Below are 64,716 nucleotides of genomic sequence, written 5' to 3' on the forward strand. Positions count from 1 at the left end.
AAGTTGAAATGTTTTTAAGTGTGTGATGTGCTAAAAACATTAGTTTCCAGAGAGGGTCTCTTATATTTCACAGATGCTAACTGATGACTTTAATGCAATAGTTGATAATAAATTAATATTTGAATGTATAACTGTTTAGAGTGAAACAGCAGTGGAGAGAAAGATTAGACTGTAATCATTATCTCAGAAACACATGTACAATATTTTCATAATACAAAATGTTTTCATGTTTCTCTGTTATAACATGTTAAAGTCACGATCAAGGAATCACATTCAGACAAAAGTGGAATTGAATTTTTTTCATGCAGAAACTTTCATACCTGTCAGAATGACTAGAAACAGTAAAGAAAATACATAATAGTCCAATGCCAGCATGTTGAATGAAGGTAATGTTTGTGGTTTGTGTATTGAACTCTGCTGAATATGGAAGTTCATCTCTCTTCTATAGTTCAGTAACAGCTTAGCTCCTCCCTGAATCTCTCCGTCTCCTCTTAGATCTGTATTTTCACTTCTCTCAGTTACTCTTCCTCCTGGTTAACAGACTGGTTACATTTTAACTGGAGTTGCAGAAAGGTAGCTGATCACCTTTTCAGGCTTTACAAACACAAGAAGAACCTATTGGTTTGCTTCAGAAGTGGAGACAACATTACCTCTTCACTGTACGATTTAAGCCAGCTGATGATTAAAGGAAAACACAGCATCAAATATTATACACAGACTATGAGCAGTAAGATTAACATCAACAGACAGTTTCAGCAGATTTCACCTGTTTGGCAGAATTTTAGGGGCAAGTTAAAGGATCTCAGTTTAAGAATCACTGGATTGTAGGAAGATCTGGAACACTAACACTTAACTCTTTGATCCAACAGTAACATCTAAACTGAAAATAAGAGGACCCAGGATTGAACCCTGTGGTTCACCACAAGAAATCCGAGAAAACTACAGAGAAACTTGTTTTATAATAAGAATAAACCAATCAAACTCTGAGTCTGTGATGTCAACCGGTTCATGAAGAGAAATTATGATGTCATATTTTCTATAGAATGTTGATATGATCTATTTATCTGTATTGCTTCTATTTCTGTTGTTTTCATCACCACTACAAGAAATCTAGACTGTTTGATAATAATTGACTTGACAAATAATCAGCCCACCCTCCCTTCTATATTCACCTTCATCCAGCCCTTTCGCACTTTGTGCTGCGACACATTCATGAACCTGAATAACAGGAGTGCCTGGAGACGCCTGCACAGTCCGTACATCCAGGATCTACCACGCTGCACTTAAAATACGGTCCGTTATGTGTCTACAAAAGTAATCAGTGAAGATGTTTCTTATTATTTATCCTCTGGGCCAAACTGTCAGTGAACCAGATTCAGCTTTAAGATTAAAACAGCAGTGGACTTCCTCTTTCTGCACCACTCTCTACATTTTGTCATCATTACATTAGAAACATCACAAAATTTCAGATGTTGTTTCAGTCACACCATTGAAAAATCTATCTATATGCCGATGACATTTTATTATATTTCACAAAATCCTATATTCCTTCTGGTGTAATAATAATAATCAGATCTCAGAGGGAAACAATGTTGGTATCTCTTGGTTTCATGGCAGGAGCTGAAATTAAGGAGGGCTTTTAAGAAGAACTCTAATGGAAACAAAATTATCTTAGATAGTCATTTTTGTGTTATTAACAGTTTTTTCCCTTTTTTCTTTCAGACACACATGAAAAGGTCAGAGGTCTAGTGTGGGGGGAACATGGGGAGGCAGGCCGTATGCACTACATTTGTACAATGATTGTACCTACTGTATATGTACATAGTGTAACTCTAGAGATCACACTCATGTTTTGTTATTTTTACATATTTGTTATGATTATGTCCTGCATTCTATGTCAGATCTTCATTTTTTATTCTTTAGACTTTTGTCAATTTATTGACAGGATTCAGGATATCAGCTTAATGCACATTTACCCTTTATGAAACTGAAATAATAATAAATTACATCAAGGTCAAAGGATACCTGGGTGATTTTCCATGAAATGATCAAACCAGTTTAGAAAACTAAAATATGAGCAAACAAAGTCCTATATCTGTTTAAAACATTACAAATACATGTTTTAATTTTCTCTTTGAATAAGATAATACCCTTTCAGACATTAAAACATATTATTGCACATTTTAACATCTCAAAACCAGGGACAATTCAATAAGAACTTTAATGCAGCAATAAAAACACATCAGAGGTGTTCTTTTGGTATTCTTATAGAAACAAGCAACAAACATACTGACATGGAAACCTTTGGTGTAAAAGAAGAACCAGGTGATATCATCTTCTGCTGACAATACTCTGCACTTTGTTTCTAATCCTCAAAACTCTATTAATGTAAACTACATTTTGAAAGGATTTTAAAATTATGGGATCCTTTCATTCTTCCATTAACACCATGTTTTACATAATGATTTATGATACCACTGCTAAACAGACACACTGTCAGTTGAGACTCAAAGACTTCATAGATATGTAACAATACTTTATATAATCCCAAGATTAAGATCAAGAAAGAGTTATCATCCTGCATGTATTGTTGGTGTCAAACATCCACAGAAAAATATTTGATTTCAAGAGAGAAAATGTTTATTGTTTCAAGCATCTAAGTCATCAGTACTACAGTAATGCAGTTGTTACAGTTTGAAGTTACACAATGTTACACTGTTCTGATTAGAGATCAGAGTGAGAGCAGTAGCAGAGTAAAACCAGTAGCAGAGTCCCAGTGAGTCAGGTCAGGACTGGGAACACTGGTCTCTCCTCAGTGTCTCTGAGACTGGAGTCTGGGAGCCCTGGGTGGCCTCACAGGTCACAGAGCCCACCTTCCTCCACTGGTCTGCAGGGAGCCTCAGGGTGCTGCTCCAGCTGTAGCGGCCGTCCTTCTGCAGCACCCCGGGGCTCCTGCTCTCCTCCCCGCTGCTGCTGCTGCTGCTGCTGCCGTCCACCTTCCAGGCCAGACTCCAGTCTGAGGGGAAGCCCTTGTTGGCCAGACATATGAGCGTGGCCTTCCCCTGCTGCAGCTCCTCGCTGGAGGGGGGCAGCACCGTCAGGGTGGGACGGACATCACCTAGGAGACACCAATCAGATTAGAGGACAGCTGTCAATCCAACACCAGACACTTGGACACCTTTACTGTGAGAGGGTGGAGCCATATGAGGACTCTTTCTGTGCTGATATGCATGAGAGGTTTCTCAGAGGGAAGTGAAACAGTGTGTCAGTGAGTGACTGGTGGAGCAGAAAAAACATCTGACAGAAACTCCTTTAAGTCCTTTATATGACTGTTTAATGTATTTTATTTTACACTATACACTATATATAAATAAGGACATAAAGTTTGAATATATAATTCAGACATCTATGATTTAGTTTGAATTTATAACAACATATTTACTTTCAAAACTATCAAAAGATCAACAGTTAATCAGATTCATCAGTCAAAACTAACAGACCACCGTAATATACGGAAAATGTTGAGACATTCAAAAAATGAAAAACCCTCAAAAAACTGTCAAAATGACTTCAGACTGAGGTTAAAAGACAACTGGAGACATTTTAAATGATCAGAGATTCACAGCATTTCACATTGTTTATCTTCTTTGAATTTAAATTATTAAATTAAAACAGAGAATTAAAGGCTGAAATTAAAATCATTTTTAAAGTAGGACTGTTGTTTTTTACTCTGTCCTGCAGTTCAAGCTGTTCACATTTAACAAATTAACTTGAACATTTCAAAAAAAGTTCAGTAAAGCTGCTTTGAGTTCAACTTTAAGGAAACACAAGAGGAACAAACAATAAAACTGAGACTTTAAAGTGTTTTAGATCAGCACAGTGGAAACTTATATCTACTACAAATGTTCAGACGTAGAAATTATAAACTTAACTGATGATACAGTATTTAATATTTTAACAGAAACTTACTTCCAATATCCAGTCTGGTTCCTCCACCGAACGTGAACCACAGTGATACAAACTCATTGAGCCGCCGTACAAAAACCTCTCAGTGTAGAGAGACACGGCTCTCTGACTTTGACACAAACAAACTCACCAAAATGAAGTAAAATTACTGAAATAACTCGAAAACTTACAACAACACAGAGCCGCCAATTTATGAATATGTGATTTTATTTCGTATATAATGATTTTAAAACTCAAGTTATATTATCTTTTTGTTGTAATACATTTAACTGTAACAAAATATATTCTGAAAAAAAAACAGTCGTCAATACACATGAAGTCCAAACCACATAAAAATAATCACTGACACATCCTAATCAATACTGTGATAAGTTGATTGATCCATTGATGAAACAGCATCATCAGAGTAATCCAAGTCCCTGTTGGAGTCAGTCAGAGCATTTCCATAGAGAGACACTTTGCATCAGCGGCACCATGCTCCAGTGCTCTGGGAGAGTTTATAATCCTGAGAGTTGAACACTGGATGACTGACAGCTGTCCTTCATCACAACAGAAGCCACAGAAATCCTCCTCATCAACAACATGACTTTGATCTCCGTCCTCATCTGGACTCTCCTCTGCTGCTGCTTCACAGGTAAAGTCCAGAGAATCAAACTCCTCTCCTCTATGAACATCCATCCCTCTGAAATGAAGCCCACAAAACCATCAAAACCATGACGCTGCTTTATGTTTTTGTCTCTGTATCCTCAGAGTCCAGAGGCCAGGTCACAGTGACTCAGTCTGCAGCAGTGACATCTGCTCTGGGAGACTCCGCAACCATCAGCTGTAGGACCAGTCAGGATGTTTATAGTTGGAGCAGCTACCACTACTTAGCCTGGTACCAACAGAGAGATGGAGAAACTCCTAAACTTCTCATTTACACTGGTTATCTGCGAGAAACAGGGATTCCACGTCGTTTTACAGGCAGTGGAAGAAAATCTGACTTCATTCTGACCATCAGTGGAGTTCAGGCTGAAGATGCAGCAGTTTATTACTGTCAGAGTCTCCATGAAATCAACAGTCAGTATGTGTTCACACAGTGAAAAACCGTCGTACAAAAACCTCCCTCAGTCAGACTGAACAGAAACTGACTGATACAGTTCACTGAACACACACACACACACACATACACACACACACACACACACACACACACACACTTTATTAAGTGTGTCAAAACTAAAACTATATTCAAACAATGAAATAAAGGACTCACACAAACAGTTTTATTTATAAGGAGATTCCTCTGAAATCAGTGAAGTTTACCATCACAGCTTCTTAGCATCAACTCAACAATGATCCCATGTTTGTCATTAATTATGAGCTCAGTGTTTCCTCTTTGAAAAGAGAGAATATAGCAGTCTGCTACTGTTGGTGAGCCATGGCTCAGTATGGCTGATGACCTTTAACCAAAACCATCAAAACAGGTGATATACTGTGGTTATTACATATGTAACAACAGCTCACATGTTGTAACAAGATCATTAAGGAACAGAAACATGTCAGGTATTTGGGCGGGAAAAAAATCAAGGTGGTTAAGCTGTTTCCTTAATATCAAATATGTTATTTGTGCAGGTTTTGAGACACACAGCTCTGAGATTTGTCAGCCCAACAAAGGAAGCGGGAGTCATTTTCACAGACCTATCTGCATGGAAAGATATCACATGAAAGAGCCGACCAGCAGTGTGTTTGAGAAGGAAAAAAAACTCAACTAAACATTGACATACATTAGTATTAAACTGTATCATGCTTATGATGGTATGGTATATATGGCTGTGAAGTCAGAAGGAGGAGGATGGAGTGGATGGCAGGCGTACAACATGCAGGACTCTGGCAGCAGAGACCCGGGTTTGCATCCTGAGTCCCGTGTGTAGTTGGGTTTAGGCAACAAGTCAGGGTGGGGGCGACTCCACCCACTGCAGGGAGAGAGACTGATCACATTTCTGCTCTTCAGTGTTTCACTTCCCTCTTTGAGCTCAGTAACCATGGCAACAGAGAGGCATCACTGCTGAACCATGACAACAGACAGGTTTCAGTACTAAAGATAAAAAGTTGAAAGCGCTCTCTCTTACTCCAATGTATCATTTTCAACAACCAGCCTAATAGTTTACATCTTCATCATTTCAAAAATCACCCGTTAGCAAGAGTGTAAAACTTTAGTTTCACTATATTAAAATTAAAAATTTCTGGACCAAACCTTCAGGTTGTGTGAACCAGAGGGCTATTGCACAAAAGCAGAATTCAGAAATCCAGGATAACTGAAAAAGTGAGGCTTGACCTGGTCTAATCAGTGCATCCAGGCTTAATCCGTTGCACATTTGCCAAGCCAGGATGAGGAGGTGCGACTATGTCAAGCCAGGTGTAAGTAATTCCGATAAGTTTCTTGAACAGACCACAAGGTCGATCACAGATTTACTGATGCAGAAATGGAGAAGACGTGTGACTCATACTTCTCCCCAAATGAGCAACAGTTTATAATGGAAACTTATGAGGAGGTGAAACATATTATAAGTAAAAAGGCAATATGGCCGCTGTAATTAAACAGAGAGAAAAAGCCTGGTAGACAATAGCAGACCGACTGAATGCGTAAGTAGTCCAATAATATACACTTATTAACCACTACTCCACTGAAACCGTCATAATTACAATTCAACGAGTTGACATTTTCACAAATTAACAGTTGTACACTTTGCCTTAAAAGTGATCAGTGGAAGTTAATGTTACTCAGGAAATGTACCATGAAGACTAATTACAAACCACAGTGCAAGAATATGTACTACAACCATTTGTGCAAATCTCTGTCTGTATATCTCTATATCTCTCTATCAATGTTCATACAGAACAAACATGACTGGACAGAAGAGGATTTGGCAACAAGTAAAACTTAAATGAAAGAACATTTTGCAGGCTGGTTAGTGCCTTGATTGCTGATGATAATGTACAAATGAGGTGTATAAATTACTTAGAACGTGCCTGCTCACATCTACTTCACTGAATGGCAATGTATCTGTGGTATTTTAAAGCAGGATAATAAAAATGAAGAAAAATATATACAGAAGAACATGGAATAACTGTAAAACACACTTATTACCGATCGGAGTGACAGCTGACTGGTCAGATAGAGCCAGGATTAATCAAACCTGGCCGTTAGCCTGGTCTGGAGCAGGCTAGCTGCACAGAATAAATCTCCATGGTAACTTATGTGCCTCTGCTTTTGTGCAACTGAGTCACGGCTAAATTCAGCCAGGATAACTGAAAAATCCTGGCTTAATCCCCTATCTGGGTTTTGTGCAACAGCCACCAGTTTCAGTTTGAAGGATAAACAACAGCAGCAGAGAGAGAGAGAGAGAGAGAGAGAGAGAGAGAGAGAGGACACTTTTAGTGGATGTTTCTCATGCATTTGTTGTTTTATATCTTTAAAGTTTAACAGTGTGTGACTCCCTCTAGTGGATGTTGTGGAGTATTCTGTTGTCTTTGCTCCAAAGGTTTTTGTACAGTTTTGGTGTTTCCTGTCACTGTGGGCTGCAGAGCACAGTAGTACACAGCAGAGTCAGACACTGCAGCAGAGGAGATCTGCAGATTCATTTGGGTTCGACCCTCAGTCACTTTAACAGATAACCTTGAGTTTGTTAAATTCTTTTCTGGTTCTGTTCCATAATGAGAAATAAGGAACTCTGGTGGTTTTCCTGAATATTGTCGATACCAGTAGAAATAATCACCACCAGTTGCTTCTTTGTAGTATTTGTAGGACAGAGTAACAGTGCTGCCTTCTAAACTGTTCTCTTCATTGTTGACTGGAGTGAGTTCTTGACAGCTGACACCTAAAGGAAGAGATAACTCTGTTATAACATGTTGTCAAAGATTCAATGAATGATTCAGAATTTAAAAAATACAGGAATGAAATGTAACATACCTGTTAGAATTACAAGAAAAAACACAGGAAATACATAATAGTCCAATGCCAGCATGTTGAATGAAGGTAATGTTTGTGGATTGTGTATTGAACTCTGCTGAATATGGAAGTTCGTCTCTCTTCTATAGTTCAGTAACAGCTTAGCTCCTCCCTGAATCTCTCCGTCTCCTCTTAGATCTGTATTTTCACTTCTCTCAGTTACTCTTCCTCTACCTTCAACTCTGGAAACTCTGATGATCCACACAAACATCCAGCAAACAATCAAAGATGTTTTTTGTTTTGACTCCAATTTTTCCCCATAACTCATGTTTTGTTTTTTTTTCTTTTCATTCACTTGTTCCTGAGAATGTTCATTTTAGCAAAACAACCAATATTTTATTCAGCTTATTAAAATGTATTCAGTATTTTCTAGTTTAATAACTGGGTCCTGTTGGAATGTCAGATTTTCATGTGCAGCATCATTTGTGTTTCTTCATGAAGCTTTAATGTTCTCCGGCTCGTCCTCCTGCTGTGGTCTGCTGAGAGTGTTGCTGATAGAAGGTCACAGTTATTCTAGTTAAGTATTAAACAATACCTGAAGACAACATGAAGTCAGTGACCATATCTCGCTCACAATTGTTTCTTGAAAAGGTTGTATATCAACAATTACACATATATCTGTCATATAACAATTTATTTGAGGTTTATCAGTCTGGTTTTAGAGTTAACCACAGTACAGAAACTGCCCTGGTCAGAGTTGTGAATGATCTTAAAATTAGTTCTGACAACCATAAAGTTTCTGTTCTGGTACTTCTCCACCTCAGCGCTGCCTTCGATACAGTTGACCATGAAATTCTTCTTAAGAGCTTTGAACACTGTTTAGGCCTTAGAGGCACTGTTCTTAACTGGTTTTCTTCTTACCTTACTGGTAGATCTTTCTCTGTTTCTGTTGGTAACTTTGAATCAGATGAAGTCAGCGTTCCATATGGAGTCCCTCAAGGGTCAGTTCCTGGTCTTCTACTGTTTAATCTGTATATGCTCCCACTTGGGTCCATCATTCAACAATACAACATATCATATCAGTCCTATGCTGACGACACACAGTTATACATATCTGTTTCTGCCAACCACCTTAACCCAGTGAATGATCTCATCCAGTGCTTTACTGATGTCACATATTGGATGGCCAAAAATTTCTTACAACTAAATGAGGACAAAACAGAGATTCTTTTAGCAGGTCTGAAGGCTTTGAGGCACCAGATTCACTCTTTGTTAACTCCCCTGTTGGTAAAACCCTGTGAGCATGTCAAAAACTTGGGTGTGATTTTGGACGCTGATCTTAACTTTCAGAAGCACGTATCCGATATCTCTAAGACTGCTTTTTATCATCTTAGAAATATATCCAAAGTTAGATCTTTCCTATCACAGTCAGATTCTGAAAAGTTGGTTCATGCATTAATTTCCAGTCAACTAGATTATTGTAATGGACTCTTTGCTGGACTGGCAAAGCAAGCGTGTAATAAACTCCAGCTTATTCAGAATGCTGCAGCCAGAGTATTAACCAAAACCAAAAGCTGTGAACAGAAAGAATTGATTTTAAAATACTTCTTATTGTTTTTAAAGCTATGAACAGTCTAGCTCCCTCCTACGTCATTGACATGCTCTCTGAATACACAGCAGACAGACCCCTGAGATCATCAAGTAAAGGTCTCCTCACTATACCAAGAATAAACTCTCAAGCTGACCTGTCACGTCTTCAGCTTGTACAAAATGCAGCAGCGAGGCTATTAACTAGGACTGGCCGCAGATCCCACATCACTCCTGTTTTAGCCTCACTGCATCGGCTGCCAGTGAAGCTCAGGATTGATTTCAAGATTCTCTTCATCACTTACAAGGCCTTACACGGTTTAGCTCCTGCCTATGTATCTGAGCTACTAAGCCCGTATACTACCATGCGGTCAGTTAGGTCTTCCAACCAAAACCTGTTGGCCGTACCACGTGCCAAACTAAAAACCAAAGGTGACTGTGCTTTTGCTGCCCTGGCACCCAGACTTTGGAACAATCTCCCCACTTCCATCAGATCAGCTGAATCTGTTGACTGTTTCAAAAAAAACACCTAAAAACCTCCTTTTTTAAAATGTCTTTCTCATAACATTTGATAAATTCAAGTGTGTGCTCTGGGTGATGACTGTATGCTTGCTGTGTTCGTATGTGTGAGATGTCTGTATGTGTTCTTGAATGTGTCTTTCATGGTTTTTGTGTCCTATTTTCTTTGTGTCCCAACGTCACTGTAAAGCACTTTGTAACCTGTGTTAAAAAGGTGCTATATAAATAAAGTTTTACTTACTCACCTAATCAGCTCATGGTGCCTTCAGTCATTATGGTCCTACTCTCTGGAATTCTCTACCACATGAACTCAGGTCTGTTACAACAGTGTCTTCCTTTAAAAGCAGACTAAAAACATCTTTTTTCACAAGCTTTTAGTTAGTTTAAAGGGTAAAACCTTCATTTTATAATCAGTATTATTATTGTTATTTCTTTTTAATAATGATAATAATAATACCTTCTCACCCTATTCTCTTATTGCAATACCTTCTTACCTTCTAAGTGTATATGTTGTCTTATATGTTTTTATATATGTAACATCTCCTTATTTTATGTTTTATCTTATATTTTATATATGTAATGTTAATGTAATATTATAGGTTATTGTCATGTATGATCTTTACTTTCTTTTGTTTTGTTTTGCTTTTGTTTTTAAGCACAATGAGTTTATGCCTGTTGTGTGAAATGTGCTATATACATAACAGTTTATTTAATTTGACTTGACTCGTAGTTCAAACAGTGGAGGCAGCAGACACCCTTGTTGAATGTCTAATGGAAACAGCTCATGATAAAAACTGACAGTATGAAACAAACATTCTCATATTTTCATTACATTCACTTTTTAACCCGACCAGTAACTTCAGGTTTTTGTTCAACACACAGTTTTATGTCACTTTATGTTTGATGGTGTCTTGTGTTTGAAGCATCATCCAGCTGGTTTGTCATTGATGTGGATTTGCTGCTCATGTGAATCCTCCCACAGTGTTTCATTAGCAGCTGTAACCACAGTGACTCTGATAAAACAGGAATTAGCAGAATCCATCTGATATGAAGCTGTGGTTTGAATACCACTTCCCTCCTCTTTGAAGAGTAGTCAGATATCTGTGTTCAGGTTTTTGTACAGCCTCTTCTACACTTTCTATCACTGTGTGTCTAGAGCACAGTAGTAGAGAGCTGAGTCTGCCAGGGTTAGACTCTGTATGGTCAGCTTAGTTGTTGCAGTTGATGTTTGAGATCCATATCGTTTATCAGGAATATATTCACCTGTGGTCCTCTTTCCTCCTTTCCAGAGTATAAACTGAGGTGCCTGAAAGTCAGAATGATGTTTGTACCAGTAAAGTGCGGCGTAATCCGAGCTTGTCTCATAGGTACATGTGAGTGTGACAGATTCTCCTTCTCTTCCACTGACTTCATCTTTTACAGGAGAGATTGTGTCTCCAGCTATTAGTCCTGGAAAAAGTAGAGAAAATGAAGCCATTAGACTAACATTGTTCATGAGGCTGAGAGGAGAAGACAGTGGAAAATGTCAACTGTACAGTGTTACTCTGTGGACACAAACTGATCAACTGTTCATTTGACTAATTTCTATAGAAATCATCTTCCAAGGTGTTACCTAGTGAAGGAAACATGTTGTATTAAAGTTCTGTTCCAGAGTCAAATATCCATCATTTGGAAAATATCACACAATGACAAAAACATACGTACCTACAAGAGCTGAAAACAGTGAAATGACAGCCAGTGTTTCCATGGTTACACAAGTGAAATGCTGTAAGTGAATGTTGAGTTTGAATAAGTGTTGAGTGGTTTTGTGAGTTGTGTTTGGTCTGATGTTCACAGCTGGAATCAAACAGCTCTCTGCCATGCAGCCACCTCTGCAGTCAGTAGGAGGAGACTCATATGTCAAATGACATTCATTTGTAAAACTCTTCATCACAACTGTGTCTCATGAGGGAAAAGAATCTAGACTGTTTGATAAGAAACCACTGAAGTTTAACAGTGTGTGACTCCCTCTAGTGGATGTTGTGGAGTATTCTGTTGTCTTTGCTCCAAAGGTTTTTGTACACAGTTTTGGTGTTTCCTGTCACTGTGGGCTGCAGAGCACAGTAGTACACAGCAGAGTCAGACACTGCAGCAGAGGAGATCTGCAGATGAAATGTCTCATTTACTTTGTCATGTTTCAAAGACAACCCTTCTTTCTTTGAATGTTCCATGATGAGCAGCTGTGGAGACGAACTGGACTTCTGCTGATACCAGTAGAGGTTGTAAACAGAGCCTTTATATTTGCAGGAGAGAGTCACTTCGTCTCCTTCCAAAGCCAGCATTACATCTTTAAATGGTTTCAGTAAATCCTCAGAGGATCCTGAAAACAACAAATATATATTTCACCATGAAATTTGTATTTTTAAAATGATAAAATATCTTTAAACTGAGTAAAAAAAGAATAAATAAATTCTTAAAAAAATTGACAGTAGTTTATTGAATGATGTCTATCATCTCTTGTTACATGCTGATTGGTGTCCTGAGTACTTACCAGTATGAAAAGTGAGCATCATCATCCAAATGAAATGAAGTAACATTATTTGACTTGTAGTGAATGAACAATAGAAAGAACACAGTATCTCTTCAGTTCCAAATGAAGCCTTTCATATTCAGTTGTGTAGCTCCTCCTCTTGCTGTGGTCTGTTTACATTCAGGCTGATGGAAGCTTTAGAAATGACAGTGATGCTGCAGTCATCATCATCCAAGAAGGTCAGACTGAAGGAGGAATCTGCAGAAAATTCACCACAATCAATCTGTAGAGAAACAACTTTCTGACAAGTCAAAAAGTCCAAACTGCAAACTGTACAGAAAGTAACTGTGTTGTGAGTGTGAAACATGTTCAGGTTAACAGTGTTTTAGTCTCATACAGTCTGCCTGCTGGATGAACACATCATGGATACTGAACTACATGACTACTCACTTTCATTTCATTTATTAGTTGATTTGTCAGGGACAGTGCTCATTGATGAACATATACATATTAATGAGCCAGTGTTAGTCTGAGAGGATTAGTTTCATCTGTTGTCTCTGACCAGATATTAAAGCCTATAACTACATGAACAGAATAAGGTAATAACTGAAGACATATGATAAAACAGAATTACATGTATCACATTAAAAACACAAGATGGCAGCAGAGAGGGCTGCCGACAGACTAATGTCGGCAAACCTGGTTTTCAATGAGCCACATCGTCAGCTGGTCTGTGAAAGTGTGATATGTATGAATTTCCTTGATGAGCTTGAGGAGCGAGTTCCACTGTTTAGCTGCAATGACAGAATACTGACTGACTGAAAGCACTTTTTCGGATGGGAACGATGCGTTCTGTGTTGTGTTCATCTACTGACACATCATGGCTGAATAGTGACAACAAACACTTGAAATCTTGATACAAACCAAAACAAGGAAAAATGAACAAGGCTGCAAATATCAAAACTTTTTAATTTTGAATAATCTGTTGATTAGTTCCACTAATTTAATTAGTGCATATAACTGGCACGGACCTGATATTATAGCCCCCTCTTCTATTTCCCCTCATCCCATAGGTTTATGCCTGAACTCTGCAGCTAGCTATCCTCTGAGTGATAATGGTGTTTCTGATTCTCCTTCACTGGTGTCAACTATTCCAGTACATTATACTGCAAGGCTATCCAAAAAATGGACCGGCAGACACAAAAGGGTCCCATCTGACCTCATTTCTATTAAGACTCAGTCTGCCAGTTGTTGCAGTGCATCGTTTTTAAATGGTTGTCTGTGGAATTTAAGATCTATCACCAATAAGTCTTTTACTGATAAAGATTTTATTTCTTCTAATGATTTAGATTTTATCTTTATGGTTGAAACTTGAGCAGACACCGATGTCTCATTGAAGCATGTCCCTCTGGATATACATTTTGGAATAGTCCTAGGTTAAGTGGACGTGGAGGTGAACTTGTTGTCATTTATAAAGCTGTCAACAAATGTACACCAACTGCTATTGGCAATTTTATCTCATTTGAGTTATTTTCATTCACTATTTCCCACCATACGATCTTTTTTGGGCTGTTATATCGCCCTCCTAACTCAAAAGGCAACTTTCTTTCAGAATTTGATCACTTGCTTTCAATAACTACCACTAACTGTGAGAAAGTTATTTTATTGGGAGACTTAATATTCACATTGACAACCAAAGTGACAAACGTGCATCTGAATTCCTTGATCTTATCAGTACTTTTGACTGTATTCAGCATGTCTCTGGCTCTACTCACCAACATGGTCATACTCTTGACCTAATTATTACTTATGGCATTAATCCAGTAAATCTACAGTCCTTAAACAAGCATGTTTCTGACCTTGCAGCTATCCTTTTTAACATCCCATTAGTGCCTATGGTTTCGAACCCTAGAGGCCCTCGTTATTTTAGACCCATCACGCCACAAACCTGTGAGAATTTCTGCAATACCTCAGAAACTGCACTTTTAAAGTAAGTTTTAAATGACATTAGAATGAATTTGGATGCTGGCTGCTGTACTGTTCTGGTACTTTTAGACCTTTCTGCAGCATTTGACACAGTCGATCATGGAATATTAATTAATCAACTAGAAAACTGCATCGGCGTGACTGGTACTGCTCTAGACTGGTTTAAATCTTATTTGACAACAGAACATTCTCAGTTTCAATTGGAAATGTCTCTTCCAAATCCTCACTTATCAGTTGCGGCGTTCCTCAAGGATCAGTTCTTGGCCCTTTACTGTTTTCCATTTACATGTTACCACTGGGTCAAGTCATTCACAACTCCAATATTTCCTTCCATATTCATGCAGACGATACACAGATATATCTATCCATAAATCCATCAGACATTACCTCACTTACCTCACTCACAACGTGTCTTGCAAGTATTAGATCTTGGATGTCCAATAATTTCTTAATGCTCAATAATGACAAAACTGAAGTGATGGTGTTTGGGCCCAGAGCACACAGGGACTCTATAAGCAAGACCTTAGTTTCCCAGGGTTTGCAGTGCACCCATGAGGCCAGAAATCTGGGTGTAATCTTTGATTCAGACTTGAATTTTTCTAAACATTTTACCAAAATCACCAAATCAGCTATCACTCAAATCAGGAACATTGCAAAGATTAGATCTTTTCTTTCTTTCAGTGATGCTGAAATACTCATTCATGCTTTTGTCTCTAGTCATTTAGATTACTGCAACTCCTTATTTGCTGAACTGCCCCTAAAATCAATCAACCACCTACAGCTTGTACAGAATACTGTGGCTAGGGTTCTTATAGGGGTGAGAAAATATGATCACATTTCCCCTGTTCTCGCCTCATTGCACTGGTTACCTGTGGTTTTTAGAATTGATTTTAAAATTTTACTGCTTGTTTTGAAATCTCTGAACGGCCTAGCCCCATCTTATATCACTGACCTTTATCCCTTGCACCCCAGCTTGTTCTCTAAGATCTGTGGACCAGCTGTTGCTCTCAGTCCCCAGGGCAAAGCTTGAGACGGGGTAGAAGGGCATTTGCTGTTAGAGCTCCCCAATTGTGGAATAATCTTCCTCTGGAAATCACACAAGCTACCTCAGTGTCCTCTTTTAAAACTCTTTTAAAAACTAATTTTTATATAAGTGCATTTAATTAGGTTTTTTTTTATTTGTTTATTTGGTCTTACCTTTGTTTCCATTTCTTACTGTCTTTTAGCTTTTCGATATGTAATTGCATTGTGTATTTTGTTTTATGTCTGTGAAGCACTTTGTAAACTTGTTTTTGAAAAGTGCTATATAAATAAAGTTTATTATTATTGTTATTATTAGTTGTTTTTTTCATTTAATATTTTTTGTCTCTGAAATGGTGTCTTGTGTTTGAAGCATCATCCAGCTGGTTTGTCATTGATGTGGATTTGCTGCTCATGTGAATCCTCCCACAGTGTTTCATTAGCAGCTGTAACCACAGTGACTCTGATAAAACAGGAATTAGCAGAATCCATCTGATATGAAGCTGTGGTTTGAATACCACTTCCCTCCTCTTTGAAGAGTAGTCAGATATCTGTGTTCAGGTTTTTGTACAGCCTCTTCTACACTTTCTATCACTGTGTCTCTAGAGCACAGTAGTAGAGAGCTGTGTCTGCCAGGGTTAGACTCTGTATGGTCAGCTCAGTTGTTGTAGCTGATGTTTTGGATGCATATCGTTTATTAGGAATATCTTCACCACTCTGTGATTTTGCTCCTTTCCAGAGTATAAACTGAGGTGCTTGAAGGTCAGAATGATGTTTGTACCAGTAAAGCCAAACATCAGTATCGGTTGTCTCATAGGTACATGTGAGTGTGACAGATTCTCCTTCTCTTCCACTGACTTCATCTTGTTCAGGAGAGATTGTGTCTCCAGCTATTAGTCCTGGAAAAAGTAGAGAAAATGAAGCCATTAGACTAACATTGTTCATGAGGCTGAGAGGAGAAGACAGTGGAAAATGTCAACTGTACAGTGTTACTCTGTGGACACAAACTGATCAACTGTTCATTTGACTGATTTCTATAGAAATCATCTTCCAAGGTGTTACCTAGTGAAGGAAACATGTTGTATTAAAGTTCTGTTCCAGAGTCAAATATCCATCATTTGGAAAATATCACACAATGACAAAAACATACGTACCTACAAGAGCTGAAAACAGTGAAATGACAGCCAGTGTTTCCATGGTTACACAAGTGAAATGCTGTAAGTGAATGTTGAGTTTGAATAAGTGTTGAGTGGTTTTGTGAGTTGTGTTTGGTCTGATGTTCACAGCTGGAATCAAACAGCTCTCTGCCATGCAGCCACCTCTGCAGTCAGTAGGAGGAGACTCATATGTCAAATGACATTCATTTGTAAAACTCTTCATCACAACTGTGTCTCATGAGGGAAAAGAATCTAGACTGTTTGATAAGAAACCACTGAAGTTTAACAGTGTGTGACTCCCTCTAGTGGATGTTGTGGAGTATTCTGTTGTCTTTGCTCCAAAGGTTTTTGTACAGAGTTTTGGTGTTTCCTGTCACTGTGGGCTGCAGAGCACAGTAGTACACAGCAGAGTCTGTCACTGCAGCAGAGGAGATCTGCAGATGGATTTGTTCTCCCTCCACCGAAATCTCCAGTCCAGGTTTTGGACTTGTTAGTGTTCCAGAAGCCGAGTGCGAGATGAGGAACTCTGGTGGTTTTCCTGGATATTGTTGATACCAGAAGAAATGATCATAGCTATCTTTGGAGTATTTGTAGGACAGAGTAACAGTGCTGCCTTCTAAACTGTCCTCTTCATTGTTGACTGGAGTGAGTTCTTGACAGCTGACACCTAAAGGAAGAGATAACTCTGTTATAACATGTTGTCAAAGACTCATAACATGAATACATACAACTTCATGCTCATTTTTCAATCAAACATCAATAGAAGTAAATATGAAGTGTGTCACCTACCTGTTAGTGTGATCAGAAACAAAGTTGAAAACAGACTTAATTGCATTGACACCATCTTGAAGATAAGAAGAAACTGTCTGTGTTGTTTAGTATGAAACACCACAGTGAAAGTTTGTGTCTTTCTGTACTTCAGTGACAGTTTTGCTCCTCCCTTAATCTCCTCCTCCCTGCTCTCACAGCTCAGAGAGTGGCTGCACCAGAGATGGGCTCCTGAATACATCTCAAACTTGGGCCTACAAAGTGGGACATTTTGCAAAATAACCTTCAAATACGCCTCAGAAGATACTCTACAGAAGAGGTAACAAAATTAATTAACAGTAGAGGAAATATCATCTTTAGATATATTTTTAAATCAAAACAGCTAGCTAGCTGTCAACTGCTACCTGCTACTGTTACCTACATTCCAAAGGAGAAACTGCACTGAGGAAGCTAACAGAAGAGTTATTTTGTGAAGAAGAGAAAGAGACAAGAAGAGAAATTAAGGGGTCCTTGTTGGTGGTATTCTCTCTCTCCATGAACTGGTGTGATGGTGGCACAACCAACATTTGCAGCGGCCTCTCGTAGTTCCGACTTGCAGTATCATTGTCCATGTCTACGTCTACATCTGTGACATCCTGTGGAGTGTAGGGGAAATATGTCTATAATATGTCTATATCAGTTTTTTTGGACATTTGTAACAAAGACTTTTGCTTCGAGAAATACTGGCTGGGAGCTAAATCAGCTGATGGCGTTTGGTCTGCTGCACCCAGTGGACCCAAAGCAAGCGCAGATGAGTGCAAGCTAGGCTAACTGCTAACCTATACATACCGGTCATGCAACAATAATCATGTTGCCAAATGTTCTCTGGACAGCATAATGGATTATATAACTCCCCCATCAGTGCTGGTCAATCATTGACATGCAAGAGCTGTCTACATCCAATTGAGACATGTACTTTTCTGTCTAAATGCACTTTAATACACTGTGCTGCTAACTGCTTGTTCCTTTTTTGTTTTTTTCTCTTGGGATTTATGTGTTTTCATAATTTTTTTTAAATAGAATTTTTGCATACACAATATATCTTCATCCTCTCTGTTGTTGTTGCACTGCTGTGAGCTGGGAGGAACAGCATTTTGTTTTTTGTGTATGCAAATACACAAGAAAATGTCAATAAACTAAATCTTGAATCTTGAAGTAAATATTTAGTTATATAGTTAAATAATGCCTCAAAACCTCTGTTGTATCATCACTGAATAAGAAAGTTAAAGACGTTTTTAAACATCCAGCTTCTCATAGAGTCCAGGCAATCCTTTAAATCAGACAGTTTGCTGAAATTGCCACATCTGAGGGAAATGTACAGCTGTTTGTCGTCTGCATAAAAGTAAAAAGATATGTTAAAACAGTAGTATATGAATAGAAAATAAGATAGGGCCAATAACAGACCCTTGAGGCACTCCGTAACTCAAGACAGCAGCATCAGACATATCATTACCAACCATCACAAATAATTGTTTATTTGATAAATATGATATAAACCAGCTTAAATCAGAAACAGATGGGCCAACCCACCGTTGTAGCCTGTCACTGAGGACTCCATGATCCACTGTATCGAAATCTGAGCTAAGATCCAACAACTCAAAATATTTTTTGAAATAAAAGGTCATTTTGAGCTAGACCTGAAATGATTGCATACAGTTGGATCCAGATCAGGTTTGTTAAGCAGACACTGCACACTAGTTAACTTTAAACAGTTAAGAAGCATTAATCATGGCCAATAACCAAAGACCTACAGTGGCTACAACCTGTTTGAGAAATGTACTGTAACTTGTACTGAAATTCATAATGTAGTACCATGTTAATAGATAGTGATATGTAGCACAAGAAGCTAGTGAAGCTCTGTTAACAGAATAGCGTTCCTGCACATGCTCAGTAGTCAGTGACCATATCTCATTCACACTCGTAGTTCAAACAGTGGAGGCAGCAGACACCCTTGTTGAATGTCTAATGGAAACAGCTCATGATAAAAACTGACAGTATGAAACAAACATTCTCATATTTTCATTACATTCACTTTTTAACCCGACCAGTAACTTCAGGTTTTTGTTCAACACACAGTTTTATGTCACTTTATGTTTGATGGTGTCTTGTGTTTGAAGCATCATCCAGCTGGTTTGTCATTGATGTGGATTTGCTGCTCATGTGAATCCTCCCACAGTGTTTCATTAGCAGCTGTAACCACAGTGACTCTGATAAAACAGGAATTAGCAGAATCCATCTGATATGAAGCTGTGGTTTGAATACCACTTCCCTCCTCTTTGAAGAGTAGTCAGATATCTGTGTTCAGGTTTTTGTACAGCCTCTTCTACACTTTCTATCACTGTGTGTCTAGAGCACAGTAGTAGAGAGCTGTGTCTGCCAGGGTTAGACTCTGTATGGTCAGCTCAGTTGTTGTAGCTGATGTTTGGGATTTATATCGTTTATCAGGAATATATTCTCGATGACCCTCAGCTGTGCTGTCCTTTGCTCCTTTCTTGAGTATAAACTGAGGTGCCTGAAGATCAGAATGATGTTTGTACCAGTAAAGGTAACTCCAAGTTCTACTTGTCTGATAGGTACATGTGAGTGTGACAGATTCTCCTTCTCTTCTACTGACTTCATCTCGTTCAGGAGAGATTGTGTCTCCAGCTATTAGTCCTGGAAAAAGTAGAGAAAATGAAGCCATTAGACTAACATTGTTCATGAGGCTGAGAGGAGAAGACAGTGGAAAATGTCAACTGTACAGTGTTACTCTGTGGACACAAACTGATCAACTGTTCATTTGACTGATTTCTATAGAAATCATCTTCCAAGGTGTTACCTAGTGAAGGAAACATGTTGTATTAAAGTTCTGTTCCAGAGTCAAATATCCATCATTTGGAAAATATCACACAATGACAAAAACATACGTACCTACGAGAGCTGAAAACAGTAAAATGACAGCCAGTGTTTCCATGGTTACACAAGTGAAATGTGCTGTAAGTGAATGTTGAGTTTGAATAAGTGTTGAGTGGTTTTGTGAGTTGTGTTTGGTCTGATGTTCACAGCTGGAATCAAACAGCTCTCTGCCATGCAGCCACCTCTGCAGTCAGTAGGAGGAGACTCATATGTCAAATGACATTCATTTGTAAAACTCTTCATCACAACTGTGTCTCATGAGGGAAAAGAATCTAGACTGTTTGATAAGAAACCACTGAAGTTGAACAGTGTGTGACTCCCTCTAGTGGATGTTGTGGAGTATTCTGTTGTCTTTGCTCCAAAGGTTTTTGTACAGAGTTTTGGTGTTTCCTGTCACTGTGGGCTGCAGAGCACAGTAGTACACAGCAGAGTCAGACACTGCAGCAGAGGAGATCTGCAGAGGAACTGATTTGTCCTTGATCTCAGCGTCAAATCTTTCTTCATGGAACTCTACAGCATTATCTCCTCCACCAGAGTAACGTTGCAAAATATACTTTGGGAAATCATTTACTTCTTGTTTGTACCAGAACAAAGTGGGACTTCCACTGCTCTTATATTGACAGCCAAGTGCAACTGTGTCTCCTTCAGCAGCAATGACATCTCCTGTTGGCTGGGTCACGCTGTCTTGTCCTTTACACTCTGGGGAAGAACAGAACATGCAGAGGAAGAGATGAATCAATAAAGATGATTGATTAAAGGAGAACAATCAGCAGCTTTAAAGAGTTACCTAGCAGACACTGACACATCTAGAATAGTCTGTTTATACTGACTGCTGTCTGTCAGACTGAACCACATCTTTTTTTCTAAAAAAGTTATAAATGGCAGCAGAAATAACTTGTTTCCTTTATGATGGACATTAAAAGCACTTATACCTCAGTTCTGTGTTAAAAACTGTTGAGAAAGGAAACACATTCTGTTTTTATATCTTACCAAAGAAAAGAGCAGCAAGAATAATCCACAGCCAATGTTCCATCTGTACAACAAGGTTTAAATCAACAGGAGAAACTATCTGATGTTCAACATTCAGTCTGAGAATTGTTCTCTTCACAGCAGCAGTTATTATTGACAGAATGGTTGAACACAGTGCAGAAGTAGTGCACCGCCTACTTGATAATGTGGCCCTCTAGTGGAGGTAAAAAGTTCAGTACAACAGTGTGGAAAAAAGGCTTCCAGCAGCTTGTCAGTGTGTCAGCTTGTGTTTTTGTACAGAGACTGTGGGTTTGCTGTCACTGTGGGCCTCACAGCACAGTAGTACAGAGCAGAGTCTGTCACTGCAGCAGAGGAGATCTGCAGATGGATTTGTTTTCCCTCCACTGAAATCTCCAGTCCAGAGATTGGAGCATTTATTGTGCTTCCAGCTCCCGAATGAGAGATGAGGAATACTGGTGGTTTTACTGGATATTGTCGATACCAGAAGAAATAATCATCAGCTGCAGCAGCTTTGTAATATTTGTAGGACAGAGTAACAGTGCTGCCTTCTAAACTGTTCTCTTCATTGTTGACTGGAGTGAGTTCTTCACAGCTGACACCTAAAGGAAGAGATAACTCTGTTATAACATGTTAAAGTCACGATCAAGGAATCACATTCAGACAAAAGTGGAATTGAATTTTTTTCATGCAGAAACTTTCATACCTGTCAGAATGACTAGAAACAGTAAAGAAAATACATAATAGTCCAATGGCAGCATGTTGAATGAAGGTAATGTTTGTGGTTTGTGTATTGAACTCTGCTGAATATGGAAGTTCGTCTCTCTTCTATAGTTCAGTAACAGCTTAGCTCCTCCCTGAATCTCTCCGTCTCCTCTTAGATCTGTATTTTCACTTCTCTCAGTTACTCGTCCTCTACCTTCAACTCTGGAAACTCTGATGCTGCAGTCACCATCATATAAATCATGTTTCACTCATGTTGGATACAAAAAGTGATTTTATATTAAAATAATTTCTTTTTTTTTTTCACATCATCACTTCATCCTCAGTAACAGTTCAGTCAGGAGAGACTTGTGTAAGTTGTACTAATTACTCAGTAATTACAAGGAAGCCTTTTTGATTCAATTATAAATCACTCAGAGGAAAAAAGATATTAGTTTTCTTTGACTACAGCCATTTAATATTTTATGCATGATGAATAAACTCCACTACTTGTAGCTATTTAATATCTTGATGGAGGATGGAATGAATGAGTTCTTGTACCGGTTCAGTCTGCATTGCAGGATCCTGAAAGGCAACACTTCAAATTCAGAGTTCAGGATGTGTGTTGGATCATTCAGAATTTTCTGTGCCTCTCTGAGCACAGATTTTTCACACAAAGACTGAAGATGGTTTTGTTCTTTTTGACCTATAATCTTCATGTCTGTTTGGATAAGATGTGCAAGCTTAGACTTAAAAAGTGCTGACAGGTTACCAAACTTTCTAAAATCATTTGGTAAAAATAAAAACATTAGTTTGCTGTTTAGAGTTTAAGCCTTCTCACAAAGTACATCCTCTGTTGTAGCCTGGAGCAGATTTTCAACATGTACATGCCATGTGAGCGAGCTGTCAGTGTGAACACCGAGATATTTGTATGAGGAAACCTGTTTGTTGGGTGTGTTGTGAGAGATAGTTGGACTATGGTCACCAATTGACTTTGGATCGAATATCATCTCCTCTGTTTTATTTATATTCAAGATAAGATGGTGAGCGTCACATTAATCCACAAACTGTTTGATATCATAGTGGTAAAGTGATGTGTCTTCATCACTGTGTAATAAGCCCAGAATGGTGGCGTCATCAGAGAATTTTACAATGTAGTTTTGTGGAGTTTTGCTCACACAGCCGTTCATGTAAAGCGTGTGTTATGGAATTTTCCTTCTTCAGGGGTTATTAATTGGGTTGCATTGGGTCAAGCCTGGGCCTTGAGGTCACACTGTAATTCTTAAGCAGGAATGGGACATATTCTCCTCTCCTTGAGACTCCAGCTGTCTGTGATGTTTTGGGGAAAGCAGAAACCTCTCTGATGGAGGGTAAATCAGCATCGCCATGGTCACCGAGGTCGGAGGAGGGTTTCCTGGACAATACAGATAGGTGGATATGTAGATTCTACTGATGCAGTCAGACATTCAAAACAAATCTCCTGACAGTGGCCTGAAATTTCATGCAACGTGACCTAAACTGACACGGGTAAAATGTAATTCCTTGTTTAGAAACTAGTGAACCAATTAGACTAATTTTTGCTATATAAATAAAGTTTTGGTTTTTTTTTTCATTTAATATTTTTTGTCTCTGAAATGGTGTCTTGTGTTTGAAGCATCATCCAGCTGGTTTGTCATTGATGTGGATTTGCTGCTCATGTGAATCCTCCCACAGTGTTTCATTAGCAGCTGTAACCACAGTGACTCTGATAAAACAGGAATTAGCAGAATCCATCTGATATGAAGCTGTGGTTTGAATACCACTTCCCTCCTCTTTGAAGAGTAGTCAGATATCTGTGTTCAGGTTTTTGTACAGCCTCTTCTACACTTTCTATCACTGTGTGTCTACAGCACAGTAGTAGAGAGCTGTGTCTGCCAGGGTTAGACTCTTTATGGTCAGCTCAGTTGTTGTAGCTGATGTTTTGGATTTATATCGTTCATCAGGAATATAATCATCACTGCTCCCTTCTCGTTTCCAGAGTATAAACTGAGGTGCCTGAAGGTCAGAATGATGTCTGTACCAATAAAGTTTAGGGTAATTCAAGCTTGTCTGATAGGTACATGTGAGTGTGACAGATTCTCCTTCTCTTCCACTGACTTCATCTTTTACAGGAGAGATTGTGTCTCCAGCTATTAGTCCTGGAAAAAGTAGAGAAAATGAAGCCATTAGACTAACATTGTTCATGAGGCTGAGAGGAGAAGACAGTGGAAAATGTCAACTGTACAGTGTTACTCTGTGGACACAAACTGATCAACTGTTCATTTGACTGATTTCTATAGAAATCATCCTCCAAGGTGTTACCTAGTGAAGGAAACATGTTGTATTAAAGTTCTGTTCCAGAGTCAAATATCCATCATTTGGAAAATATCACACAATGACAAAAACATACGTACCTATAAGAGCTGAAAACAGTAAAATAACAGCCAGTGTTTCCATGGTTACACAAGTGAAATGTGCTGTAAGTGAATGTTGAGTTTGAATAAGTGTTGAGTGGTTTTGTGAGTTGTGTTTGGTCTGATGTTCACAGCTGGAATCAAACAGCTCTCTGCCATGCAGCCACCTCTGCAGTCAGTAGGAGGAGACTCATATGTCAAATGACATTCATTTGTAAAACTCTTCATCACAACTGTGTCTCATGAGGGAAAAGAATCTAGACTGTTTGATAAGAAACCACTGAAGTTTAACAGTGTGTGACTCCCTCTAGTGGATGTTGTGGAGTATTCTGTTGTCTTTGCTCCAAAGGTTTTTGTACAGAGTTTTGGTGTTTCCTGTCACTGTGGGCTGCAGAGCACTGTAGTACACAGCAGAGTCAGACACTGCAGCAGAGGAGATCTGCAGTTTGACTCCACGCTTTTCTTCAAACAGATCAGTGAAGAATCTTTTGTCTGATTTCAGAGAGTCTGCTGTTTTTCTGATGTTACTGCCTGAGATGTGCATGAGGAACTCTGGTGGTTTTCCTGGATATTGTCGATACCAGAAGAAATAATCATTAAAACCAGCTTCTTTGGAGTATTTGTAGGACAGAGTAACAGTGCTGCCTTCTAAACTGTTCTCTTCATTGTTGGCTGGAGTGAGTTCTTGACAGCTGACACCTAAAGGAAGAGATAACTCTGTTATAACATGTTAAAGTCACGATCAAGGAATCACATTCAGACAAAAATGGAATTGAATTTTTTTCATGCAGAAACTTTCATACCTGTCAGAATGACTAGAAACAGTAAAGAAAATACATAATAGTCCAATGCCAGCATGTTGAATGAAGGTAATGTTTGTGGTTTGTGTATTGAACTCTGCTGAATATGGAAGTTCGTCTCTCTTCTATAGTTCAGTAACAGCTTAGCTCCTCCCTGAATCTCTTAGATCTGTATTTTCACTTCTCTCAGTTACAGAAAGGAAGCAACGATGATTTAAAGGATGGATCACATTTTCAGGATTTGCAAACTCAAGGAGGATCTAATCTATGTTCCTAACGTTGATACAACATTTATTTGTCACATTATAACATAAATCAGCTGAAAAGCTTGAAGGAAAACTCAGCATCACATCAAGACCATAAGCAGCATGCTTAACATTAATGGACACCTTAGCAGGTTTGAGTTAAACCAGTCTAAAGAATTTTAATGGCAAGTTAAAGGATCTCTTTTCTAGAATCACTCAAATGCTGTTGTTTCACACTTTGCTGTAAGTAACTAAATATATCAGATTCTATAGTTACCAATTCAAAGGCAACACATGAACTGAAAGTGAGAGGACCTAGGATTGAACCCTGTGGTACACCAGAAATATTGTGAACCAAGAAATCAATCCTATTCTATTATAAAATGAAGAATAAAAAGATTCAATACCAGAGTCTGAAGTCACACAGTTCATGGAGATGATGGATTTAAGTTGTTTTATCTCTCAATAGTAGACTTCAAATTACGAAGGATCAGCAAAACCTAAAAGTTGTAGTTTCAAATTACAGAATATTTCATTTAGCATCTTATATTCAAAGAATATATTCAGGAATTCTGCTGATGTTCTGATCCAGAATAGCTCATGAGAGGATTGAAAACCTGTTTTGTTTTAAACATCACAGTGAAAGTTTGTGTCTTTTCTGTCCTTCAGTCATAGTTTTGTTCCTCAATAAATCCCTTCCTACCTCACCTCACAGCTCAACTAAAGGGAACATATTGGACTTGGAGTCATGTTTAACAGACAGCATCTCTGAGCTGATGAATAGTATCTATGAAACATTTTGTACTGTAATACTTGGTGATTGTAACTGATATAATGTACCATACTGCCAATTCATGCTTTTTCTTTGTATTAATAAATCTATTCAGACTCTATACCTGTATTATAATTTGTCTGTTGTTTTAATCATCACTACAAGAAATCCAGACTGTTTGATAAGAAACCACTGAAGTTTAACAGTGTGTGACTCCCTCTAGTGGATGTTGTGGAGTATTCTGTTGTCTTTGCTCCAAAGGTTTTTGTACAGAGTTTTGGTGTTTCCTGTCACTGTGGGCTGCAGAGCACAGTAGTACACAGCAGAGTCAGACAGCTGCAGCTTCTGGATCTTCAGAGGAACTGATGTTTTGTTCAATGTAGCATCAAATCTGTTTTTCTGGAACTCTGCAGCATTTTCTCCTGTTCCAGAGAATCGTCGCAAAATGTACTTTGGGAAATCATTTACTTCTTGTTTGTACCAGAACAAATAGGGAGTTCCACTGCTCTTATATTGACAGCCAAGTGTAACTGTGTCTCCTTCAGCAGCAATGACATCTCCTGTTGGCTGGGTCACGCTGTCTTGTCCTTTACACTCTGGGGAAGAACAGAACATGCAGAGGAAGAGATGAATCAATAAAGATGATTGATTAAAGGAGAACAATCAGCAGCTTTAAAGAGTTACCTAGCAGACACTGAGACATCTAGAATAGTCTGTTTTTTACTGACTGCTGTCTGTCAAACTGAACCACATCTTTTTTTCTAAAAAAAGTTATAAATGGAGGCAGAAATAACTTGTTTCCTTTATGAAGGACATTAAAAGCACTTATAGCTCAGTTGTGTCTTAAAAACTGTTGAGAAAGGAAACACATTCTGCTTTCTGTCTTACCAAAGAAAAGAGCAGCAAGAATAATCCACAGCCAATGTTCCATCTCTACAACAAGGTTTAAATCAACAGGAGAAACTATCTGATGTTCAACATTCAGTCTGAGAATTGTTCTCTTCACAGCAGCAGTTATTATTGACAGAATGGTTGAACACAGTGCAGAAGTAGTGCACCGCCTACTTGATAATGTGGCCCTCTAGTGGAGGTAAAAAGTTCAGTACAACAGTGTGGAAAAAAGGCTTCCAGCAGCTTGTCAGTGTGTCAGCTTGTGTTTTTATACAGAGACTGTGGGTTTGCTGTCACTGTGGGCCTCACAGCACAGTAGTACAGAGCAGAGTCTGTCACTGCAGCAGAGGAGATCTGCAGATCAACATGTTTTTCGCCAGACAGTTTAGTAGAGAACCTTTTGTTTAGAGAGTCTGCTGGTCTTGTACTGTTCAATCCTGAGATGTACAGGAGAAATTCTGGTGGTTTTCCTGGATATTGTTGATACCAGAAGAAATCATCAGTACTAGTTATACTTTTGTAATATTTGTAGGACAGAGTAACAGTGCTGCCTTCTAAACTGTTCTCTTCATTGTTGACTGGAGTGAGTTCTTCACAGCTGACACCTAAAGGAAGAGATAACTCTGTTATAACATGTTAAAGTCACGATCAAGGAATCACATTCAGACAAAAGTGGAATTGAATTTTTTTCATGCAGAAACTTTCATACCTGTCAGAATGACTAGAAACAGTAAAGAAAATACATAATAGTCCAATGCCACCATGTTGAATGAAGGTAATGTTTGTGGTTTGTGTATTGAACTCTGCTGAATATGGAAGTTTGTCTCTCTTCTATAGTTCAGTAACAGCTTAGCTCCTCCCTGAATCTCTCCGTCTCCTCTTAGATCTGTATTTTCACTTCTCTCAGTTAATCTTCCTCTACCTTCAACTCTGGAAACTCTGATGATCCACACAAACATCCAGCAAACAATCAAAGATGTTTTTTGTTTTGACTCCAATTTTTTCCCATAACTCATGTTTTGTCTTTTTTCTTTTCATTCACTTGTTCCTGAGAATGTTCATTTTAGCAAAACAACCAATATTTTATTCAGCTTATTAAAATGTATTCAGGATTTTCTACTTTTTTGCACTCCTTTGCACATGGGTTTAAACAGACATATCACAACACAACAATATAACTGGGTCCTGTTGGAATGTCAGATTTTCATGTGCAGCATCATTTGTGTTTCTTCATGAAGCTTTAATGTTCTCCGGCTCGTCCTCCTGCTGTGGTCTGCTGAGAGTGTTGCTGATAGAAGGTCACAGTTATTCTAGTTAAGGATTAAACAATACCTGAAGACAACATGAAGTCAGTGACCATATCTCATTCACAATTGTTTCTTGAAAAGGTTGTATATCAACAATAACACATATATCTGTCATATAACAACTTATGTGATGTTTACCAGTATGGTTTTAGAGTTAACCACAGTACAGAAACTGCCCTGGTCAGAGTTGTGAATGATCTTAAAATTAGTTCTGACAACCATAAAGTTTCTGTTCTGGTACTTCTCCACCTCAGCGCAGCCTTCAATACAGTTGACCATGAAATTCTTCTTAAGAGCTTTGAACACTGTTTAGGCCTTAGAGGCACTGTTCTTAACTGGTTTTCTTCTTATCTTACTGGTAGATCTTTCTCTGTTTCTGTTGGTAACTTTGAATCAGATGAAGTCAGCGTTCCATGTGGAGTCCCTCAAGGGTCAGTTCCTGGTCCTCTACTGTTTAATCTGTATATGCTCCCACTTGGGTCCATCATTCAACAACACACAGTTATACATATCTGTTTCTGCCAACCACCTTAACCCAGTGAATGATCTCATCCAATGCTTTACTGATGTCAAATATCGGATGGCCAAAAATTTCTTACAACTAAATGAGGACAAAACAGAGATTCTTTTAGCAGGTCTGAAGGCTTTGAGGCACCAGATTCACTCTTTGTTAACTCCCCTGTTGGTAAAACCCTGTGAGCATGTCAAAAACTTGGGTGTGATTTTGGACGCTGATCTTAACTTTCAGGAGCACGTATCCGATATCTCTAAGACTGCTTTTTATCATCTTAGAAATATATCCAAAGTTAGATCTTTCCTATCACAGTCAGATTCTGAAAAGTTGGTTCATGCATTAATTTCCAGTCAACTAGATTATTGTAATGGACTCTTTGCTGGACTGGCAAAGCAAGCGTGTAATAAACTCCAGCTTATTCAGAATGCTGCAGCCAGAGTATTAACCCAAACCAAAAGGTGTGAACAGAAAGAATTGATTTTAAAATACTTCTTATTGTTTTTAAAGCTATGAACAGTCTAGCTCCCTCCTACGTCATTGACATGCTCTCTGAATACACACCAGACAGACCCCTGAGATCATCAAGTAAAGGTCTCCTCACTATACCAAGAATAAACTCTCAAGCTGACCTGTCACGTCTTCAGCTTGTACAAAATGCAGCAGCGAGGCTATTAACTAGGACTGGCCGCAGATCCCACATCACTCCTGTTTTAGCCTCACTGCATCGGCTGCCAGTGAAGCTCAGGATTGATTTCAAGATTCTCTTCATCACTTACAAGGCCTTACACGGTTTAGCTCCTGCCTATGTATCCGAGCTACTAAGCCCGTATACCACCATGTGGTCAGTTAGGTCTTCCAACCAAAACCTGTTAGCCGTACCACGTGCCAAACCAAAGGTGACTGTGCTTTTGCTGCCCTGGCACCCAGACTTTGGAACAATCTCCCCACTTCCATCAGATCAGCTGAATCTGTTGACTGTTTCAAAAAAACACCTAAAAACCTCCTTTTTTAAAATGGCTTTCTCATAACATTTGATAAATTCAAGTGTGTGCTCTGGGTGATGACTGTATGCTTGCTGTGTTCGTATGTGTGAGATGTCTGTATGTGTTCTTGAATGTGTCTTTCATGGTTTTTGTGTCCTATTTTCTTTGTGTCCCAACGTCACTGTAAAGCACTTTGTAACCTGTGTTAAAAAGGTGCTATATAAATAAAGTTTTACTTACTTACTTAATCAGCTCATGGTGCCTTCAGTCATTATGGTCCTACTCTCTGGAATTCTCTACCACATGAACTCAGGTCTGTTACAACAGTGTCTTCCTTTAAAAGCAGACTAAAAACATCTTTTTTCACAAGCTTTTAGTTAGTTTAAAGGGTAAAACCTTCATTTTATAATCAGTATTATTATTGTTATTTCTTTTTAATAATGATAATAATAATACCTTCTCACCCTATTCTCTTATTGCAATACCTTCTTACCTTCTAAGTTTATATGTTGTCTTATATGTTTTTATATATGTAACATCTCCTTATTTTATGTTTTATCTTATATTTTATATATGTAATGTTAATGTAATGTTATAGGTTTTTGTCATGTATGATCTTTACTTTTTTTGTTTTGTTTTGCTTTTGTTTTTAAGCACAATGAGTTTATGCCTCTTGTGTGAAATGTGCTATATACATAACAGTTTATTTAATTTGACTTGACTCGTAGTTCAAACAGTGGAGGCAGCAGACACCCTTGTTGAATGTCTAATGGAAACAACTCATGATAAAAACTGACAGTATGAAACAAACATTCTCATATTTTCATTACATTCACTTTTTAACCCGACGAGTAACTTCAGGTTTTTGTTCAACACACAGTTTTATGTCACTTTATGTTTGATGGTGTCTTGTGTTTGAAGCATCATCCAGCTGGTTTGTCATTGATGTGGATTTGCTGCTCATGTGAATCCTCCCACAGTGTTTCATTAGCAGCTGTAACCACAGTGACTCTGATAAAACAGGAATTAGCAGAATCCATCTGATATGAAGCTGTGGTTTGAATACCACTTCCCTCCTCTTTGAAGAGTAGTCAGATATCTGTGTTCAGGTTTTTGTACAGCCTCTTCTACACTTTCTATCACTGTGTGTCTAGAGCACAGTAGTAGAGAGCTGTGTCTGCCAGGGTTAGACTCTGTATGGTCAGCTCAGTTGATGTATCTGTTGTTTGGGATTTATATCGTTTATCAGGAATATGATCATAACCACTGTATGATTTTGCTCCTTTCCAGAGTATAAACTGAGGTGCCTGAAGGTCAGAATGATGTTTGTACCAGTAAAGCCAAACATCAGTATCGGTTGTATCATAGGTACATGTGAGTGTGACAGATTCTCCTTCTCTTCCACTGACTTGTTCTTTTACAGGAGAGATTGTGTCTCCAGCTATTAGTCCTGGAAAAAGTAGAGAAAATGAAGCCATTAGGCTAACATTGTTCATGAGGCTGAGAGGAGAAGACAGTGGAAAATGTCAACTGTACAGTGTTACTCTGTGGACACAAACTGATCAACTGTTCACTTGACTGATTTCTATAGAAATCATCTTCCAAGGTGTTACCTAGTGAAGGAAACATGTTGTATTAAAGTTCTGTTCCAGAGTCAAATATCCATCATTTGGAAAATATCACACAATGACAAAAACATACGTACCTACAAGAGCTGAAAACAGTAAAATGACAGCCAGTGTTTCCATGGTTACACAAGTGGAAATGTGCTGTAAGTGAATGTTGAGTTTGAATAAGTGTTGAGTGGTTTTGTGAGTTGTGTTTGGACTGATGTTCACAGCTGGAATCAAACAGCTCTCTGCCATGCAGCCACCTCTGCAGTCAGTAGGAGGAGACTCATATGTCAAATGACATTCATTTGTAAAACTCTTCATCACAACTGTGTCTCATGAGGGAAAAGAATCTAGACTGTTTGACAAGAAACCACTGAAGTTTAACAGTGTGTGACTCCCTCTAGTGGATGTTGTGGAGTATTCTGTTGTCTTTGCTCCAAAGGTTTTTGTACAGAGTTTTGGTGTTTCCTGTCACTGTGGGCTGCAGAGCACAGTAGTACACAGCAGAGTCAGACACTGCAGCAGAGGAGATCTGCAGATTCATTTGGGTTCGACCCTCAGTCACTTTAACAGATAACCTTGAGTTTGTTAAATTCTTTTCTGGTTCTGTTCCATAATGAGAAATAAGGAACTCTGGTGGTTTTCCTGGATATTGTCGATACCAGAAGAAATAATCACCAGCTGCAGCAGCTTTGGAGTATTTGTAGGACAGAGTAACAGTGCTGCCTTCTAAACTGTTCTCTTCATTGTTGACTGGAGTGAGTTCTTCACAGCTGACACCTAAAGGAAGAGATAACTCTGTTATAACATGTTATTAACATTTCAATGAATGATTCAGAATTCAAAAAATACAGGAATGAAATGTAACATACCTGTTAGAATTACAAGAAAAAACACAGGAAATACATAATAGTCCAATGCCAGCATGTTGAATGAAGGTAATGTTTGTGGTTTGTGTATTGAACTCTGCTGAATATGGAAGTTCGTCTCTCTTCTATAGTTCAGTAACAGCTTAGCTCCTCCCTGAATCTCTCCGTCTCCTCTTAGATCTGTATTTTCACTTCTCTCAGTTACTCTTCCTCTACCTTCAACTCTGGAAACTCTGATGATCCACACAAACATCCAGCAAACAATCAAAGATGTTTTTTGTTTTGACTCCAATTTTTTCCCATAACTCATGTTTTGTCTTTTTTCTTTTCATTCACTTGTTCCTGAGAATGTTCATTTTAGCAAAACAACCAATATTTTATTCAGCTTATTAAAATGTATTCAGGATTTTCTACTTTTTTGCACTCCTTTGCACATGGGTTTAAACAGACATATCACAACACAACAATATAACTGGGTCCTGTTGGAATGTCAGATTTTCATGTGCAGCATCATTTGTGTTTCTTCATGAAGCTTTAATGTTCTCCGGCTCGTCCTCCTGCTGTGGTCTGCTGAGAGTGTTGCTGATAGAAGGTCACAGTTATTCTAGTTAAGTATTAAACAATACCTGAAGACAACATCAAGTCAGTGACCATATCTCATTCACAATTGTTTCTTGAAAAGGTTGTATATCAACAATTACACATATATCTGTCATATAACAATTTATTTGATGTTTACCAGTCTGGTTTTAGAGTTAACCACAGTACAGAAACTGCCCTGGTCAGAGTTGTGAATGATCTTAAAATTAGTTCTGACAACCATAAAGTTTCTGTTCTGGTACTTCTCCACCTCAGCGCAGCCTTCGATACAGTTGACCATGAAATTATTCTTAAGCACTTTGAACACTGTTTAGGCCTTAGAGGCACTGTTCTTAACTGGTTTTCTTCTTATCTTACTGGTAGATCTTTCTCTGTTTCTGTCGGTAACTTTGAATCAGATGAAGTCAGCGTTCCATAAGGAGTCCCTCAAGGGTCAGTTCCTGGTCCTCTACTGTTTAATCTGTATATGCTCCCACTTGGGTCCATCATTCAACAATACAACATATCATATCACTCCTATGCTGACGACACACAGTTATACATATCTGTTTCTGCCAACCACCTTAACCCAGTGAATGATCTCATCCAGTGCTTTACTGATGTCAAATATTGGATGGCCAAAAATCTTGTACAGCTAAATGAGGACAAAACAGAGATTCTTTTAGCAGGTCTGAAGGTTTTGAGGCACCAGATTCACTCTTTGTTAACTCCCCTGTTGGTAAAACCCTGTGAGCATGTCAAAAACTTGGGTGTGATTTTGGACGCTGATCTTAACTTTCAGAAGCACGTATCCGATATCTCTAAGACTGCTTTTTATCATCTTAGAAATATATCCAAAGTTAGATCTTTCCTATCACAGTCAGATTCTGAAAAGTTGGTTCATGCATTAATTTCCAGTCAACTAGATTATTGTAATGGACTCTTTGCTGGGCTGGCAAAGCAAGCGTGTAATAAACTCCAGCTTATTCAGAATGCTGCAGCCAGAGTATTAACCAAAACCAAAAGGTGTGAACAGAAAGAATTGATTTTAAAATACTTCTTATTGTTTTTAAAGCTATGAACAGTCTAGCTCCCTCCTACGTCATTGACATGCTCTCTGAATACACAGCAGACAGACCCTGAGATCATCAAGTAAAGGTCTCCTCACTATACCAAGAATAAACTCTCAAGCTGACCTGTCACGTCTTTAGCTTGTACAAAATGCAGCAGCGAGGCTATTAACTAGGACTGGCCGCAGATCCCACATCACTCCTGTTTTAGCCTCACTGCATCGGCTGCCAGTGAAGCTCAGGATTGATTTCAAGATTCTCTTCATCACTTACAAGGTCTTACACGGTTTAGCTCCTGCCTATGTATCCGAGCTACTAAGCGCGTATACTACCATGCGGTCAGTTAGGTCTTCCAACCAAAACCTGTTGGCCGTACCACGTGCCAAACTAAAAACCAAAGGTGACTGTGCTTTCGCTGCCCTGGCACCCAGACTTTGGAACAATCTCCCCACTTCCATCAGATCAGCTGAATCTGTTGACTGTTTCAAAAAAACACCTAAAAACCTCCTTTTTTAAAATGGCTTTCTCATAACATTTGATAAATTCAAGTGTGTGCTCTGGGTGATGACTGTATGCTTGCTGTGTTCGTATGTGTGAGATGTCTGTATGTGTTCTTGAATGTGTCTTTCATGGTTTTTGTGTCCTATTTTCTTTGTGTCCCAACGTCAATGTAAAGCACTTTGTAACCTGTGTTAAAAAAGGTGCTATATAAATAAAGTTTTACTTACTTACTTAATCAGCTCATGGTGCCTTCAGTCATTATGGTCCTACTCTCTGGAATTCTCTACCACATGAACTCAGGTCTGTTACAACAGTGTCTTCCTTTAAAAGCAGACTAAAAACATCTTTTTTCACAAGCTTTTAGTTAGTTTAAAGGGTAAAACCTTCATTTTATAATCAGTATTATTATTGTTATTTCTTTTTAATAATACCTTCTCACCCTATTCTCTTATTGCAATACCTTCTTACCTTCTAAGTTTATATGTTGTCTTATATGTTTTTATATATGTAACATCTCCTTATTTTATGTTTTATCTTATATTTTATATAAGTAATGTTAATGTAATATTATAGGTTATTGTCATGTATGATCTTTACTTTCTTTTGTTTTGCTTTTGTTTTTAAGCACAATGAGTTTATGCCTGTTGTGTGAAATGTGCTATATATATAACAGTTTATTTAATTTGACTTGACTCGTAGTTCAAACAGTGGAGGCAGCAGACACCCTTGTTGAATGTCTAATGGAAACAGCTCATGATAAAAACTGACAGTATGAAACAAACATTCTCATATTTTCATTACATTCACTTTTTAACCCGACGAGTAACTTCAGGTTTTTGTTCAACACACAGTTTTATGTCACTTTATGTTTGATGATGTCTTGTGTTTGAAGCATCATCCAGCTGGTTTGTCATTGATGTGGATTTGCTGCTCATGTGAATCCTCCCACAGTGTTTCATTAGCAGCTGTAACCACAGTGACTCTGATAAAACAGGAATTAGCAGAATCCATCTGATATGAAGCTGTGGTTTGAATACCACTTCCCTCCTCTTCGAAGAGTAGTCAGATATCTGTGTTCAGGTTTTTGTACAGCCTCTTCTACACTTTCTATCACTGTGTGTCTAGAGCACAGTAGTAGAGAGCTGTGTCTGCCAGGGTTAGACTCTGTATGGTCAGCTCAGTTGATGTATATGATGTTTGGGATTTATATCGATTATCAGGAATATAATCAACACCATTCAGTAATCCTGTTCCTTTCCAGAGTATAAACTGAGGTGCCTGAAGGTCAGAATGATGTTTGTACCAGTAAAGCCCAGCACCGTCTGCAGTTGTCTTATAGGTACATCTGAGTGTGACAGATTCTCCTTCTCTTCCACTGACTTTATCTTGTACAGGAAAGATTGTGTCTCCAGCTATTAGTCCTGGAAAAAGTAGAGAAAATGAAGCCATTAGACTAACATTGTTCATGAGGCTGAGAGGAGAAGACAGTGGAAAATGTCAACTGTACAGTGTTTTCCATGGTTACACAAGTGAAATGTGCTGTAAGTGAATGTTGAGTTTGAATAAGTGTTGAGTGGTTTTGTGAGTTGTGTTTGGTCTGATGTTCACAGCTGGAATCAAACAGCTCTCTGCCATGCAGCCACCTCTGCAGTCAGTAGGAGGAGACTCATATGTCAAATGACATTCATTTGTAAAACTCTTCATCACAACTGTGTCTCATGAGGGAAAAGAATCTAGACTGTTTGATAAGAAACCACTGAAGTTGAACAGTGTGTGACTCCCTCTAGTGGATGTTGTGGAGTATTCTGTTGTCTTTGCTCCAAAGGTTTTTGTACAGAGTTTTGGTGTTTCCTGTCACTGTGGGCTGCAGAGCACAGTAGTACACAGCAGAGTCAGACAGCTGCAGCTTCTGGATCTTCAGAGGAACTGATGTCCCGTTAACTGTAGCATCAAATCTGTCTTTCTGGAACTCAGCAGCATTATCTCCTCCACCAGACATGTAACGCCGCAGCATATACTTTGGGGAATCATTTACTTCTTGTTTGTACCAGAACAAATAGGGAGTTCCACTGCTCTTATATTGACAGCCAAGTGTAACTGTGTCTCCTTCAGCAGCAATGACATCTCCTGTTGGCTGGGTCACGCTGTCTTGTCCTTTACACTCTGGGGAAGAACAGAACATACAGAGGAAGAGATGAATCAATAAAGATGATTGATTAAAGGAGAACAATCATCAGGTTTAAAGAGTTACCTAGCAGATACTGACACATCTAGAATAGTCTGTTTCTACTGACTGCTGTCTGTCAGACTGAACTACATCTTTTTTTCTAAAAAAGTTATAAATGGCAGCAGAAATTATCTGTTTCCTTTATGATGGACATTAAAAGCACTTATAGCTCAGTTCTGTGTTAAAAACTGTTGAGAAAGGAAACACATTCTGCTTTCTGTCTTACCAAAGAAAAGAGCAGCAAGAATAATCCACAGCCAATGTTCCATCTCTACAACAAGGTTTAAATCAACAGGAGAAACTATCTGATGTTCAACATTCAGTCTGAGAATTGTTCTCTTCACAGCAGCAGTTATTATTGACAGAATGGTTGAACACAGTGCAGAAGTAGTGCACCGCCTACTTGATAATGTGGCCCTCTAGTGGAGGTAAAAAGTTCAGTACAACAGTGTGGAAAAAAGGCTTCCAGCAGCTTGTCAGTGTGTCAGCTTGTGTTTTTGTACAGAGACTGTGGGTTTGCTGTCACTGTGGGCCTCACAGCACAGTAGTACAGAGCAGAGTCTGTCACTGCAGCAGAGGAGATCTGCAGATCCATTTGGGTTTTATCTGCACTCACTTTAAAAGACAGTCCAGATACTGCAGCTGATATTGGATCCCTTGTTCCTGTGTGAGAGATGAGGAATTCTGGTGGTTTTCCTGGATATTGTCGATACCAGAAGAATTGATCAGAACCAGTTGCTTTTTTGTAGTATTTGTAGGACAGAGTAACAGTGCTGCCTTCTAAACTGTTCTCTTCATTGTTGACTGGAGTGAGTTCTTCACAGCTGACACCTAAAGGAAGAGATAACTCTGTTATAACATGTTGTCAAAGTCTCAGTGAATCACATTCAGATACTATTAGTATTAAACTTTTATAAAATACAGAATCTAACATACCTGCAAGAATGGCCAGAAATAGTAAGTAAAATACGGAGTATTGCAAAGCCAGCATGTTGAATGAAGGTAATGTTTGTGGTTTGTGTATTGAACTCTGCTGAATATGGAAGTTCGTCTCTCTTCTATAGTTCAGTAACAGTTTAGCTCCTCCCTGAATGTCTCCGTCTCTTTGTAGTTCTGTATTTATAGTTCTCTCTGTTAGGAAAGGCAAGTTTATTTGTGTAGCACATTTCAACAACAAGACAATTCAAAGTGTTTTACATAGAGCATAAAAGGCACCAAAACAGAATATAAAGGCAACACAAGTAAAAAGACATTTAAATACAATAAAAAGCGTTAAATTTGGAAATAAAAAGAAGCTAAAAAAAAGAATAAGACAGATAAAACAGGAGAATAAAAGTTACAGTGCAGTGTAAAATATTGACCCTTAAATTTGGTTTAATAAAACTCAAACAGAAAAGTCTTCAGCTGTGATTTAAAAGAACTGAGAGTTGCAGCAGATCTGCAGTTTTCTGGGAGTTTGTTCAGATATGTGGAGCATAAAAACTGAACGCTGCTTCTCCATGTTTAGTTTTGACTCTGGGGACAGAAAGCAGACCTGATCCAGACGACCTGAGAGGTCTGGATGGTTCATAATGAAGCAGCAGATCAGAAATGTATTTTAAACCATTCAGTGCTTTATAAACATACAGCAGTATTTTGACATCAGTTGTTTGACAGACAGGAAGCCAGTGTAAAGATCCAAGAACTGGAGTGATTTGATCCACTTTCTTGGTCTTAGTGAGGACTCGAGCAGCAGCGTCTGGATCAGCTGCAGCTGTCTGATTGTTTTTTAGGGAGACCTGTGAAGACAGCGTTACAGTAGTCGAGTCTACTGAAGATAAATACATGGACAAGTTTTTCCAAATCCTGCTGAGACATAAGTCCTTTAATTCTTGATATATTCTTCAGGTGATAGTAGTCTGACTTTGTAATTGTCTTAATGTAGCTGTTGAAATTCAGGTCTGAGTCCATGACTACACCAAGATTTCTGGCTTGGTTTGTAGTTTTTAACATTATCAACTGAAGCTGAATGCTGACTTTTAAACGTTCTTCCTTTGCTCCAAAAACAATTACTTCAGTTTTGTCTTTGTTTAATTGAAGAAAATTCTGGCACATCCAATCAGTGATTTGTTCAGTGCACTTACTCAGTGCTTGTATTGGACCATAGTCCCCTGGTGATATGGTTATGTAAATTTGTGTATCATCTGCATAACTAGTAACATATTTAGTCGTTTTCCATAACCTGAGCTAGTGGCAGCATGTAGATGTTGAACAGAAAAGGCCCCAGAATGGAGCCTTCAACAGACAAACACTGACACTACATCAGTATCTGCAGTAATACTCAGGTGATTCATCAGATCCAGTATCTGCCATGATGAGACCAATCTACATGTAATACAGTCTCTTCTTCCATGTCATTATAATACTTCAGTGTTTTCACTACCAGTTATATTCATTCAGTCACGTCAGCAATCCATGACCTCATGAGACCTCATGTTGAAGTCGTTCCAATGAGTTTCAAGCAGTGGGGTGCACAGATTTGAATGTGGGAGAAAGAGAGCACTGCTATGGGATCAGTACTCTGCATCAGCAGATACTCTGAGCTGAGAGACAGGAATCCTTATCAAGAGAGAAAGAGTCGGACCCATTCATCCCTTCTGTTACACTTCTGTGATTCAACTGTGGAAATGACACTGATGCTGCAGTCACCATCATAATCCAGGTTTCACACATGTTGGATACAGATGAGTCTTTTGTAGGGCTGAGTCAAATATGTGAAGATTCAAACCACTGAAGTTTAACAGTGTGTGACTCCCTCTAGTGGATGTTGTGGAGTATTCTGTTGTCCCGACGAGTAACTTCAGGTTTTTGTTCAACACACAGTTTTATGTCACTTTATGTTTGATGGTGTCTTGTGTTTGAAGCATCATCCAGCTGGTTTGTCATTGATGTGGATTTGCTGCTCATGTGAATCCTCCCACAGTGTTTCATTAGCAGCTGTAACCACAGTGACTCTGATAAAACAGGAATTAGCAGAATCCATCTGATATGAAGCTGTGGTTTGAATACCACTTCCCTCCTCTTTGAAGAGTAGTCAGATATCTGTGTTCAGGTTTTTGTACAGCCTCTTCTACACTTTCTATCACTGTGGGCCTCACAGCACAGTAGTAGAGAGCTGTGTCTGCCAGGGTTAGACTCTGTATGGTCAGCTCAGTTGATGTAGCTGATGTTTGGGATTTATATCGTTTATCAGAAATATATTCAGCTGTGCTCCCCTTGGCTCCTTTAAGGACTATAAACTGAGGTGCCTGAAGGTCAGAATGATGTCTGTACCAGTAAAGGACAGGAGTATAATCTGTCTCATAGGTACATGTGAGTGTGACAGATTCTCCTTCTCTTCCACTGACTTCATCTTTTACAGGAGAGATTGTGTCTCCAGCTATTAGTCCTGGAAAAAGTAGAGAAAATGAAGCCATTAGACTAACATTGTTCATGAGGCTGAGAGGAGAAGACAGTGGAAAATGTCAACTGTACAGTGTTACTCTGTGGACACAAACTGATCAACTGTTCATTTGACTGATTTCTATAGAAATCATCTTCCAAGGTGTTACCTAGTGAAGGAAACATGTTGTATTAAAGTTCTGTTCCAGAGTCAAATATCCATCATTTGGAAAATATCACACAATGACAAAAACATACGTACCTACAAGAGCTGAAAACAGTAAAATGACAGCCAGTGTTTCCATGGTTACACAAGTGAAATGCTGTAAGTGAATGTTGAGTTTGAATAAGTGTTGAGTGGTTTTGTTAGTTGTGTTTGGTCTGATGTTCACAGCTGGAATCAAACAGCTCTCTGCCATGCAGCCACCTCTGCAGTCAGTAGGAGGAGACTCATATGTCAAATGACATTCATTTGTAAAACTCTTCATCACAAGTGTGTCTCATGAGGTAAAAGAATCTAGACTGTTTGATAAGAAACCACTGAAGTTTAACAGTGTGTGACTCCCTCTAGTGGATGTTGTGGAGTATTCTGTTGTCTTTGCTCCAAAGGTTTTTGTACAGAGTTTTGGTGTTTCCTGTCACTGTGGGCTGCAGAGCACAGTAGTACACAGCAGAGTCAGACACTGCAGCAGAGGAGATCTGCAGATGAAATGTCTTTGTTTCTTTGTCATGTTTGAAAGACAACCCTTCGACTTTCTCTGAATTTTCCATGATGAGCAGCTGTGGAGACGAACTGGACTTCTGTTGATACCAGCAGAGGTTGTAAACAGAGCCTTTATAGTTGCAGGAGAGAGTCACATCGTCTCCTTCCAAAGCCAGCATTACATCTTTAAATGGTTTCAGTAAATCCTCAGAGGATCCTGAAAACAACAAATATATATTTCACCATGAAATTTGTATTTTTAAAATGATAAAATATCTTTAAACTGAGTTTAGTAGTTAAAACAGGAAATAAATTCTAAAGAAAATGAAATGTTTATTGAATGATGTCTAGCATCTCTTGTTACATGCTGATTGGTGTCCTGAGTACTTACCAGTATGAAAAGTGAGCATCATCATCCAAATGAAATGAAGTAACATTATTTGACTTGTAGTGAATGAACAATAGAAAGAACACAGTATCTCTTCAGTTCCAAATGAAGCCTTTCATATTCAGTTGTGTAGCTCCTCCTCTTGCTGTGGTCTGTTTACATTCAGGCTGATGGAAGCTTTAGAAATGACAGTGATGCTGCAGTCATCATTATCCAAGAAGGTCAGACTGAAGGAGGAATCTGCAGAAAATTCACCACAATCAATCTGTAGAGAAACAACTTTCTGACAAGTCAAAAAGTCCAAACTGCAAACTGTACAGAAAGTAACTGTGTTGTGTGAAACATGTTCAATCTTAAGGAGCCCCCCCCCCCCCCCCCCCCCATGGGTCATATGGTAGGAAGAAACTTATTGATCTGGAAACCCATGTGAATAGATTGATAAACCACTTGTTCAGATTACCAAAGTGTAAGAGATGAAATATTTAGAGGAACAAACACCTGCATGTGATGCACGACTCTGCCTGACCACATTTATTTTTTATTTTATTTTATTACTTTATTTGACAGGGACAGTGCATATTAATAACATTTCTGAAAATATGCCAGAGTTAGCCAGAAAGGCTAATTTTCATCTGTTGTCACTGGGCAGGCAAAAGTTAGAAGCAGAAATATTCTGAATAAAAGCATCAAAATACAATCAACAATAAAAGCAGTGAGAATATGCCGATACAAACAAGCCTGCACTGCATAGAGACAAGAAAGACAGCTCTTAAAACACACAAAATCAACAATAGCATGACAACAATCAACAAATCAACAAATAGGTTGACAGCACAATGTCAGGACTGGTAAAATGTGGATGTTACATACAAAGCCGATGATAAACAAGAGCAGCTCTCACACTAAGCATAATAATGACAAGTAAGACTGTTCTAGTGTTCACAAGTTTGATTTCTAATGAACCAGGCTCTTAATGTTGTGGTCAATGAATGATAGTTGACACAGTTTCTTATGTGTTGTGGTAAATTGTTCCAATCTTGCGATGCTCTGACAGAAAAAGCAGATTGGCCAAAACTATTTTGTCTTCTTGGAACAAGACAATCTCCTCTAGTTGTTGCTCTGGTAGTTCAGCTTGTTTTTAATGTGATGTATGTACAGAGTGGTGGAGGAGCCATATTGTGTATTGAAAACAAGACACATTCTACTGTATTTAACCAGCTTAATAAGTTGTGCTTTTTCAAAATATTGCAATGATGGTATCCTTGTGGCTTCATGTCTATAGTTTTTATTGTTTGTTTGTACAGATTCTATTGGCTTCTGCTTGGTTTTATTGACATGTCCCCAACTTGTCAGACAGTACGTGATGTGTGGGAAAATCATTGTGTTCATGAACATTTCAGCTGCATTAATGGTCATGCAGCTCCTTGTAAATATGAAATTGGCTAGATTGAATCTAACATTCCTTGCAACATGTGATGTGAACGACAGATTAGAGTCAACAGTGATATCAAGGTATTTAAACTCAGACTCAGTCTGTAGTTTTTTTTCCAGAGACTATGATATCTGGATCCGGTGTTGAGGTTGATCTTTTTGTGAAGAACATGCTGATTGTTTTTGTAGTGTTGGGCTGAAGGCAGGATTGAACTAGCCACGTGGTAACTTGGACATGTTTGTGATGCAAACTGAGGTGAGTCTCTTTGTTTTCAGGTGCTGCTGCTCTAAATGTGGCTGTTAACTGAAAGCTTAGCTCCTCCCTGAATGTCTCCGTCTCTTTGTAGTTCTGTATTTATAGTTCTCTCTGTTAGACAAAACACTGACACACTACATCAGTATCTGCAGTAATACTCAGGTGATTCATCAGATCAAGTATCTGCCATGATGAGACCAATCTACATGTAATACAGTCTCTTCTTCCATGTCATTATAACATTTCAGTGTTTTCACTACCAGTTATATTCATTCAGTCACATCAGCAATCCATGACCGCATGTGACCTCATGTTGAAGTTGTTCCAATGAGTTTCAAGCAGTGGGGTGCACAGATTTGAATGTGGGAGAAAGAGAGCACTGCTATGGGATCAGTACTCTGCATCAGCAGATACTCTGAGCTGAGAGACAGGAATCCTTATCAAGAGAGAAAGAGTCGGACCCATTCATCCCTTCTGTTACACTTCTTTGATTCAACTGTGGAAATGACACTGATGCTGCAGTCACCATCATAATCCAGGTTTCACACATGTTGGATACAGATGAGTCTTTTGTAGGACTGAGTCAAATATGTGAAGATTCAAACCACTGAAGTTTAACAGTGTGTGACTCCCTCTAGTGGATGTTGTGGAGTATTCTGTTGTCTTTGCTCCAAAGGTTTTTGTACAGAGTTTTGGTGTTTCCTGTCACTGTGGGCCTCACAGCACAGTAGTACACAGCAGAGTCAGACACTGCAGCAGAGGAGATCTGCAGAGGAACTGATTTTGAGGTTGAATCCAGTGTGGATGAAAATCTTTCCTTAAACTCATCTGGTGTGTTCCCTTCATCCAGGTTAACTCGGCTCAGGATGAATTTGGGGCTGTTGTTTCCAACTTGTTTGTACCAGAACAAAGTGGGAGTTACACTGCTCTTATATTGACAGCCAAGTGTAACTGTGTCTCCTTCAGCAGCAATGACATCTCCTGTTGGCTGGGTCACGCTGTCTTGTCCTTTACACTCTGAGGAAGAACAGAACATGCAGAGGAAGAGATGAATCAATAAAGATGATTGATTAAAGGAGAACAATCAGCAGCTTTAAAGAGTTACCTAGCAGACACTGACACATCTAGAATAGTCTGTTTTTTACTGACTGCTGTCTGTCAGACTGAACCACATCTTTTTTTCTAAAAAAGTTATAAATGGCAGCAGAAATTACCTGTTCCCTCTATGATGGACATTAAAAGCACTTATAGTTCAGTTGTGTGTTAAAAACTGTTGAGAAAGGAAACACATTCTGCTTTCTGTCTTACCAAAGAAAAGAGCAGCAAGAATAATCCACAGCCAATGTTCCATCTCTACAACAAGGTTTAAATCAACAGGAGAAACTATCTGATGTTCAACATTCAGTCTGAGAATTGTTCTCTTCACAGCAGCAGTTATTATTGACAGAATGGTTGAACACAGTGCAGAAGTAGTGCACCGCCTACTTGATAATGTGGCCCTCTAGTGGAGGTAAAAAGTTCAGTACAACAGTGTGGAAAAAAGGCTTCCAGCAGCTTGTCAGTGTGTCAGCTTGTGTTTTTGTACAGAGACTGTGGGTTTGCTGTCACTGTGGGCCTCACAGCACAGTAATACAGAGCAGAGTCTGTCACTGCAGCAGAGGAGATCTGCAGATCCATTTGGGTTTTATCTGCACTCACATTAAAAGACAGTCTAGGTACTGGATCTGATAGTGGATCCCTTGTTCCTGTGTGAGAGATGAGGAATTCTGGTGGTTTTCCCGGATATCGTCGATACCAGAAGAATCGATCAGAACCAGTTGCAGCTTTGGAGTATTTGTAGGACAGAGTAACAGTGCTGCCTTCTAAACTGTTCTCTTCATTGTTGACTGGAGTGAGTTCTTCACAGCTGACACCTAAAGGAAGAGATAACTCTGTTATAACATGTTGTCAAAGACTCATAACATGAATACATACAACTTCATGTTCAGTTTTCAATCAAACATCAATAGCAGTAAATATGAAGTGTGTCACCTACCTGTTAGTGTGATCAGAAACAAAGTTGAAAACAGACTTAATTGCATTGACACCATCTTGAAGATAAGAAGAAACTGTCTGTGTTGTTTAGTATGAAACACCACAGTGAAAGTTTGTGTCTTTCTGTACTTCAGTGACAGTTTTGCTCCTCCCTTAATCTCCTCCTTCCTGCTCTCACAGATCTGACTAATAATGTGTTCAATGTGCTTTTCAGATTGATATAATATCAATCAATAAGAAAATACTGTTAAAAATTAATTAAAATATAATATAGAACATTTTAGTCAAACACAAATATCAGTAATGTTGTATTTGTGTTACATGTCAGGACTAATAAACACATAAAACTCAAATTTATTGATAAAGCACATTTAAAAACAACAAGTTGACCAAAGTGCTGAACAATCAAGATAACAACAGCCATAAACAACACAATAAAGACACAAAGACCACTTTAACAGACAAAAAGACAATGCAATGCAACTCTCATACTGAGTTAAAAGTCAAGGAATAAAAAAGTGTTTTAAGACGGGATTTAAAAACAGGCAGTGTGGGAACCAGTCTAACATGCAGAGGCAACTGGTTCCAGAGTTTGGGGGCTACAACTGCAAAGGCACCATCTCCCCTGTGCTTCAACCTGGATCTTGGAACAACCAGAAGCAACTGGTCAGCAGACCTGAGTGACCTTGATGGGACATGTGGTTGTAAAAGATCAGAGAGATAGATTGGAGCTAGCCCATTTAATGATTTCTAGACAAACAATAAAATCTTCAAATCAATCCTGAAAAAGTGGAGGGAGGCCAGTACGGGGGAAAGCTGCTCTCACTAGTGTTCCTGTTAAAAGACCAGCTGCATGAAAGAAAACCTGAACATTATATTTTACCTACAAAGACAAAGATTGACTTCAAAGTCAAATTATGATTTTACAGCAGAACTTGTTCAGGTCGTCCATGGAAGAGGTTTTTTGTTCATTTATTTATGTGTCTTGTTTAGTTTATTTTTAGTTTCCAGAGGGATCACCTATATTTCACAGCTGCTACACTCCTGAAGGATAAAACAGTGGACAGAAAGGTAAGAAATACTTCATCTACATATTTAATATCCCACAACTTTGGGTAAAGATGAAGATGAATTCCCCGTTTTTCTATATTAAACATCCTTGTAACAGTCTTTTCTGCCGACGTTCTTATCCAGAACAGCTCATGAGAGGCTTGAAAACATGGAAACAGTGAAAGTTTGTGTCTTTTCTGTCCTGGTTTACATAACTTAAAACTTTTATCAGGTAGATAATAGTAAAACACTGACAACTGACAGTTCTTATGTCAACAAATGTAAATACCTGAAGACAACATGAAGTCAGTGACCATATCTCATTCACACTCGTAGTTCAAACAGTGGAGGCAGCAGACACCCTTGTTGAATGTCTAATGGAAACAGCTCATGATAAAAACTGACAGTATGAAACAAACATTCTCATATTTTCATTACATTCACTTTTTAACCCGACGAGTAACTTCAGGTTTTTGTTCAACACACAGTTTTATGTCACTTTATGTTTGATGGTGTCTTGTGTTTGAAGCATCATCCAGCTGGTTTGTCATTGATGTGGATTTGCTGCTCATGTGAATCCTCCCACAGTGTTTCATTAGCAGCTGTAACCACAGTGACTCTGATAAAACAGGAATTAGCAGAATCCATCTGATATGAAGCTGTGGTTTGAATACCACTTCCCTCCTCTTTGAAGAGTAGTCAGATATCTGTGTTCAGGTTTTTGTACAGCCTCTTCTACACTTTCTATCACTGTGTGTCTAGAGCACAGTAGTAGAGAGCTGTGTCTGCCAGGGTTAGACTCTGTATGGTCAGCTCATTTGATGTAGCTGATGTTTTGGATCCATATCCTATAAACTGAGGTGCCTGAAGGTCAGAATGATGTCTGTACCAGTTAAGGTAAGCACCCCCTGCACTTGTCTCATAGGTACATGTGAGTGTGACAGATCCTCCTTCTCTTCCACTGACTTCATCTTTTACAGGAGAGATTGTGTCTCCAGCTATTAGTCCTGGAAAAAGTAGAGAAAATGAAGCCATTAGACTAACATTGTTCATGAGGCTGAGAGGAGAAGACAGTGGAAAATGTCAACTGTACAGTGTTACTCTGTGGACACAAACTGATCAACTGTTCATTTGACTGATTTCTATAGAAATCATCTTCCAAGGTGTTACCTAGTGAAGGAAACATGTTGTATTAAAGTTCTGTTCCAGAGTCAAATATCCATCATTTGGAAAATATCACACAATGACAAAAACATACGTACCTACAAGAGCTGAAAACAGTAAAATGACAGCCGGTGTTTCCATGGTTACACAAGTGAAATGCTGTAAGTCAATGCTGAGTTTGAATAAGTGTTGAGTGGTTTTGTGAGTTGTGTTTGGTCTGATGTTCACAGCTGGAATCAAACAGCTCTCTGCCATGCAGCCACCTCTGCAGTCAGTAGGAGGAGACTCATATGTCAAATGACATTCATTTGTAAAACTCTTCATCACAACTGTGTCTCATGAGGGAAAAGAATCTAGACTGTTTGATAAGAAACCACTGAAGTTTAACAGTGTGTGACTCCCTCTAGTGGATGTTGTGGAGTATTCTGTTGTCTTTGCTCCAAAGGTTTTTGTACAGAGTTTTGGTGTTTCCTGTCACTGTGGGCTGCAGAGCACAGTAGTACACAGCAGAGTCAGACACTGCAGCAGAGGAGATCTGCAGATGGATTTGTTTGTCCTTCACTGTAATCTCCAGTCCAGGTTTTGGATTTGCTACTGTTCCAGAAGCCGAGTGCCGGATGAGGTTCTCTGGTGGTTTTCCTGGATATTGTCGATACCAGAAGAAATAATCACCAGATGAAAGTTTTGGGTATTTATAGGACAGAGTAACAGTGCTGCCCTCCAAACTGTTCTCTTCATTCTTGACTGCAGTGAGTTCTTCACAGCTGACACCTACATGAAAATATTTAAATCCAGAAGTTAGTGAACAAATTTACATTTTCTTGGGCTTCTTGTTCTGTGCTTCAGTAACTATGTAGCTGCTTTAATTACATTATCAGATATGAATGTTCTTGCCATTGAATTCTACTAATTAATAAAATGAATAAAATGTGACTTACCAGTGAATATACAGAGGAGCAGAGCTGGCACTAAAAGCAACATGTTCAAAGATAAACAGCTCAGTTATCCTCAAAGTCAACTTACTGAAGTCTGCTTACTTTCTGATGGGGACAGCTGGGCTTCTCCCATCTGTAGAGGAAGCCCCTCCTCCCTTAATGACATCACTGTGACATCACTGATCCCAGTAAGGAGGATGTGTATACTGACATCCTACCAGTTATATCACCATCGCAGGACTCTTTCTCTTCTCTTATGTCTTCATTGTCAACATAAAAACTTTGCCTGGAGCAGCTTTTACATGACTGATCTGTTGTCATGTGAAACTACAGAAGCATCAAAAATCTGTCAGGTTGTGTTTGACTTTGAGTTTTGGTGTTTTCTGTCACTGTGGGCTGCAGAGTCAGACTGGGAACAAAATTCTGCCCTGGCAATTCTCATCTGGACCGGCAACATTTATCCCCAACAAACACACTTATGAGTTGCATAACGCAATAACAGGGTATTTATAACATATAAGCTAAGCAATAGATATCAAGTTAGAACCCAAACAACAGGTGTACTTACAGGGTTTCATAAAATAATGTAATAAATAAATAAATAGCCAAGAAATAGCTTAGAGGACAAATCAGCACCCCAAGAGGCGTATTTAGGATTTAATTCATTGATGATCTGGAATTGTGAGAACTATTAATAGTCAATCATCCAACATTGTGTTTGCAGCTGATCTGATGCAATTCACACATCAGGCTTAACAGTCAGGATTTCATGTTACCGACACTATTTAAACATTCACTCACTGGTATTGTCAGGCTGTGACAAGCAGCAGGCCTGCAGCCTAATGGAGTGGACCAGTGTGACCAATCAGCTGACATCATTTAAAAAACAGCATAAGCAACAAATAGAATAGAATAGAATAGAACAGAATAGAATAGAATAGAATAGAAAAGAATAGCATGTCCTACCTTAGGCGGTGAGAAGACGTCTCTTCTCTGCCATCCTGTCGATTACATCATTCCATCAGTGTCTAAAGCTATAAGAAAGTTTTATTCTGTAGCCATAAACATGAAGGCTTCTAAATGTAGTGCTCCGTAATCTATTCTTGATGAAGCTGCTCTTGCATGCTACTTGTGTAACAGAGGGCGTCAGGTTCGGAGCTCTGCTGTTAACACTGTCACTACATGAGCTAACGTTAGCAGTATCACCTGCTGGAGGTTATCATGCAGCTTTCGCTCGTCCTCGGCAGCGTCCTCCTCTTCTTGCTCCTGCTCTCCACTGGAATCAGCCTGCTGCTCATCTGTCCAGACTCTTCCTCCTCCTCTTCATTTGGCCATGGACTGTTAATGTTATCACTACAGCTAGCCATGCTAACGCTAACAGGATTTTGGTTGGCAGTGGCATCGATATTTTGAATAAATGTGTTAACTTCAAACATTTTGCAGCATCAGCCTCAAGATCTTTTTTCTTTTTCTCTCTGACCTTTTCTGCTCCACCTTTTTGTTTTCTGGGACCTTCATCCATTTGTATCGGCTAGCGTTATTTTAGATTCAAACTCCACTCTTTCCATCTTGATTTGATTATTTCCTGCTTGACCTGTGACATTACATGGATGGACGCATCCAATTGAAGCGATGGCAGGAGGACGATGGTAGCACTTCCTGAACCTGCCTTACAGTATAGGCAGCCTATTGACAGTTGGGACTGTGTAACCCCCAGAAGGTTGAATTTCCCCCCACATTGCTGGTGACTTTGCTGCTGTCCATCTCAAAGTTATTTCATGACAGAAGTAGGTTTTCTCTGCATAATGCTGGTGTACACACCAAACACATTTATAGCACAGTTCCTCCAAAGCATTACTCCACTCATGAGTAGTTTTTCATCACAATCAGCAATGTTGTGGTTCCAAACATTGAAAAGCCAACGCTCTGCATACAAATCTTCATGGCAGGAAACACACAATGCCTTGATTTGAAGGAACTGACGTTAACCAGGATTCCTCCAAAGTGTTACTCCTGCTGAATGTGCCCATAATAAGCAGAGCGAGGGTGCCGAATATTTACAGGTACCCCCTCTGATACAGATGTTAATCACAGGAAACACATACTTCCTGTAAGTTCCTAAAGCCAAACACTTTGTTTAATCTGCTGCATTTCTGTGACTACTAGTAGATTTTACCCATGATCAGCAATGTCACATAGGTTGATGTACATGTTAACAGTCTTTCGTTGGGATTTTCTTCACTCAACAGACACATATGCAATGCAAGCAGGGATAGCCAACCACGAAGGGATTCAAACCCTCAATCTTCTGATCCGAAGTCAGACGCCTTGTCCTTTAGGCCACGTGGTCATGTGGAAAGGGAAGTGTACGTTTCAATGCTGCTACAGTAGTAGTCTCCTGACAACGAGTAAGAAGGAGCAGGACTTTGGACGTGAAGCTTTCACAGGATACACGTGTGAGATGATGTGGCACTGTTGGTCATTCCATGGGTTAGAAACAGGGAAGTTTACATCAACTTTCTTTCCATCTGCAGGCGGCAGAAGAACTTCTCCCTTTACAACAACTGATCCTGGCCAGTATAGAGATCGAACCTGTGACCTTGGCGTTATCAGCACCACGCTCTCAGTGTACTCTGGGAGTGATGTCCAAATAAGGAAATGTGAGTCATGTAGCAGGTGGATGTGACTCCCCTCATTGAGACCTGCTGATAGACGTAACAGCGGAGCAGAGAGACACTGAGATAGTGATGTAACCGACCTGCGCGCTGGTATTTCACATGTTTTTTGTGCTTTGCTGAATAACGTCTTTGTTTTCGGGCACACCCCTAGTAGATATATTTTATAGTTGCTTTTAAATACTATCAAATAATGTTTATATAAAGTAAACCTCATACATTAATGGGAAAAGCCTGTAAATATATTGGAGAGATGCTTGTTCTTACTGTCAAATAATGTTTATATAAAGTAACGATTATCATAATTATGTTTTTATAAACTATTATCACATGATCTTATTTTTTTGTACAGTATAACATCAATTTTACCAGGAATTTACTGTAAATAGACTGGATAATCACATAAAATAAAAGCCTAAAGCTCTCAAGATACAGTTAATGGGTGCTATAGGAGGGTAATTTAAATGTAATTTTACATAATTTTTCTGTGTTTTACATCCAGAAATCTGTACTTTGATGGGGAGTTCTTGTGGATGGATTGGATAATCCTATGAATTTAACAAAGATTACTGTATGAAAACAACAGTCTTCATTTAAATTAGGTAATTTTAAGATATTTCTGCAATCATTTAAATTTTTTTGTGCAGGTTAACACATTTGTTTAACATTCTAGTGATGTTTTATAATGATATTTTCTTTTTATTTTACAATGGTTGGACTGTAAAAATGCAGACAATGTCCGAAGTAAATATCCGTATTTTTAAAAGAAATCTCTGTAGAATTAAAGGTTTTTTACTGTTATTTGATGGTAAGTGTTTGGCAACTTTTGCTGACAGACGTTTTACCATTTTTACGATATGGTAAAAAACCATACAGAATAAGGTAATAACTGAAGACATATGATAAAACAGAATTACATGTATCACATTAAAAACACAAGATGGCAGCAGAGAGGGCTGTCGACAGACTAAGTCGGCAAACCTGGTTTTCAATGAGCCACATCGTCAGCTGGTCTGTGAAAGTGTGATATGTATGAATTTCCTTGATGAGCTTGAGGAGCGAGTTCCACTGTTTAGCTGCAATGACAGAATACTGACTGAATGAAAGCACTTTTTCTGATGGGAACGATGCGTTCTGTGTTGTGTTCATCTACTGACACATCATGGCTGAATAGTGACAACAAACACTTGAAATCTTGATACAAACCAAAACAAGGAAAAATGAACAAGGCTGCAAATATCAAAACTTTAATGTGAATAATCTGTTGATTAGTTTTTTTCATTTAATCTTTTGTTCCATGAAATGGTTTTGAGTTTGAAGCATCATCCAGCTGGTTTGTCATTGATGTGGATTTGCTGCTCATGTGAATCCTCCCACAGTGTTTCATTAGCAGCTGTAACCACAGTGACTCTGATAAAACAGGAATTAGCAGAATCCATCTGATATGAAGCTGTGGTTTGAATACCACTTCCCTCCTCTTTGAAGAGTAGTCAGATATCTGTGTTCAGGTTTTTGTACAGCCTCTTCTACACTTTCTATCACTGTGTGTCTATGTCTAGAGCACAGTAGTAGAGAGCTGTGTCTGCCAGGGTTAGACTCTGTATGGTCAGCTCAGTTGATGTAGCTGATGTTTCGGATTCATATCGTTCATCAGGAATATAATGAACTGTGTTCCCCTTTTCTCCCTTTCGTAGGATAAACTGAGGTGCCTGAAGGTCAGAATGATGTTTGTACCAGAGAAGGTAAATGTTGTTATAGCTTGTATCATAGGTACATGTGAGTGTGACAGATTCTCCTTCTCTTCCACTGACTTCATCTTGTTCAGGAGAGATTGTGTCTCCAGCTATTAGTCCTGGAAAAAGTAGAGAAAATGAAGCCATTAGACTAACATTGTTCATGAGGCTGAGAGGAGAAGACAGTGGAAAATGTCAACTGTACAGTGTTACTCTGTGGACACAAACTGATCAACTGTTCATTTGACTGATTTCTATAGAAATCATCTTCCAAGGTGTTACCTAGTGAAGGAAACATGTTGTATTAAAGTTCTGTTCCAGAGTCAAATATCCATCATTTGGAAAATATCACACAATGACAAAAACATACGTACCTACAAGAGCTGAAAACAGTGAAATGACAGCCAGTGTTTCCATGGTTACACAAGTGAAATGTGCTGTAAGTGAATGTTGAGTTTGAATAAATGTTGAGTGGTTTTGTGAGTTGTGTTTGGTCTGATGTTCACAGCTGGAATCAAACAGCTCTCTGCCATGCAGCCACCTCTGCAGTCAGTAGGAGGAGACTCATATGTCAAATGACATTCATTTGTAAAACTCTTCATCACAACTGCGTCTCATGAGGGAAAAGAATCTAGACTGTTTGATAAGAAACCACTGAAGTTTAACAGTGTGTGACTCCCTCTAGTGGATGTTGTGGAGTATTCTGTTGTCTTTGCTCCAAAGGTTTTTGTACAGAGTTTTGGTGTTTCCTGTCACTGTGGGCTGCAGAGCACAGTAGTACACAGCAGAGTCAGACACTGCAGCAGAGGAGATCTGCAGAGGAACTGATTTTGAGGTTGAATCCAGTGTGGATGAAAATCTTTCCTTAAACTCATCTGGTGTGTTCCCTTCATCCAGTTTAACTCGGCTCAGGATGAATTTGGGGCTGTTGTTTCCATCCTGTTTGTACCAGAACAAAGTGGGACCTGAGTAACTGGTCTCAAATGTACAAGCAAGTGTAACTGTGTCTCCTTCAGCAGCAATGACATCTCCTGTTGGCTGAGTCACGCTGTCTTGTCCTTTACACTCTGGGGAAGAACAGAACATGCAGAGGAAGAGATGAATCAATAAAGATGATTGATTAAAGGAGAACAATCAGCAGGTTTGTTTGTGAATTTACTTCCACAAAATCATCCAGCCATGAAAAACAGATATCTGGTTAATACATCAGGTAAAATGAGACTTTCATCTCTGTTCTAACACTCACCTATAAAGTGAGATAAAAGTATAAAGAGGTAAAGCAACATGTCTTTGGAGTTGTTGAAACCAAACAGACAGCAGATGATCAATGTTCTTCCACTGCAGTAGAATGAAGAAACTAAACAGCCTCTCTGCTGCACAGCCCTTCTCCTCAGCATCAAGCTGATTGGGATTTTACTTCCTCAAACATTTCTGCTCTGCAGACAGAAAGAATCTCATTGGTTGAGTTGAACCTCAGTGGGCGGGGCCAGGAAATCACCTCCATAGGTTGTTGAACCATCAATGACATCATGAACTTCATCACAGTTTAACATAGGCTTTCAGTTCTGTTAAGTTTGAGTTGAACACTGAGATCCATCAGCCTCCTGACAAACTCATCATATTTACTTGGAGCTCCTGACAGTTATCTCAGGCCAAACACTCGCTCCAACTATTTAAAATGTCAGAAAATGTCTTTCTGTGTTCATGAAAAAGAACAGCTTGTCTGAACTAAAACTTGTTACTGATTATGTTCGTTATATTTCTGTGTAGGAGAACAACTGCTTGTTCTTTAATTCTGTTAACTAATATTTTATTCTCAAGGAAAATAAGAGACAGACTCCCTTTATTCCTAAATTTGTAATAGCGGACCCTCGGCCTGACCTTTGTAACCGTCTAAGTGGGGGTTTGATCAGTGATGCTCAACAGACTCAGAAAGCTCCTAATAAACAATTTCGATAAGTTGAATTATGACACAAACTAAAAGCATGAACTGACCCTAAAGGCGACCTGGACCGGAGAGAAACAACTCCCACCTTAGAGGGAAGACAGACTCTTATCAACAACGCCATAAACTAACCCACATTCCTGAGGACTTTGTGAAGCCTCCTGCAAATCTGAGGCAAACCTGAAATTCATGTTAATTAAATGTCCAATCATTATGCAACTTATATCATGCAATTTTTCATGTAAATACAATAAGAATGGTATAACTTTCACATATGTATGATTATCTACTAAAGAGATACAGGACTTAGATTTCATTAACCTTTTATACTACAGGTAACCATACTGTCCTCTATTGATGAACTTTCTAAAATAATACGAATGTAAAGATAATACTGGAAGGATCTGAGTTTAAAGTTTTCTCTTATTGTCAATCAACAGTCACATTGAATGCCTTCATATTATGAAGTAAGAGTTTAGCAACTCATATTTAAATATGTTTCTGAAAGTAATCTAATCACATAAGTGTTGCATAACTTTATTTCCTTTCACTATAGTATTAAACTTTATTTCAGTAGATGGTTTAAGATGTGTAGATAGTTTGAGAAAGTTGAACTAATGACAGTTGTATGCATAGACATCATGAAGTGTTAATACGAAGGTTATTGTTTGTTATTAGAAGAACTGACTTATCATGAATCATGTAAACTGCTTAACTGTTTCTTGAATGGTTTTACAAATATGATACAAGCTGACAGGACCGTTATTAATCAGAAATATCATGAATGCTTGGACACTATGAAAAGAATGTGTTTACAGCTTTAATGTGAAATAATAGGCAACAGTGACTTGAAGTGTGAGTTTTTGCATTTAAGAACTCAGAATTAGATTTCCCCAAATCCCTTTACTTCAGGAGGGCAGTGTGCAAAGCACCAGCCACACCTAAAGCCCCTAAGACAAAGAAATTGAATATTCATCAATAATTCGGCGCGAACCCCTTTAGAACACACCCAAGCTCCTCCTGTGTTATTCTTACTTATAAAAACAGCTTCAAAAAGATTCCTTTTTGAGCTGGCCTCCAAGAACTCAAGAAAACTCATAGGACGTCTTTTTATTTTTCAACCAAATACATCCGTATTTAGTCTTTTATTGCAACAAGTTAATTTGTTTCTGTTTTATTAGTAACCTTAAGTCTTGTATTTCCACATACAGTATTTTATTTTGAAGTAGACGCCACTGAAGATTTGAGCGTAGTCAGACTAAACCTTATTCAACACTAAACTCAAGTTATTACAAGCCAAGTAAAGCCTGATCATAAGCTCCTGAAGAAGAAGAAGAAGAAGAAGAAGAATGCTTGATACTGAACCTGCTCTCCGAGAGCAATACTGAAAACCAGAAGTGAAGCCGGCCTAAAGACTCTTTCAGAGCAGCCTGAAACAGCCTGATTCTTTGCCGGCATTCAACGCCTCTGCATCTACGGAGATGTGCCACAGCCCAAAGCTGATCCGGGTTCTTTCACTGCAACACCACTGGAGATGCTGCACGAACAACACTGGACCTGCCAAGATGATGCTTCTACCATGACGCATCACATCAACAGTAAGGCATAACATGGCTTTGTGATCAAGGGTTGATGTTGAATAATTTTAAAGTTAAAGAATTTATTTAGAGAAGTTGAATTAGCTTTTCCCCTCAGCATTCCCCGGTACAACACGTTAAGCCTCGAGTCACGCACTTCGAGCCACTCTTGCTGAATAATTTTCTTTATTATTTTTATTATCATTCTTAGACCCTATTTATTTATTTATTTATTTTATTTTCCTTTTTATTTATTATTTTCTGTATATCATCTATGCTTTATAGTGTATCCTCAAGACGTTTAGCTATTAATAAATGTATAAATTATAAATTTGCAAGAGTTAGTGCTCCTTCCTGGCACTAACAAATCCTAACCAAAAAGGAGGTGGTGCCCTAATAACAAGGTAATTCATTAATAAAGTATTAATACTCCTACATTTATGGTGCCCCGTGTGAGGCCAAACAAACCAACTGTCCCCTGCTGCTCAAAGGTAAACAGATGTTAGCTTTAATGATAGCTGCTTAACTGTGCTATAAACTCATCAGAAGTCCAGGAAATCATTTGAAGCCCAGTCGAGGTTTGTTTGCATTTATTTTGAGATAGTGATGAAAATAATAATCAGTTGTGATTTGCAATCTTTGTTTTAACAGATGTTAGGCATTAGCGCTAGCATTAGCTGTTAGCAGGCTAGCTTGAACTCATTTGCTATTATAGCTGAACTGGTTGTGTCACTTGTCGGCTGCTGGACAGCTTTCCTGAACTTAAACTTGTTACTGATTATATTTGTTATATTTCTGTGTCATGGAAGCAGCAGCAGATGTTCAGTTGCTCAGGAGGACTGTGTGGAAAAAGCAGTGCTGGACCAGCACAAAGGGGAGATTCTGTTGAAACAGTTTCCACGAGATAGTCAGACGACAAACAGGAGCTGTGTGAAGGTTGTATATGCTGCTGAAGAGTGTTTATGTTCATTACTTTGGTGGATACAGAGTTTGACGACGGGTAAAGGACATATAGCGATCTGCAGAAGACTGAGGACCAGGAAAAACTCCTTGGACTCTCTGGAAGAGTAGATGTCTCCCGCTCAGCTTTCACTTCATCTGGACTGTTGTCGCCCACCAGCCTGTAACCTCATTCATTGCCCCGTTCCTCATCCTTCACCCATGTTTCAACTCAGGGATTTGTTAGTAACAACTAATGACTGCACCTGCTATTTTATTTGGTAGCTTGGATTTGCAAGTGAAGCGTCCATTTGTTTTAGGTCACTACAATCCCGAGCAACGACTCAGGTCTGCAACGTTTTGTTTTGGTTTGAAGGTCACTATTTTATTTTGGTCACAAAGTGATTGTGTGTGTGTGTGTGTGTGTGTTTGTGTGAGTGTGTGTGTGTGTGTGTGAGTGTGTGTGGCCCCTTTAGTTAGGAGCTTCGCAACTGGTGAATAAGATAGAAAAAAGATGTAACTTTTGAGGAAGGATTAAAAGCAAATGCAAACATTTAATTTTTATAATATTTTTATATCTGTTTTATTTTCATAATTGGTTTAAATATTTGTTTTCATGAACTAAATTCATTATTTGCATTAAAAGTACTGTTTATGTGTCATGTTTACATTTCATTAAGGTGTGATTTCAGTTTTAAAATCAGGGAATAGTAATTAAAACATAATTCTTAGTGGGATTTAAAATGAGTGATTCCTACTATACAGTCCTGCTAACTGGAGGCACCATCATATATTTATAGTTCATAGTTCTGTTAAATGTCAGCCACAGGTAAACGTACCCAGGGCCCCGCCCCTAGTACTACAACACTTGTTAGACAGTTACTAACTAAATAGCTCCAAGGGTCGGGTGCTACAACAGATATTTAACAAATATTGTTGTTTCATTGCTGGACTTCTGCTGTGTGATTTGGTTTCATGGTGTTGAATGGAAAACTCCTCTAAAGTGTCATTATATACATCATTTAAATCTGTTTAATAGACAAAACATTAATTTACATAAATCAGTTATATATGATGTCATTCTAATCTGATACCTTGAATTTTTAATAAGAGGTTTTTTTCGGTGTTTTCAGTGTCCATTTATTATGTTTGATGGTGTCTTGTGTTTGAAGCATCATCCAGCTGGTTTGTCATTGATGTGGATTTGCTGCTCATGTGAATCCTCCCACAGTGTTTCATTAGCAGCTGTAACCACAGTGACTCTGATAAAACAGGAATTAGCAGAATCCATCTGATATGAAGCTGTGGTTTGAATACCACTTCCCTCCTCTTTGAAGAGTAGTCAGATATCTGTGTTCAGGTTTTTGTACAGCCTCTTCTACACTTTCTATCACTGTGTGTCTAGAGCACAGTAGTAGAGAGCTGTGTCTGCCAGGGTTAGACTCTGTATGGTCAGCTCAGTTGTTGTATCTGATGTTTTGGATTTATATCGATTATCAGGAATATATTCTAGATGACTCGCTGATCCTCCTCCTTTCACCAGTATAAACTGAGGTGCCTGAGGGTCAGAATGATGTTTGTACCAGTGAAGCCCAACACCCCCTGCACTTGTCTTATAGGTACATGTGAGTGTGACAGATTCTCCTTCTCTTCCACTGACTTCATCTTGTACAGGAGAGATTGTGTCTCCAGCTATTAGTCCTGGAAAAAGTAGAGAAAATGAAGCCATTAGACTAACATTGTTCATGAGGCTGAGAGGAGAAGACAGTGGAAAATGTCAACTGTACAGTGTTACTCTGTGGACACAAACTGATCAACTGTTCATTTGACTGATTTCTATAGAAATCATCTTCCAAGGTGTTACCTAGTGAAGGAAACATGTTGTATTAAAGTTCTGTTCCAGAGTCAAATATCCATCATTTGGAAAATATCACACAATGACAAAAACATACGTACCTACAAGAGCTGAAAACAGTGAAATGACAGCTAGTGTTTCCATGGTTACACAAGTGAAATGCTGTAAGTGAATGTTGAGTTTGAATAAGTGTTGAGTGGTTTTGTGAGTTGTGTTTGGTCTGATGTTCACAGCTGGAATCAAACAGCTCTCTGCCATGCAGCCACCTCTGCAGTCAGTAGGAGGAGACTCATATGTCAAATGACATTCATTTGTAAAACTCTTCATCACAACTGTGTCTCATGAGGGAAAAGAATCTAGACTGTTTGATAAGAAACCACTGAAGTTTAACAGTGTGTGACTCCCTCTAGTGGATGTTGTGGAGTATTCTGTTGTCTTTGCTCCAAAGGTTTTTGTACAGAGTTTTGGTGTTTCCTGTCACTGTGGGCTGCAGAGCACAGTAGTACACAGCAGAATCAGACACTGCAGCAGAGGAGATCTGCAGAGGAACTGATCTTAAAGTAGAATCCATCGTGGATGAAAATCTTGATGTAAACTCGTCCTCTGTTTTCCCTGGACCAATTTTAAAGCGGCTCAGGATGAATTTGGGGCTGTTGTTTCCATCCTGTTTGTACCAGAAGAGGTTATGATTTGATGAACTGGTGTTATATTGACAGTCAAGTGTTACTGCCTCTCCTTCAGCAGCAGTCACATCTCCTTTTGGTTGCAGCACGTTGTCTTTTTGTGCTCTGCATTCTGTGAAAACAGCAACAAACAGTATCAGTGAGCTGTTAAAGAATCATGTCAATGTTGGATTGATATGACAGAAACAGAGTTGTGTTCATACCAAGGCACATAGCAGCCAGCAACACTGAGATGAACAGAGACGTCATATCTGCAGTGTTGAGTAACTCTGAGCTACAGCGAGTATAAAGAAGACTCTGATCTCTGTTTAGTCTTCATCAACACTAAGTTAGTGGATTTAAAGGAGGAGTCTGATCACAGTGACAGAGCTCATTCACAGCCCTGTGTTATTCCTCCTACTGACAACTTTACACTAAACACATGTTTGTGCCTCTCTCCTTTCCTAGCATAGCTTGTCTTGTATGTAGTCATCACTGGAGATTGAATGTTTCCTGTTTTACATCTGGTGCAGACTCACTTTGATCCCCAACATATAATGATTGATTTATTTATTGACTGGGACAGTGTGCAGTTTTAAACATTAAAGATGCACCAGAGTTAGCTCGAAGCTAATTTGCATCCCTCGTCCCGACAAAAAACATACAACAGCACAAGAACAAACAGTACAAAGCAAAAAAAAAACAAAGCACACAGAATACACCATACCAAATAGAAAATACAAAGCCACACACAGCACATCACATACACCCACAATGTCAATTAGAAATTAATAATGTAAACTTGTCAAATTAAAAGCAAGACTACCTGCGCTAATGAGAAGACCATAGATGGAGTTTAGACTCAATGGTCACACAGCTGATTGGTCTTTAGTAGATTTTTTAATTTGGCCTTGAATGTATTGATTGAACTACAGTTCTTCATATCATCAGGTAGGACGTTCCACTGAGTTGTGGCTTTCACAGAGAAAGCTGATTGTCCAAATGCAGTGTGATTAAATGGTACAATCTTGTGTAGAGGATATTCTGGAGGATCTAATAGAACTTACTGAGCGAGTGAACACAAAGTCACATAGTGGAGGAGGCCAAACCATTTAACATTTATAAACTAGGCACAAATTTGAGAATAACTTAAACTTATCAAAGCTCAGTAAATTGTATTTCTCCAGAACCCTACAGTGATGGAAATGCATTGGCTTTTTGTCCAGAGTTTTTAGAGTTTGTTTGGACTCAAGAGGTTTTATGGCTGTTTCTCCAGCCTGCCCCGAACATGTGATGCAATAAGACATCTGAGAAAGAATCACAGCTGCATAAATATCTGCAGCGTCCAAAGAGAGACAGTTTATAATATGTATAAAATTTGCTAAGTATACTTTATGGTTTAAACCATTTTTTTAACATGTTTCTTAAAGTTCAAATTTGGATCCAGTGTCACACCAAGATATTTAAAATCAGTAACTATGTCAATTTTTTCACGTTTGATGAGAATATCAGTGTTATGAGGTTGTACCATAGTCTTAGAGAAAAACATACCCTTCGTCTTGTTTACATTTAGACTCAGACATGATTGATCAAGCCAGTGTGTGATCCTTTCCAATGCAGTTGTTAGCTTAGCAGCAGCTAACTCAGCTGTTTTTGCATGTGTGTACACAACGCTGTCATCTGCATACATTTGTAGCTCTGCATCATGACACTGTTGAGGGAGATCATTAATATATAGACTAAATAATAGGGGATCTAACACTGACCCTTGTGGAACACCCATTGTGCACTTCATGTTACTGGACAGTGTGTCACCAACTTTAACACATTGTCTCCTATTAGATAAATATGAAGACATCCATGCCAGTACTCTAGATGAGAAGTTAAATTTAGAGAGTTTCGATATTAAAACATCATGATTGACTGTGTCGAATGCTTTACGCAGATCTAAAAATACAGCAGCAACTACTCCTCCTTTGTCAAGTCTTGATTTAATTTGCTCTATTAAGTGCAAGGTAGCAGTTTCAGTGGAATGATTTGCTCTAAAGCCAAATTGCATACAATGTAGACCAAAATTGTTTGTATTAAGAAATGCTGTCAGTTGTTTAATGACAACTTTCTCAGCAGCCTTTGAGAGTACTGGCAGTATACTTATTGGTCTGTAGGTACTGGCTTCAAGGCGGTCTCCAGATTTAAAAACAGGCGTGACAACGGCACGTTTCCAGTCATCAGGAAAGGAGCTGTGTTTAAAAGACAAGTTAATTAAATGAGCAATAGGGGGAGTTAAAATACCTTTGTGTGATTTGACAAACGTGGTGTCAAATTGGAAAGCATCTCTATATTTAAAGCTTTATAAGGAGCTGATGATTTTGTTTACCTGTAACTCATTAGTTTCTACCAGCTCGAAAACCTGACCTGTAGCATCTATAGGAACAATATCCAGTTTCCTTGAAGATGATCTTCAATTAACTTTCCCTGTACTTTGAGTTTAAAATTTTGTGTCCCTCCTTGTGAGATCATCAATGTTTTTCCAGATCAATTTACTGTTGCCTTTTGCCTCATTCAAAATATTGAGATAAAAACGAGATTTAGCTTCTCGTAGCTCTTGGATAACTTTGTTCCTTAAACCTTTATAAATCAGCATGTCGGTGTCTCTTCTAGTTTTAATTGCCATCCTTAGTGCAGCATCTCTAGATTTCATTAGTTTCCACATATTTTCATTAAACCAGGGTAAATTGTTTTTATTTTTAGATTTTATCTGTATCCTCACATTAAATATTTCCCTCACAGAGTTGATTCTGTGAGTAAAAGTATCACAGCCTGTCTAATGGAAACAGCTCATGATAAAAACTGACAGTATGAAACAAACATTCTCATATTTTCATTACATTCACTTTTTAACCCGACGAGTAACTTCAGGTTTTTGTTCAACACACAGTTTTATGTCACTTTATGTTTGATGGTGTCTTGTGTTTGAAGCATCATCCAGCTGGTTTGTCATTGATGTGGATTTGCTGCTCATGTGAATCCTCCCACAGTGTTTCATTAGCAGCTGTAACCACAGTGACTCTGATAAAACAGGAATTAGCAGAATCCATCTGATATGAAGCTGTGGTTTGAATACCACTTCCCTCCTCTTTGAAGAGTAGTCAGATATCTGTGTTCAGGTTTTTGTACAGCCTCTTCTACACTTTCTATCACTGTGTGTCTAGAGCACAGTAGTAGAGAGCTGTGTCTGCCAGGGTTAGACTCTGTATGGTCAGCTCAGTTGTTGTAGGTGATGTTGTGGATCCATATCGCTCATCAGGAATATATTGATCTGTGTCTCCCTTTGCTCCTTTCCAGAGTATAAACTGAGGTGCCTGAAGGTCAGAATTATGTTTGTACCAATCAAGAGTAACATCATCATAATCTGTCTCATACTTGCATCTGAGTGTGACAGATTCTCCTTCTCTTCCACTGACTTCATCTTTTACAGGAGAGATTGTGTCTCCAGCTATTAGTCCTGGAAAAAGTAGAGAAAATGAAGCCATTAGACTAACATTGTTCATGAGGCTGAGAGGAGAAGACAGTGGACTGTCAACTGTACAGTGTTACTCTGTGGACACAAACTGATCAAAACAGAGATTTATGTTCTGAACATTTGAAATGAAAAGATATATAAAAACATGATGTGTTTTCTATGTTACCAAAGAAAAGAGCAGCAAGAATAATCCACAGCCAATGTTCCATCTCTACAACAAGGTTTAAATCAATAGGAGAAACTATCTGATGTTCAACATTCAGTCTGAGAATTGTTCTCTTCACAGCAGCAGTTATTATTGACAGAATGGTTGAACACAGTGCAGAAGTAGTGCACCGCCTACTTAATAATGTTCGTCTCTCTTCTATAGTTCAGTAACAGCTTAGCTCCTCCCTGAATCTCTCCGTCTCCTCTTAGATCTGTATTTTCACTTCTCTCAGTTACTCTTCCTCTACCTTCAACTCTGGAAACTCTGATGCTGCAGTCACCATCATATAAATCATGTTTCACTCATGTTGGATATAAATAGTGTTTGTCTCTTCATTATCATTGAGTCAAACAGATGAAACCAACATACAAACTATAAAAAAGTCTCATGTAGAAATGATTTGCTCTACTGATAATGAAAGTGTTGAGATGAAATTACATAACAGTTGATGATTTTTGATGATTCTTGTTCCAAACCAACCAAAGTGAGATCAGGGAGAGATGAAAAGCAAAGTGTCTCTGAGGAAACTTAAAGAAACTGAGCTTCTGAATTCTGACATTATATAAAGTCTTGAGTGTTAGTTTACTTCAAATACACACAATGTCTCAATGAGTGTTACAGGACAACTTCTCTACTTTGGTGAATGTCATTGTACCTGCTGGAATTTAAGCAGTTAAACATCAGCTTCAACCTAAATCTGTTGCTTTTAGATAATCAATGAAAATAATTATTGATCCTGTGTCTTGTTTTTTTATCCTCTGGACCAAACTGTCAGGTTGTGTGAAGCAGTTTGAGCTTTAAGGATCAAACAGCAGTGGAGAGAAAGGACATCCTTGGTGGTTTCCTCTCTGTTGTTAGATTAGTTGTCTGAAGAGTTACTGTGTGATACTCTCACTTCTGTCAACAATAGCTCACATACAAAGTTAACATCCCAAAACCTTATTGTCATCAGTGTTGCACCATACAACTACATATCAAATTCATATTCAAATAAGCTTTATTGACATGACAGATCACAAACCTATATTACCAAAACACTACAGAAAATTATTAACATTGACAGATGATTAGTAATAAATATAACAATCATATCAAATACAATATAATAAAAGGCTTTTTTTTACAGATGTAATCACACAGAAACATGTAGTACAGAGCTTGTTTCTCTTAAAGTATGACAATATTTAACATATTTTGCAGCTATTACTGCACACTGACTTCTCTCCCCACATAGAGGCAGGTTCTGAGGGTCGGGGAGATGGATCAACTCAGGATATATATGATTTATTTTTTCTCTCTTAAATCCTTATATTTCTCACAGTATAACAGGAAGTGAGATGCTGTCTCAA

The 64,716-nt window shown here is 38.6% G+C and overlaps 4 gene segments (V, D, J or C); 1 reads left to right on the forward strand and 3 right to left on the reverse strand.

Annotated features, from left to right (window-relative positions):
* Nucleotides 1-2,622: 2,622 nt before the first annotated feature.
* LOC122994091 lies at nt 2,623-4,442 on the reverse strand. The segment is given in 3 exon segments: nt 2,623-3,118; nt 3,970-4,047; nt 4,424-4,442. Coding segments are annotated over 3 exon segments (429 nt in total).
* A 106-nt stretch (nt 4,443-4,548) lies between these two features.
* On the forward strand, nt 4,549-5,048 carry LOC122994092. The segment is given in 2 exon segments: nt 4,549-4,600; nt 4,717-5,048. Coding segments are annotated over 2 exon segments (384 nt in total).
* Nucleotides 5,049-17,061: 12,013 nt separating this feature from the next.
* On the reverse strand, nt 17,062-17,519 carry LOC122993863 (the record flags this gene model as incomplete). The annotated part of the segment is given in 2 exon segments: nt 17,062-17,342; nt 17,465-17,519. Coding segments are annotated over 2 exon segments (336 nt in total), but the record flags the coding sequence as incomplete, so codon positions are not given.
* Nucleotides 17,520-43,755: 26,236 nt separating this feature from the next.
* LOC122993857 lies at nt 43,756-44,418 on the reverse strand (the record flags this gene model as incomplete). The annotated part of the segment is given in 2 exon segments: nt 43,756-44,084; nt 44,376-44,418. Coding segments are annotated over 2 exon segments (372 nt in total), but the record flags the coding sequence as incomplete, so codon positions are not given.
* Between the last annotated feature and the right edge of the window lie 20,298 nt (nt 44,419-64,716).

Source organism: Thunnus albacares, chromosome 12 (assembly GCF_914725855.1).
Source record: "Thunnus albacares chromosome 12, fThuAlb1.1, whole genome shotgun sequence".
NCBI lineage: Eukaryota > Metazoa > Chordata > Actinopteri > Scombriformes > Scombridae > Thunnus > Thunnus albacares.